Raw genomic sequence first — 70,254 nt, forward strand, 5'->3', positions numbered from 1 at the left:
GGAGCAGAGAGAACACGGAGGCTGATGTTAAGATTCCTCTCTGCACATTTACCGGTTGTTATGAATATTCTTAAGGGATGGATGTATACAGGGAATTGTATGTTGAGGTGGACAATTATATCTTATCAATTTGTTGTAAGTTAATTGTGTGGATGTATTGTACATTGAGCATTTAACACATGAATCTGGTTATTGGGTTCCAGTTTGTTGAGTAATGATTTCACTGGGTGTTGGGAGTGTGAACAAAGTTTGTGACAGGAAGCCCTGCTGGGCTATAGAATGCTTGGGGCTAGCATGGTATGGGGCCACATGGCCTGCAGAATGCTATGTGAGTCTCGGGTGTGGTAGCAACCGCCCAGGGGACAGTGTGTGAAAGAGGAAACAGAAACAGCTAGAGCACGAGGACCCTCAGGAGTGGGAACTTGCAGGAACCAGGACAAGTGTCATTTTTAATAATTTTACAGCAATACCTGCACATTTATGGTCACTTGATCTTTGACAAAGGAACTAAAACTATACAATGGAAAAATGAAAGCATTTTCAACATATTGTGCTGGTTCAACTGGAGGTCAACATGTAGAAGAATGCAAATTGACCCATTCTTATCTGCTTGTACAAAGCTTAAGTCCAAGTGGATCAAAGACCTTCACATAAAACCAGATACACTGAAACTAATAGAAGAGAAAGTGGGGAAGAGTCTCAAACACATAGACACAGGGGAAATTTTCCTGAAAGAGCACCAATGGCTTATGCTCTAAGATCAAGAATTGATAAATGGGATCTCATAAAATTGCAAAGTTTATGTAAGGTAAAGGATACTGTTATTAGGACAAAATGACAGCCAACAGATTGGGAAAAGATCTTTACCAATCCTACAACAGATAGAGTGCTGATATCCAATATGTACAAAGAACTCAAGAAGTTAGACTCACAGAATCAAATAACCCTATTAAAAATGGGGTATGGAGCTAAACAAAGACTTCTGAACTGAGGAATACTGAATGGCTGAGAAGCACCTAAAGAAATGTCCAACATCCTTAGTCATCAGGGAAATGCAAATCAAAACAACCCTGAGATTCCACCTCCCACCTCTCAGAAAGTCTAAGTTAAAACTCAGGTGACAGCAGATGCTGGCGAGAATGTGGAGAAAGACGCACACTCCTCCACTGTTGGTGGGATTGTAAGCTGGTACAACCACTCTGGAAATCAGTCTGGCAGTTTTTCAGAAAATTGGACATAGTCCTACCTGAGGACCCATCTATACCACTCCTGGGCATTTACCCAAAAGGTGCTCCAAAATACAAAAAAGATCCTTGCTTTACTATATTCATGGCAGCCTTATTTATAATAGCCAGAAGCTGGAAAGAAACCAGATGTCCTTCAACATATGAATGGATACAGAAAATGTGGTACATCTACACAATGGAATATTACTCAGCTATCAAAAACAATGACTTCATGAAATTCATAGGCAAATGGAATGAACTAGAAAATATCATCTTGAGTGAGGTAACCCAATCACAGAAAAACACACATGGTATGTACTCACTAATAAGTAGATATTAGCTGAAAAGCTTGAATTACCTAAGGAAAAATTCACAGATCATATGAAGCTCAAGAAGAAGGAAGAGCAAAATGTGGATTCTTCAGACATTCTTAGAAGGGAGAACAAAATACTCACATGAGGAAATACAGGGACAAAGAGTGGAGTGGGAACTGAAGAAAAGGTCATCCAAAGACTGCCCTACCTGGGGATCCATCCCATATGCAGCAACCAAACCCAGTCACTATTGCTGGGTGTGCCAACAAGTGTTTGCTGACAGGAGCTCAATATGGATGTGTCTTGAGGGGCTCAGTCACAGCCCTACTGAAACAGATGAGGATGACTGCAGGTAACCATTGGACTGAACAAGGGAACCCAAATTGAGGAGTTAGAGAAAAGATTGAAGGAGCTGAAGGGGTTTGCAACCTCATAGGTAGAACAACAATATCAATCAACCAGACCCTACCAGCGTTCCTAGGGACTAAACCACCAACCAATGAGTTTACATGGAGGGACCTATGACTCCAGCCACATATGTAGCAGAGGATGTTATTGTCCAGCATCAATAGGTGCAAAAGCCCTTGGTCTTGTGAAAGCTCGCTTCCCCAGTGTAGGGGAGTGCCAGTGTTGAGATGGGAGTGCGTGTGTGGGAGTGGAAGCATCCTCATAGAAGCAGTGGGAGGGAGAAGGGGGTATGAGAGAGAATGGAAATGTAAATACATAAAATATCCAAGAAAAAAGTTTAATTTCAGAATCCAAATTCATCATTTATAAATACACTAAAGCGTAGTCCAGGCAAATTGAGACTGAGCCTACATACAGTATTTCAACAAAACATATTTTCCTAAAAGGTCAAGGCAAATGAGTGATTTATTTCACCCATAATATTTAACTGATTTGAAATGAAAAAATGAAAAAAAAACTTTTTTAAAGGCATTATAAGCAAAACCTTTTGAGTCTGGTAAACAATCTGATAGCTGATACTTCATTTTGATATCCTTGGGATTCTATAATGTCTCAGTGATTGTTGAGTCTTCCCTATCATAAAAATAAAATCCAAATACCTAAGGCTTTTGTCATGACTGCAATAAACAAGTGGTTTCCCTGTTAACAAGCTACCTCCTCAATATAGTCTGGTCAAACTGGGAGGGGGTCAGTGCATACTTCTTATGGGATAGCTTTATTGTATAGAGATGCAAACATAAATCAGAGGCCTGGAGATTTGATCGGCTATCTGTCGTAAACGTGTCATATCATGCACTGGTGAAGTCTGAAGCATGACTTTAAAACTTGGATCCAATTTCAAGGAGCTCATGAGAAGTGGAATATCTGAGTTAACTGACCATGTAAAACCTGAATGGAAACGCCTGACATGGGAACGTTCTCATGACCATCTAGCCATGTGACTGACACTCCATGATATGCCCAAGTTCAGTTTTGTTTTCAAATGCCTGGTTCTGTCACAGTAAACAGTTTCCAGAATATTTTACATACTCTTGGAGCCTGTGGTTAATAATTGCTCAGTCACGATGGCTTACCGTCCACCTCTTACTTACAGGTCATTTGACAGCCACAGAAGATGTTTTGTTGCAATTAAAATAATATTTAATTAAAATACAGCATGTGATTTATGGTTTTTACTGAATAAAAACCTTACACAATAAAATCGTTTACATCTTCCTTCAACTCTAGTAAAACGGATTACTAGCACCTTAAAAAAACCTTTATAGTTTTAAACCTGATCATCCTATTTCATAATTGCCAAGACTTTGTTTCTGGTGGGCTTCTGAAAACGCACCTTGACACCTGGCCTGACGGAGGAGTAAGGCACCTGTGGATACTATGGTGAGAACTGGCAGGTAGCCCCAGATGCCTGGTCTGGTGTCCTACATGGCCCTGCCAGGTGAGTCAGCCCTGGTACAACAGCTAGCGCTCTGAAGCACCTCTCCTTCCAGTCTGGTGCCTCCATCTCTTGAGTTCAATACTGAAAGCACATTAAGGGGAGATTCACTTTTAAAAAGATGAGCTTTTCAAAATGCTCCATCATGAGCCTGGGCTGGCCAAAGCTGCCAGCCTCCATGGCTGTGCTGAACAGCTTTTCTGAGGGGACTGTACTTGGCAGACAGCCCAGAAATCGCACTGCCAAGGTGGGTAGCCCAGGTTCCAGTAGGTGAGTGGGTCACAGCTGTGCTCCAGCACCTCTTCCTCCAAATATGCAAACACCATGTCTCCAGGTAGCTTCTCTCTCTGATCTCTCTCTATTGGTGCGAGTGACCACAGGCTTTCCTCTGGGCCAGTGTCTTTAAGTGGGGACCCTGAGTAACAGCCATTGGAGGTGGCTGTGTTCTCTGAGGTAGAATTCAGTATTTCTAGCTCCCTGATTAAGTCTTGCCTGTACTGATCTGCCTCCACCTCGAACAGGGAGACTCATAGTTAGGGTTCAGCAGTGTGACAAAGATGTACCTGAGGTCATTGAGGGTGGCAGACAGGCGGCTTGCCCTGGCTTCCTTCAGGGACTTAAGCATTGTGTCAATACCCATTGTCTCCCCAAATAGCAGTTCAGCTTTTCTGCTGAGGTTTTGGATCATGGGGATGACCTGGCTCAGGGTAGACATGTGGGCACTCATCTCTCGGCTTGCAGCATCGGATGGTCTCAGCACATGGCATACAGACTGCATGACCTCCCCCTGGTCACAGCTGATCAGTTCTCTGAAGTTACGCTCAATGGATACCTCATTGACTGCCCTTTTCTGCTAAATTCAAGCATGTGGAATGATGTGCTCCACTTGGACGGTACATCCTGGATCAGCTGGTTCTGGGGCAGCTCGTGCTCTCTCTGCAGTTCTGCTAACTTCTCTCTTGCTCTGGGTGACCGATGGACCCGCTCACATAGCTTCCGGGCAATACTCAGTAAGTTCTGCACCATCCTCTGGCTCTTGATGGCCTCGCTCACAATCAGATTCACTGAAGCACTGCACACTTGAGTGTTCACCCTCACTCAGCACCTTCCCTATGCTTGGATTGTCAATGACAATGATGCCAATCTGAAGACCAATGGAAGTCACCCAGGCTTCCCACCAACACCAGCTGCTTCTGAATGCTGTTTCCACTGTAGTCACAGTCGATCTGTGACACATCTAAAAGTGCTGAGCAATGGTGGTCCTCACAATGTGGTCGGACAGTGGATGTGAAGGTGACCCAGTGAGCTATAAGGGTCAGGTGTTCACGAGTCTGGCTACTCATTAGTATTACGGAGGTGAAATGGACCACGCCGCTCTCAGCTTCCTTCAGATGTGACATAATTATCTGTTTCACATTGTCATACATACCTGGGATGGCTGTTCTAGAGAAGTAGGGAGGGGAGGGTAAAGAGTTCTGAGGTTTCAAGTATTCAAGCAGCCTGTTAAAGCCAAGGTTGTCTACAAGGGAGTATGACTGAAGGTCAAGTGTAATCATTTCAGCTATGAGACATGATTTTTTTTTTTTTGGCAACTGAATGAGTCATAGAACTTCTCTGTGAAGTCACACAAAGAGGACACCCTTGATGCCCAGAGGCCTCCGGATGCCTGGAGAATGGGGCAGAGTGGCCTCTGAGACATCATTCTTGAGTACATGGCCATGGAACCACTGCAGGTGTCTCAAGAGACAGCTGGTGCCCAGGTTGGTGGGCCTCTCGCCCCTGCTGACGGTCCAGCCACAGTGCAGGCACACCACCTTTGTTGAGTCTGCTGAACAGATAGAGAAGTGACTCCACAGCTTTGAGGTCTTCTTGCTATTAGTAGGAAACATACCTTGATGGTTTTTTTCTGATCGCTGCTGGCAAGTCAGTTAACTTGGAGGAGCTTTCTGCAGAAGCTAAGGTGGCGTATGGAGAGTTTGCCAAACTTGTACCCAGAAAGTCCTTCTGGTTCCCAACAACCTCAGGGTGGCGTCTGTACAGGTGTCGCATCAAACAACTGGTGCCAACATCCCCCTTCTTCCCCCGACTAATGACGCAGCTGCAGTACCGGCACACTGCTTTGAGACTGTCCATGGGGGCCAGGGAAAAGTGATGCCAGACTTCTGACTTCAGTCTTCTCATCACCTTCTTGTTTTGCTGGAAGACCGTGCCTGATTCAAACCTTGGATTTACTGTGTCTGATGGCTGCTTTCCTGGAGAGGACACTACCTCCCCAAAGTCATCAGAGGATGACAACATGGACACATCTTCCCGGGACACATCCCCAGGATTAGTGTGTGATGACAGGGTCTCAGGAAGCCTGTGTGGGGATGAGGAGGCAGAAGGGGACTCTTTGACTTGTTTGCCTGAAGACAATAATGCAGAGTTGAGATCCCCTTCTGGGGGCAGCAGGGCAGGCAGCAGGGTTGGAGACATGGGGTACAGTGGAAGGATGCCTGTGCTGGCCCTGTTCTCCTGCAGTACAATGGACCGATGTGCTCTCCACATGTGCCTGATGAGGCAGCTGGTGCCCAGGTCCTTCCTGTTTTTCACTCTCCTGAACTCATTCATACAGTAGACACAGACAGCCTTAGAGCTATCAAGGGGTGACAAGTAGAAGTGCTTCCAGATGGCCGACCTCCTCCTGGACCCAGATGTGCTCTTGGGAAGGGAAAGGTTTCTGTCTGCTATGGTTTCTGAAGTGTCATCATAATGGAGCAGGGAGAGGTTGGGGGAAGAGCCTGCCAAAGACTCCTCTCGGTTATACTTTTCAGTGATAGGTACATCAGAGGACACCTCTTCAGAAGAGACTACAGTCACAGACTCTTCCACTATTTGGTCAGGGGATGGGATCTTGGCAGCCATTTTCTGGACAAGTCTGACAGGTGAGAAAGAGCACAGTGCTGAGGTCTCCCACATCTGCAGGCTGTGGTGGAAGCAGAGGAGAGGGAGAGGAAAAGGAGGACCCTGATGATAGATTTCTATTTAATAAATCCTTTAGTCATTTTTACCTTTATCACTGTTCCCTGCTGTTGGAGCAGAGGTACTATCTGATCTGTTAGCTGTAGTGTGGAACTCGAGGTTCCCATGGCACGACCCCTTTACTTACTGTGAACTAAACTTACCTTCGGTTTATTGCTGTGCCACTCACCCAATAAGTTCCTTTCACTTCGCAGGCTGGCTTCCTGAAACAATCCTGTCAGCGCTTCCTCACTTTCCCCATCTTGATGGGACCTTGACAGCACTCACGCTGCCACAGTATCAAGAACTGGGCATAGGCCTGGGGGATTTAACAGAAGACAGAGACTCTGATCAGTCATGCTACAATGTCAAAGCTTTACTGAGGTTCACAGTATATATACACCAAGTCCACGGTGGAAAAACCCCTGGAAGCACAATGGAAAAACAAGTTTTTGTTCTCAGGATAAAAACAGGAACTGACCTAAGGGTGTTAACAGCTCATCGGCCAAACAGAAAAGGCCAAGATGTTCTTTTTTTTTTTTTTTTTTTTTTTTTTTTTTTTTTTTTTTCCGGAGCTGGGGACCAACTGGGCCTTGCGCTTTGCTAGGCAAGCGCTCTACCATTGAGCTAAATCCCCAAACCCCAGATGTTCTGTTTTTAAAAACAAAAGTTTCCACATGCATCAGCAAGGCTCAGCAGGGGGCAGACACTGAGGGAGCCCAGGAGGGTCCCACAGTGTATAAGTGAGTGCTCCAGGATCTCCATGACACAGAACAACAACTGAATACTGAGAGGAGTCCCAGTGAGGATCCAGTATTGATAGTGTAGATGAAGTCACAGAGCTCAAACCAGACCAATAACTCATTGCAGTCAACATTTGCAAGCAAATTGTGTAGACTAATGGTAGGTATATTGTGTGACAAACTCTGACATGCTACAGCTTCTACAAAAGACAGTTCCTCTTCTTTTTTAGGAAAAGTTTTAAGAACAGAGAAAAGAAATGAAAAGATGGGCAGATGAGTGGGACTGCGGTGCATGATGTGAAGTTCATATAGTAAGAGGGGGCGCTGGGATATTTTCTTAGTCATTGATTGATGGGGGAGTGTCTATCCCAATGTGGGTTATAAGAAAGCAGACTGAGCCAATCCAGTAAGAAACACACCTCCATGGTCCCTGACCAGCTTCTTCTCCCTCTATGTTTCTGCTCTCCCTGTTTTTGATGATGAACTGTTGTAGAAAACTGTGAATGAAACAAAATCTTTTCTACTCACTTTGCTAAATATGCAATGTCGGTTTAAATGTTTACTCATAGTTCAAAGAGTATAGGATCCACAGTACAGAAAACATCTAAAATAGTTGAGAAGGAAGCAATGTCAGAATGCTCTTTTTCCATAGCTTGTATATGTCAAAACAACTCAAACATGAAAATAAAAGTGCAGGCTCTTAGGTATGGTTGGGCAGACACAAGAATGGACATCACAGGTGGAACAGAGCAATCACAACAGTCTTAGGGAAAAACAGGCGGGGAGGCTTCCAGTTGGGGTACAGGCATGGTATGAGGCAGTAACACCCAGCTTCACTTGTATCTGCAGCCTCCTGCTGTCATAGCTGGTCAGTAACAGCAGATTGCTTAGTCCCCAGAAATCTGTGCTTTGTTGATCTGTTTGAGTGTCTCTCTGTATTGTCTGTTAGTACTCATTTCTCTGGCAATGCCATATGGAATTCAGTGGGCCCAGAAATGAGAGATGTGATCCTCCTTTTCTGTTTCCTTCTAAAATGATTTTTGAAATTCTGTGATATGGAGAAAGTGTATGAAGCAATCAGCATTCTGGAAATACGTTCTCAATGTAATGTACATTTACAATACTGTCAGTCTCAGCGTTTTTATTATGTACATGAATGGGATATTTTAGGCTGCAGTGACCTATGAGGATGTGCATGTGAACTTCATCAGTGTAAGGCTTTTGCAAGCCGCAGTTGTCTTCAAATACACAAAAGAGTTCATACTAGAGTGAAACCGTAAGAATGTACTCAGTGTGGTAAAGCCTTTGTACGTCACAGTAGTCTTCCAATGCATGAGAGAATTCATATTGGAGAGAAACCCTATGGATGTAATCATTGTGGTAAAGCCTTTGCGTATCACACTAGTCTTTGTAATCACAAAAAATCTCACACTGGACAGAATCCTATAGATGCAATTGATGCAGTAAAAGTTTGGCTCCTCAGTATAATCTTGAAACACATTGCAGACTGAATATTTGAGAAAAGCCCAATATATAATCAGTGTCATAATACCCCTACGTGTCATAGTCTTCTTCAAGCGTTCCTACTGGAAATAACCAGTCCAATAAGTGCACTAAAGCCTTGCACACCAAGCACATTTTCCCACTGAGCCATCTTCTGGTGTTTATAGAAGATTAGCAGAACTATTTCACCCTTAAAAAATTGTCTTGTTTTCTTATTATAAATAAATTGTCACCCAAGAATAGAACAGCACAGTAATTTGAATAATAAAACCTATTTGCAAATGACAGTTATCATCTGCCATCCATTGTTATGGGTTATGTTAATTTATTCCCAGGAATAAATACTCATTCTTAACACTTTCTAAGAAACCTGAATGAATGGAAGAGAATTGCACTTAAGAAAATATTAAGGAAGATAAAAAGGATATTAGTCATGAGGAAAGGGTAACACATCCTTGAATGAATCAAAACTCAACAATTAAACATTGAAATTTGTTAAAAATGCAAAAAAATTTCTGTGTTAAAGCAGATCAAAAGTAAAAAAGTGCCACCAGCTAATGTGTAGGTGACCCCCTCGGCTTCCTTACTGTAATTTATTTATTTATTTTTACACTCCAGATTTTATTCCTTTCCCAGTTCACCCTCCAACTGTTCCCCATCCCAAACCTCCTCCTTGCTGTCCCCCACTCAGCCTCCACAAGGATGTCCCTACCCCACCACGACCACCCCCCCCAGACCTCTAAATTCAATGGGGTCTCAAGTCTCCTGAGGGTTAGGTGTATCTTTTTTGACTGAACCCAGACTCTGGAGTCCTCTGCTGTTTATGTGTTGGGGACCTCACATCAGCTGGTGGATGCTGCCTGGTTGGTGATCCAGTGTCTGAGACATCTCAGCGGTCCAGGTTAATTGAGACCGCTGGTCCTCCTATAGAGTTGCCCTCCTTTTTAGCTTCCTCCAGCTTTTCCCTAATTCAACCAGAGGGGTCAGCAGCTTCTGTCCATTGGTTGGGTGCACATATCTGCATCTGACTCTTTCGGCTGTTTGTTGGGTCTTTCAGAGGGCAGCCATTATAGTTCCCTTTTTGTGAGTGCTCCACAGTCTCAGTAATGGTGTCAGGTGTTGGGGCCTCCTCTTGAGCTGGAACCCACTTTGAGCTTGTTGCTGGACCTTCTTTTCCTCAGGCTCTTCTCCATGTCCATCCCTGAAGTTCTTTCATACAGGAAGACTTATGGGTCAGAGTTTTGACTGTGGGATAGCAACCCCATCCCTCACTTGATGCCCTGTCTTTCTGCTGGAGGTGGGCTCTACAAGTTCCCTCTCCACTGTAGGGCATTTCACCTAGGTCCCCCACTTTCAGTCTTGAGAGTCTTTCACCTCCCAGGTCACTGTTATATTCTGGTTCTTTTAGATACAGATCCTCCAATACCTAAAATCTCCCAGCAGCATGGGTTATGGAGTTTTGTCATGAATTTAAGTTTAAATCCCAGCTGTTTCCTGATGAAGACTTAGGAGGGCCTATGAAAAAGCTCTATTTATAACCTATGCAAGCTAGGGGACACATGGAAGATTAATTTTTTTATGATTCCCTTCCCTGTCTCATGAGCTGCACTTTGCATTTCAAGTAAATTTCAATAAACTAAAATATTCAACACTTACGTGGGCATTTAGCAATCTATTTAAAACTCTAGAAGGGCAGTTGGCATTGAGCAGTCCCCAATTCATCTAAAATGCAAGGAAAGAGCTACTGAGTTCAGACTAAAAGGCAGTGCTGTATCGTGTGGATCCTAACCTGCCTTTAAACTTACATAATTTACCCTCTAAACTGTCTTCTACAGGTCTTACAACACAAGACAATAAAACTCTTGAGTGAACTTATTTCCAAGGTTCAGAATACAGGGCTGCTCTCCTCAGTCTCCTTGCTGAGTTAGTAAATCATGGGACGATCTGATGCCGGCAATTAGATGCATGTCATACTTGCTGCAGTCCGTTACCCCTAATTAACAATGTGTTTTAAAGAGCATTAAAAAGTGTATAGATTTTCAGATTTTGTTTGTACATTATCATAGAAGATTAGGGAACCATTTCCAGGTAGCAAGTTGTGGGATTCCCTTGTATGCACTGAATTTTTTAAATATATATATATATATTTATTTATTATTAACTTGAGTATTTCTTATTTACATTTCGAGTGTTATTCCTTTCCGGCCGGGCCAACATCCCCTAACCCCTCCCCTTCTATATGGGTGTTCCCCTCCCCATCCTCCCCCCCATTACTGCCCTCCCCTCAACAATCACATTCACTGGGGGTTCAGTCTTAGCAGGACCAAGGGCTTCCCCTTCCACTGGTGCTCTTACTAGGATATTCATTGCTACCTATGAGGTCAGAGTCTAGGGTCAGTCCATGTATAGTCTTTAGGTAGTGGCTTAGTCCCTGGAAGCTTTGGTTGCTTGGCATTGTTGTTCATAAGGGGTCTTGAGCCCTTCAAGCTCTTCCAGTTCTTTCTCTGATTCCTTCAACGGGGTCCTGTTCTCAGTTCAGTGGTTTGCTGCTGGCATTCGCCTGTATTTGCTGTATTCTGCTGTGTTCCTCAGAGAGATCTACATCCGCCCTGTCGCCCTGCACTTTTTGCTTCATCCATCTTGTCTAATTGGGTGGCTGTATATGTATGGGCCACATGTGGGGCAGGCTCTGAATGGGTGTCTTTCTGTCTCTGTTTTAATCTTTGCCTCTCTATTCCCTGCCAAGGGTATTCTTGTTCCCCCTTTTAAATAAGGAGTGAAGCATTCACATTTTGAACATCCGTCTTGAGTTTCATGTGTTCTATGCATCTAGGGTAATTCAAGCATTTGGGCTAATGTTGTTCCGCATTCTCCCATTCCACAGGCAGAAGTTGTAGCTCAGTCTCTAATCTAATGGACTGCTTCTAGATGTTCTAAATGATGGATTTCCATAATCGACCTCAGAGTATCATTGACAAAATTAGTTATGATCCTCCTCTTAGCCTAGTGTGGTATAATAACATTGTGTGAGTAACACAGGGGCTGTGCAGAGAGAGGCGTCAAGTCTAAGGCAGTACTTCCTCAGCCAGGGGTAAGATCAGTTTGTAGGCTATTTGCCTAGGAAGCCAAGAACCCTGGCAAAAACAAAACAAAACAAAACAAAACAAAACAAAACAAAACAAAACAGCATCAGGAGAAAGGAAGTCAACCCTGTGATCTCATTAAGACTATGTAGCTTTCTGCATGTGAGGGTGTGGGGTTTTCAGGCTTCCTGAGAAGACCAGAGGAGAAGCCTTGTTGGTAAATGGAGTTCTACATTTTGTGCTTATGTCAAGAGCTGTCCAGACAACAGTAGATTCCAACTTTAGTGAGTAAGGTTTCCCCACAGTCAGCTTCTGACACTGAGATATGGTAGCGTGAGAATTTGATAAGCAGCATAGGCTGCGCTTACTTACACTCTTGCTTTTCCTCAAAACTCGAGGGTTTATTAAAATTCCTTTAGATGTACATGAGCAGCAGCTTGCATGTAAAGTTACCTTCCATGTCTTCTGGACCTGGGTCCTTCAATATCATGGGCTTCCCCTTTGGAGCCTCAACTGTAGTGCCAGAAAGTGTACATTATTGAAAAGTATGCAGATTTTCTCATCCATGTGCCTCTAACAAATATCCAGTTACCAAAACTTCCAGCCCACCACGCTGGTTAGATTTGCGGACTCAGGTGAATTTGCATCAGCCTAGAGAGCCAACCCTGGGAAAGCACATCCAGGAGAACCAAAAGGATGGATTGCTGGTGCTAACAGGCTGCTGCCAGTGAGCAGCCATGAGAGCGTGAGGCCCCAGATATGGGTGAGGCTGGGTCTGAAATGCCTCACCTCAGGCCTCCGCCCCACCCCCGGTGATCTCCATGCCTGTTTTCCCCTAAGATGAAAGACGAACAGTTAAAAGTGGGAAAAGGTGGTGGCCAAAAGATTTCTGGGACGTTCGCCTTACACAGTTGCAGGCTATTCTAATGTTGCCAGAGGGAGTAAGAGGAAGAATATTTTTCTTTCCGCCCTCTCAGGTCAGTGAGATCCCAGCAGTCTGTGGGCCATTGACCAACATTCTGTAAATGTGGAAAGCTGCTTGTTTTCTTGTTCATGGAGCCATCGTGACACTATCCAGCTAATGAGAAACATTGTTAATGTATGGTGATGCTCAATGCAGGCTTCAGAGGAAGCCATACTCCGTCAAGTAAGGCCTTTAATTTACCCTCACACTGACGGACAGGTGGTAGAAAAAGGCTAGAGGCGCCTATCAAGCTCTTGTCACTTCTGAGCACCAGTTGCACAAGTGGCCCAAAAATTACTTTTGGGCACCTGCTTGAACTTCAGCACTAAGCAGGAACGATGAACCAGAGACTGAGAGAATTCCTAACAGCCAAGGATCCTGTTCCACAGACACTACAAGTCTTCGAGAGATGTTGCCTAGACAAATGCATCTCACTAATATTTTTGTCTTGATAAAAAGATGTTGCCCAGATGAAAGATGTCAGAATTTGGCCCACTCTAGAACCTGCCTACAGCCAAGGAAGGCCAATCAGTATTGTTTTGAAGTACACATGAAATTGTGGCTAAATCTCTTCTCTCCCTGTTGGAGGTCACTTTGGAGACCGTACTTATTGGTAGTATAGACCTCATTCATTTAACCTTTTGATGTCCAGCTCCTGATTGGAGGCATGGTAGGCCAGTGCCACCACGTAAGTCTGGGAAAGTGTTATTGCTTGGCTAAGAATGTGCATCTGAAAGGTGCGAGGAAACCTTATTGAAATTGCTGATGCTATCACCAATCTGTTGGCTTAATTTCCACCTGAATGTGTGAGATACTGTTTCAGCTGTGAGGCAGGGGGATCACTTCAGTACACACTGAGCAACCAGCTGTGTGTGCTAGAGCCCCTATGAATTAAAAAAAAAACTAAGAAATCAGAAAAAGAAGGACTTGACTGGTTCTCGGTTTTGGCCCCAGATGAATGAATAAAAGAACAAAGGAAAGAACGTTGACTGTTCCTAAGTATGGTGGAAGAGAAAGCTTTTGTTAATAAACGGGAGAACAGAGCCAGAGCCAGGTAGGAGAATCCAGGGTGGAAATGATGCTGAGGCATGTGACAAGAGGAGGGAGGGGACAGAGAGGTAGAGGAAGAGGTCAGGGATATAAAGGGTAGATGAAAAAAGCTCTCCACTTCCCCCAAGGTAACCTAAATGTTTGTATTCTATAGGAGCAGGCGTCTGGGGGAAGGGTAGCTAAGCTCCTAGTCTGGAGAAGTTCAGGATAGGGGCCAGGTATGCAGGCCAACACTGTAACAGGTAGGGACTGAGATGCAGAGAGAAACTGGCAGACAGCAGTTTTAATAGATAGGGACCGCATTTATTTGTCCCTGGGTTTGAGACCTAACACTATCTGCCCAGAAGGAAGAAGGGGAAATTCCTATTGAGTACAGGAAAAGTGCAGGGGCGACTTTGCTGTTCAGGAGCAAGTTCTACTGCAAATCCAGTCTTAAGATCTATGCCAGCTCTGGTCCTGCACAGTGGACGCCAACATGTGCAACAGTGTCTCTCTGGGACGCTGCTCCTGTCACTCAGGCCTCAGTAGCCAATCAGGACTTCGAGACAGGCCCTCTAGTCATAATGGGGCGAGCACTTCCTGTCCGTCATATTACCTGCTTCACTGTGAATCTGAGGAAAGCAGTTTTGACCATCAACTGGGAGCTGTGAGGAGAGCGGGGCAAACTAGGAATCCGCGCCATGGTGAGCGGGGCTACGGTCCCCATGCGGGGTGGAGCCGCGGGGTTCCGCGTAGGGTTGTCCCGGGTTGCGGGAACCGGTGGCGACACTCAGTGACCATTGTGATTTCATTTGTTCACCTGAGGTTCCTCAGTTCCCTTAACCTCCCAGGCAGAAGCGGGACCTCTCAATGAGACAGTTTCCTTGGCTGCGCCTGCGCATAGTATGGGAAGCAAGAAGTGTTGGTCGGTTATGGTCATCCTTCATCCTGCGCGCATGCGCGACTTTTGTTGTTGGTGAAGAGGGATTTGCTTACTAGCACAGCAAATTCTTTAGTGTCTTCTAGAAGTTCTTCCCCTGGCCCTTGACATTGAGGTGTAGGATCCGTCTGCAGTTAACTCTGCGCAGGTGTAAAGTCTGCCTTATTAACACAGTCGCTGTAGATGCCGCGGGGGTCCAGTCACGTGTGTCAGGAAGGCCAGCCTCACTGTGGTCCCCTGTCAAGGTTGACCCAATATTAGTTATGATTTTGTCCTGAGTGCTCTCTCATGTTCTGCTGATCTCTTTATTCTTTCTCAGTAGCACAGTCTTTATTGCAGGTGTAGGGGAGTTTTGAAGTCAGATGGTGTCACTGTGCTGTCTGTTCAGTCTTGTGTTGCTCATGTTTTCGTTCATGATGACCTTTTGTCATCGGTTTTCTGTTCTTTGCAGAAATCGTTAGACTCTTTATTGGATGTTTGTGGAATCTATAGCTGAGATTGTGTACTGAAATAATACTGAGACTTGTCTAGAGTCATAGGATTTCTCTCCTTTAATCAAGTTCTTTGAGTCTTTTAATTACGAAATTATAGTTTTGGCTACAGATATTTGTAATATTGTCACTCATATGTCTTACGACTCTTTTATCCATGGTAACATATAAGAGATATGGATCTTTATTTTTAATTTACTAAATTAATTTCATGTGCATGAGTGTTTTGCTTTCCTGTATAGCTGTTCATCACTTGGGTATTTGGTGCCCGGAGAAGACCAAAGAGGCCATTAGATGCCCTCCACCAGGATCTGGTGATAGTTTTATGTCATCACATTGGTGCTGGGAGCCAAACCCCAGTCTTCTAGAGCAGAAGCCTTAACTGCTGAGCCATCTCTCCTGTCTTAAACTTGACAGGCTTTCACAATTTTACATGTGAGTGTGCCCATTCACAGGCTGAAAACTGAGTGTTAAGGTGATTGAGTTTCGGTTAAAAGTCTTGTTCTGGGGAGTCGGGAGATGTCTCAGAGGTACTGGTGAGATTGGGTCAGCCTGACACAAGCTAGAGTCAGACCGGCCTGTGGGCAAATGTGTAGAGTATTCTGGGGATTAATGATTGATACAGAGTGCCCATCCCCCTCTGTTTTGTGCTGCCCAGGGCAGGGACTTTGGAGTTGTATAAGAGGGCAGCCTCAGCCAGCCATGAGAACAGGGCAGTTTCTTAGTCAGAGTTCCTATTGCTGTGAAGAGATACGGTGACCAACAGCATCACTAATAAAATTATTTGGATAGGGCTCACTTCCAGTTTCAGAGGTTTAATCCATTATTGCCACAGCATGGAGTATACACAGCAGACATGGTGCTGGAGAGGTAAGCGGCGACTTCTAAGTCCAGATCAGCAGGCAGTAGTTATACAGACACTGGGTCTGGTTTGAGCATTTGAAACTCCAAAGCCTTTTCAGACTTTCTCCAGCAAGGCCTACTCCACTAAGGGTAAAGGTCCTAGTACTTGTCAAGTAGCACCACTTCCTAATGGCCAAGCCCTGAACTCTGTGAGCCTTTGGGTACCATTCTTACTCAAACCACCATAAGCAGTAAGCAGCACTTATCAAGTTTACAGCATATGTGGGATGCAGAAGTCTATCATTTCTGGTTATACAATTTAGCAAAGTCTTGTAGTTGCCTCATGCTGCAGACTTCTTATCATGTAGAAATTTTTCTTTACTAATCTCTGTGTGGTGTGGTTTCACATTGGGAAGGCACATTAATTCCAGAACAGCTTCACCTCCAGGCTTTCAGGAAAAGATGTTTACAACGAGGTCTCTTATGTTGACTCTGGTTGCCTTCCTCCGACTGTGTAGCCATACAGGTCTTCTGAGCCAACCTCCTCAATTCTTGGGTTAAAGGTTTGTGGCACCACACAGTTCTAAAAATAATCCATTTGATTTACATAGTGGTCTGTTCATGTCAATAGCAGGACTAGGACTTGCGTGTGGAGCATGGATTCTTTATTGACACCAGAAAAAAAGGAAGGAAAAGCTTACTGTGTATGCTGCAGGTCAAAACAGGCTAGGCAAGAGCTGGACTACAGACTTTTAACAGTAGGGGTCTCCATTATCCTGATGTGGTAGGAGAGTGTCTTTCTGTGTACTTTCCCAGCATGCATTAGTTTATAGCTTTTGAATTAAGACAGCCAAATTGGTAGATGTAGAATTTGGGGAAGTTATCTTGGGCCAATGAAATTTTCAATTGGCCAGCTCTCCCGTGGGTAAGTGCAAATCTGGTTGGCTCGCTTCAGTTTGGTAATGGAGGACAGACATGGGGCATTCGTCTTTGACTTGTGTATCAGTATACAACCCTCAGCAGTTCACATTTTACATAGGGCAGTTTATACACTGTCTTCCTAATGTCATTTTCTCTACCAGGAAAGAACTTACATTGTTTTAAAGTCAATATACCTAAATAGTTTTTAAAAGTTATTTATATCTCCTTTAAAAGACTGTTTTTTTTTTTTTTTTTTTTTTTTTTTTTTTGCTTGGGACATAGTGTGGTGGTTTAGACCCCAAAGACTCTTGTGTTTGAATGCTTGCCTCATAGGGAGTGGGTGCTGTTAGGAGGTGTGGCCTTGTTGGAGGAAGTGCATCACTGTGGAGGTGGGCTTCGAGGTCTCCTATGTGCTCAACTCCAGCCAGTGTGACACAGTCCCTTTCTTCTCCTGCCTGTGGATCAAGTTGTAGAACTCACAGCTCTCTCTCCACTGCCATGTCTACTTGGACACTGTTCTACTGCCGTGCCTCCTGTCTTGGAGAAAAAATGAACTTCCACTCTTCCCTTTAAACATTTCCTTCTGCTGCAAATTTATACTCCTTTGATCTTTGTTACATTCTACAGTTTAAATACGTTTTGAGCTTAAAAGAACTCAGGCTAAATTTCCCATTAGCGATGGCTTCGTATAAATTGAATTACAGTTTTTCTCTGCTGTGCCTAACTTTAGAGAGAGATTTCTTTCCTTTGGAATCTTTGGGTTGAACATCTGCAGATAGTGGTATTTTGACTTCTTCCTTTCCAATCTGTATTCCTTTGACCTCTTTTTGTTGTCTAATTGCTAGGACTTCTTGAATAGGTAGGGAAAGAGTGGGCAGCCTTGTCTAGTCCCTGATTTTAGTGGGATTGCTTCAAGTTTCTCTCCATTGAGTTTGATGTTAGCTACTGGTTTGCTGTATATATGCTTTTTCAGCATCTAATGAAATGATCATGTAGTTTTTATCTTTGAGTTTGTTTATATAGTGGATTACGTTGATGGTTTTCCACACATTAAACCATCCCTGCATCCCTGGGATGAAGCCTACTTGATCATGGTGGATGATTGTTTTAATGTGTTCTTGGATTCAGTTTGCAAGAATTTTATTGAGTATTTTTACATCAATATTCATAAGGAAATTGCTCTGAAGTTCTCTTTCTTTGTTGGGTTTTTGTGTGGTTTAGGTATAAGAGTAATTGTGGCTTCATAGAAGGAATTTGGTAGTGTTCTGTCTGTTTCTATTATGTGGAATAGTATGGACAGATTGGTATGAATTCTTCTATGAAGGCCTGATAGAATTCTGCACTAAACCCATCTGGTCCTGGGCTCTTTTTGGTTGGGAGACTTTTAGTAACTGTTTCTATATCTTTAGGAGTTATGGGGTTGTTTAAATGGTTTATTTGTTCCTGATTTAACTTTGGTAACTGGTATCTGTCTAGAAAATTGTCAATTTCCTCCAGATTTTCAAGTTTTGTTGAATATAGGCTTTTGTAGTATGATCTGATGATTTTTTTAATTTCTTCAGATTCTGTTGTTATGTCTCCCTTTTCATTTCTGATTTTGTTAATTTGGATACACTTTCTGTGACTTCTGGTTAGTCTGGCTAAGGGTTTATCTATCTTGTTGATTTTCTCAAAGAACCAGCTCCTGGTCTTGTTGATTCTTTGTATAGTCCTTTTTATTTCTATTTGGTTGATTTCAGCTCTGAGTTTGATTATTTCCTGCCTTCTACTGCTCTTGAGTTTATTTATTTCTTTTTGTTCTAGATCTTCTAGGTGTGCTGTCAAGCTGTTGACATATGCTCTCTCTTGTTTCTTTTTGTAGGCTATGCAGAGCTATGAGTTTTCCCCTTAGTACCACTTTCATTGTGTCCCATAAGTTTGGGAATGTTGTATCTTCATTTTCATTAAATTCTAAGAAATCTTTAATTTCTTTCTTTATTTCTTCCTTGATCAAGTTGTCGTTGAGTAGAGCATTGTCCAATTTCCATGTATATGTGGGCTTTCTGTCATTATTGTTGTTATTGAAGACCAGTCTTGTGCGTGGTGATCTGATAGGATGCATGGGATTATTTCTGTCTTTCTGTATCTAATGAGGCCTGTTTTTATGACCGATTATATGGTCAATTTTGGAGAAAGTACCATGAGATGGTGAGAAGAAGGTATATCCTTTTGTTTTAGGATAGAATGTTCTATAAATATCTGTTAAGTCCATTTGGTTCATGACTTCTCTTAGTCTGTCTATGTCTCTGTTTAATTTCTATTTCCATGATCTGTCCATTGATAAGAATGGGGTGTTGAAATCTCCAACTATTATTGTGTGAGATCCAATGTGTGTTTTGAGCTTTAGTAAGTTTTCTTTTATGTATGTAGGTGCCCTTGTATTTGGAGCATAGATATTTAGGATTGAGAGTTCATCTTGGTGGATTTTTCCTTTGATGAATATGAAGTGTCCTTCCTTATCTTTTTTAATGACTTTTGGTTGAAAGTCAATTTTATTTGATATTAGAATGGCAACTCCAGCTTGTTTCTTTGGCCATTTGCTTGGAAAGTTGTTTTCCAGCCATTTACTCTGAGGTAGTGTCTGTCTCTGTCTCTGAGGTGTGTTTCCTGTAGGCAGCAAAATGCTGGGTCCTCTTTACTTATCCAGTCTCTTAGTCTATGTCTTTTTATTGGGGAATTGAGTCCGTTGATGTTGAGAGATATTAAGGAATAGTGATTGTTGCTTCCTGTTATTTTCATTGTTAGAGGTGGAATTATGTTTGTCTCTGTTTTGGTTTCATTGCAAGGAAATTATATTCTTGCTTTCTGTATGGTGTTGTTTCTTTCCTTGTGTTGGAGTTTTCCATCTGTTATCCTTTGTAGGGCTGGATTTGTAGAAAGATATTGTGTAAATTTGGTTTTGTCATGGAATATCTTGGTTTCTCCATCTATGTTAATTGAGAGTTTTGCTGGATACAGTAACCTGGGCTGGCATTTTTGTTCTCTTAGGGTCTGTATGACATATGTCCAGGATCTTCTGGCTTTCATAGTCTCTGGTGAGAAGTCTGATGTAATTCTTATAGGTCTGTCTTTATATGTCACTTGACCTTTTCCCCTTACTGCTTTTAATATTCTTTGTTTTGTGCATTTGGTGTTTTAACTATTATGTGACGGAAGGAATTTCTTTTCTGGTCCAATCTATTTGGAATTCTGTAGGCTTCTTGTATGTTTATGGGCATCTTTTTCTTTAGGTTAGGGAAGTTTTCTTCTATAATTGTGTTGAATATATTTACTGGCCCTTTAAGTTGGGAGTCTTCACTCACTTCTATACCTGTTATCCCTAGGTTGATCTTCTCATTGTGTCCTGGATTTCCTGTATGTTTTCGGCTAGAAGCTTTTTTCATTTTACATTATCTTTGACAGTTGTGTTGATGTTTTCTATGGTATCTTCTGACCCTGAGATTCTCTTTTCTATCTCTTGTATTCTGTTGGTGATGCTTGTATCTACGGCTCCTTGTCTCTTCCTTAGGTCTTCTATATCCAAGGTTGTCTCCCTTTGTGCTTTCTTTTTCGTTTCTTTTTCCATTTTCAATTCCTTCACCTGTTTGGTTGTGTTTTCCTGTAATTCTTTCAGGGATTTTTGTGTTTTCTCTCTAAGGGCTTCTACTTGTTTACTTGGTTCCTGCATTTCCTTAAGGGAGTTCTTTATGTCTTTCTTAAAGTCTTCCATCATTATCAAAAAATCTGATTTTAAATCTAAATCTTGCTTTTCTAGTGTGTTTGGATATCCAGTATTTTCTTTGGTGGGAGAACTGGGCTCTGATGATGCCAAGTAGTCTTGATTTCTGTTGCTTAGGTTCCTGTGCTTGCTTCTAGCCATTGGGTTGTCTCTGGTGTTTGCTTGTCTTGCTGTTTCTGAGAGTGACTTGACCCTGCTGTAGGCCTCTGTGTCAGCACTCCTGTAGAACTGTTTTCCTGTTTTCTTTCAGCCTTTCCTGAGAATAGGTGCTCTGATTTTAGGTGTGTCGGCCCTCCTGGAGAATGTTTTTCAGCTTTAGGCAAAGGGTCCTGCCCCTGATTGTTCCTAGGTCCTTGCACCCCGCGGGCACAGTTGGTACTATGTGTTTCTCTCTTGGGTCTGGACTGTGGGCAGAGGGTATTCTCTGACTTCTCAGGAGTATCCACACTTCTGAGGGTCCAGCTCTCTCCCCCATGGGATTTGGGTACAGGGAGCTGTTTGGCCAGTTCAGTTTGGTCCTGGGCGCAGACCAGAACCGTGGGTACCAGCTACTGTCTGTTCCTATATCCTTGTGTCCAGAGGCACTGTGCAGTTTCCCCTTGGACCAGGGATGAGGGCAGAGGTGTGCAGAGGTGGCAGTCTGTCCTGCGGTCTCCGAGTGTCTGTACTGCTGGGTGTTCAGCTCTTTTCCCCATGGGATTTGGGTGCAGCGAACTATGGGATGGTTATCAATTTCTTTATTGGCTTTTTAAGGTGGGAATCTTCATTCTGTTCTATACCTTTTATCCTTAGGTTTAGTCTTCTCATTGTGTTCTAGGTTTCCTCAATGTTTTGGGTTAGGAGCCTTTTGCTTTTTGCATTTTCTGTGACTATCATGTCAATGTTTTCTATGGTATCTTCTGCCCCTGAAGTTCTCTCTTCTATCTCTTGTATTCTGTTGGTGATACTTGTGTCTATGACTCCTGATCTCTTTCCTAGGTTTTCTATCTCCAGGGTTGTCTCCCTTTGTGATTTCTTTATTGTTTCTATTTCCATTTTTATATCCCAGATGGTTTTGTTCAATTCTTTCACCTGTTTGTTTGTGTTTTCCTGTAACTCTGTTAGGGATTTTTGTGTTTCCTCTTTAAGAGCTTCTACCTGTTTACTCGTGTTTTCCTGTATTTCTTTAAGGGAGTTATTTATGTCCTTCTTAAAGTCTTCTATCACCATTATGAGATGTGATTTTAAATTCAAATCTTGCTTTTCTGGCGTGTTGGAATAGCCAGTATTCAGTGGTTGGAGAACTATGTTCTGATGATGTCAAGTAGTCTTGGTTTCTGTTGCTTAGGTTCTTAAGCTTGCCTTTCACCATCTGGTTATCTCTGATGTTAGTTGTTCTTGCTGTCTTTGACTGGAGTTTGTCTGTCCTGTGAGCCTGTGATCTTGCACTCTTGGCACAGATGGAGACTGAAAGGGACCTAGGCAACCTGTGGCCCCCACTCTCCATGCGCTCCCAGTGGGTCTCTCTTTGGATAGTCAGTGGAGAGAAAGTGGGGTCCCACCTGTGGACTTAGGAGTGAGAGCGCTCCCGGCAGACCAGCTCTCTGTGGGCAGTTTTTGGGTCTGAGAGCTGTGGGACAGCCCCAACTCTGTGCAAAGGTTGCATTCTAGTCTTTTTAAAATTGCTGATGCCAGGTGAAAATCAATCAGTGGGTTAAATTTGACTTGAATAGCCTGGGCACCATTTTAGCCGTGTGACAAGTGGATCACAAGTTGCTGTTTTGTGATCTGTATGTGCTGTTCACCTTGTAAATAGATGAAGAAGTGACTACTGAGTTCAGCGATGACTTTGTAATTCAGGTGTTGTTTTAAAACAGTGTGGTGATGGGGAATTCCTTTGGCAGGTGTAGTCAAGGTGTGCCCTGGGAAACTATTCCATACATCTGATGTAAAAGAGGTTTATTGGGGGAGGATGGAAGTTTGAGTTCCTGGCGAAGGGATAGAAGCAGAAAAGTAGACATGTAGACAGGCAGGTAGATGGGAGTAGTGTCATCAGGCCAGAGAGAATGGGGCAGAGAGGGAGACAAAGGGGGCTTGAAGGGTAGAGAGACAGCTGGGTTGGCAGGCAGGTCCTTCTGTCATGCTGAACACACCAGATATACTTGGTGGCAGCTGCAGATGATGGTGGCAGATGATGACATAAGCCGTTGCCAAGTATCTGATAGTACGGTAGTGGAATTGCTTGTAGGCTAACAGGCCACCTTCTACCATAATGCCCATCTCTCCAGTTCTGGGACAGTTCTTTGCCTGGCTAAAGTCCAGAGCTGGGAACCATTGTGCTGTGACACTTCACAACACTCTTTTCCAAATGAAAGGTTTCAATCATTCAGGCCTCTCTAGCCAATCAGGGCCTCTAGACGGACTTGCCAATCAGAGTTGGCAGGGCACTTTAGGGCCTCAATATTATAGGCTTGGCTAAGGTACTTAAATAAGCTGTCTTGCTCAGTATGCTGAGCTGTAACTTGCTGACAGAAGGAGTGAAGAGAGTGGGGCGAGCCCAGAATCCTCATCATGGTTGAGTGGTGCTCCTTCACCACAGGAGTATGAGCTGGAGGAGCCTGTGTGTGGTTCATCCTGTGAGGTAGATACTGGTGGCACCCAGTGAAGTCCTTTGAGTTCTGTGGAGTCCCTACATCTCCCACTCAGAGGAGAGACCTCTGAGTGACTTAGTTTAAAGGTATGTTTTATTTGCCTGTTGCATCTCAGACACTTATTTGCTCTGTCTGTTAACCTGGACCTACTCTTGGAAGCCTCTAGGCTTAGTACAATGTGGTACCATCTAATGTAAGCTTAGAATGCTTTCAGCCTCTGAGACTTATTGTAGAATAAACTCATCCTTTCTTCTTTCTGACTTCTGTCTTATGGCTCAAACTCCTCTCCAAGCTTATTGGTTCCAACAGGCTTCTGTCAGCTTCTCTGTGTTCCTCTGCTTGAGCTCAAACTAACTCTAGCAATATGTTCAGATCGTCTGGCTCCTTCTCATTCTCTGGCTTGTTTTGTCTTTACCTGTGTCTAGGTTGTTCTCTCTTCCACCTGTCTCTGTAAAACTCTCCTGGTAAAACTGCCTTCGGATTCCACACTGTGTTGTCATGAACTCAAATCTACTGCCAGGCCTTTCCACTCACTGATTCAACAAAACTGACTGGAACCCAGAGATCTGCATGCCCCTGTGTCCTGAGTGCTGGGTTCAAAGGTGTGCACCACACTCTGGACCTAAGCTGATCTTTACTTTAGATGTCCTGTAACAGGCTGTCGCTGAACTCAGAGACCTGGTTGCCTCTGTCCCAAGGTATTAAAGGTGTCTGCATTCCAGCTGGGTCACATGGAACTGGAAGGTCTTTGGATGTGACCCCTCACCAAAGCATGTGTTTTCTGAATCTAATTTCCTCTGCACTTAGTTCCCTTGGGCACAGCTGCACAGAAACCTTGTGTGAAAACATCCTTGTTGCTGATGTCACTGTGCAATGAGCCTGCTTCAGTGTCTTTCTCTCTTGCCAGGGAAGGCAGAGGTGGTGACCGCAGAGCTCTGGTTTCTCCAGTGACCTCTAGGAGTTCTTCAGTGGGCACCTAACATTCAGGTGTAGAAAAGTGAAATGGAAACTTACGGTTTCTTTGGAAAGCCAGTCGTGTCAGATGGTGTTGCTAGGTCAGATACATGTAGGAGTGTTTTCCTGATGCAGTCACAGGTGAGAGGGTGTTTCACTAAGGCAGACATGTGTAATAACATTCTGCTGAAGCGCACACAGGCGAAAGTATATTTTGCTAAAGTAAGCATGTAGGACACATAATGAAGGATTCTTGGCTAAACGACATGCATATATTGATTTGCCTGAGATCGCATTGCTGAGCTTTTCTTGTGATGATGCAATAGAGAAAAAACTACTCAAAGTCTAGTGACGTCGATCTGCTTCTCCATGCTTCCTTGGAGTCAGGCCGATTGGCAGAGTGATGTCAGCTGATATAGACTCACATGGAATTTGGCTAAGACAGACTGGTGCTGAGGCAAGACCCATGCAAGGACACATGGAGGGAGTGTTTGGAGGGAGTATAAATAGGACTCAACGCACAGTGACAGGGGTTGGGGTGGGGAGAGGGGGCAGGGCTTGCATAGCTAGGTTTTCAACACTTCTTGGTCACAAGTCTTCATCTTTTCTGATCTTCTCTTCTTTGAGAGAGGCATAGCAGAGAACTTCTCCTGATGTCCCTGCTGGCCTGAGTCACTACTGATGACTTGTACGATTCAGTGGAGGCCTGGCTATTTCTCCTTGGTTGTGCTGCCACTGCTGACTGTGTTTGGATCTAGACACTGTGGTGTATTTGTGAAGTGTTTGCCAGTGGATACAGCTGCGGGTGCTGAGTCCTGCGAACTGAACTGCTGATTTCTTGACAACGCAGAAGAGGTTTGCTCTAAAGAACAATTTCTAAATTGTTTCCTTTTATCCTGATAACCTTTCTTTTCCACTGCCTCTGGTGTATGGTGGGCTAGAAATAGGTTAAAGCATTCAGGAATCCATATCAAAAGTAGGATTTGAAAAAAATTCTAAGCTTACAGAAACTGTCTGCAGTTAATTCTCTGCTGGTCTAAATCTCTGTTATTTACTTATTTGCATGTAGATGCCATGGGCCTGGTCATGTGTGTTAGGAAAGCCAGACTCAATGGGTTTCCTGGTCTCATTTGTTAATATTTACTCTATTTTAATTTTGTGGTCTGTTGGTCTTTTTATTCTATCACAAATAGTATGTTACAGGTAGGTTTTTCCTGTTTTCTGTGGGAATGGGGGGTGGAAGGAAACAAGGGCTAATACCACGCCCTCAGAAAAGATACATACTTTAACCCGAGGAGAGAAGGTTATATATAATAACCTGAGGAGAGAAGGTTATATATAATAACCTGAGGAGAGAAGGTTATATATAATAACCTGAGGAGAGAAGGTTATATATAATAACCCGAGGAGAGAAGGTTATATAAAATAACCCGAGGAGAGAAGGTTATATAAAATAACCCGAGGAGAGAAGGTTATATATAATAACCCGAGGAGAGAAGGTTATATATAATAACCTGAGGAGAGAAGGTTATATATAGTAACCTGAGGAGAGAAGGTTATATATAATGACCCGAGGAGAGAAGGTTATATATAATGACCCGAGGAGAGAAGGTTATATATAATGACCCGAGGAGAGAAGGTTATATATTGAGAGATAGAGTTTTAAATTAGCCCAAAACTCAACAACAGGACCTGTCTCTGGAAGACAGATTGTTAAAAATGCAAGAGAACTACTTTGCTTATCACCCGGTGTGAGTAACTGTTCTTTGCTCTGCCCCTGTGATGTTTATTTAAGCCCCTACTTGTGCTTTCCAGCCATTGCGTCCTGCAGAGAGCATTCCAGGAACCAGGGGGCCATAAAAACTTTTGGTGTCCCCTTATCTTCTGGAGCCATAAAACAATCCTGTAACTTGTGGTGCCTTCCCCTTTGACATCCCCCCATCCCCTGGGCTCACAGCCTCTGCCTTTAAATACTCTTTCTCCCAGCCTCTCGGGTCGACACTTCTGTCTCCTGCGCGGGATACGTGTCGGCTTGGAGATCTCTATAATAGGTCTCCGTAATAAACCTCACCTTTGCTTATTACATCCAAAATGGTCTCTCTGTGTCTGGGGTCTGTGATTTCCCAAGACTTGAGTAAGGGTCTCTCTGCATGTGATCTTTCAATATAATAACCCGAGGAGAGAAGGTTATATATAATAACCTGAGGAGAGAAGGTTATATATAATAAGGAAGCTGTAACCCAGCAGAGGAGTTGTCTCTACCCTATTTGGAGGAAATACTGTCTTTCCTTTCGTACTTTCTCTTTCTGTCTCTCCTTTTCCTCTCTGTCCCTCTCCTCTCTCAGTGCCCATTAGGCTCTTTCAGTCTTTTTCTTTTAGAGCTGTTCTACTTGGGTCACATTCCTGCAATGATGGGTTGTATTAGCTCGACAGCCGCAGGCTCCTGGTTTTGAATGCTAGTGCACAGCTAGAACTAGCTACATCATTAACGGATCTGCCCCTGTGGGAGTAGGTGTGTCACATTTGTTTGGGTTTGTCAGGCTTGGCTCTGTATGACAAAGGCCTCTCTGCGGCTGTCCTGGATGAAGGAAACAAGCTGTTTATCCATGGTGGATGTGAACTTACTCAGGGCGAACCAGAGATTAAATACCTTTTGCAGGAAGGGATGCTTGGGAAGGTAGGCTTCTTGGCTGAACCCTTAGGGGCTATCTAGCTATTTAGTTAGCATGAAGAACTCGATGGCCACTTGACTCACTGTCGAGGCTCTCTTAGTGAGGTGTCCGGTCACATGCTCCAGGACAGGAACCTGTTTGGAGGTAGATTGAAATACCTACCATTTTCAATTAGAATTGCTGGGGATCCTTAATCTTCTCAACCTTACCAGCTTTTCCTCTGGTGGCACAGTCCGCTGTTCCACAATTCCATTTTCTTTTTATAAAGGGGAGGTGTCATTGAAGTAACTGTCTCCTTTGTTATTTGTAGTTAAAATTTTGGGTGGAGTAGTGTGTAAGCACTAAAACGCAGCATAAGCCAGAGGTGTATTGAGGGGTGGGATAGTAAGAGGAGGGATTAGTGAACCAACTTCATTGTTTAGTGGGTTGAAATCAAGATTAAGTTTGCACAGGGCTTTTTGGTTTTGTTTTTCATGGAGTTAACATTGGTCTTAAACATCATTTGATTTATCTACATAGACCTAGCATTTTCCTGACTATCATGCAAGTTTCCACACGTTTTCTAGAATTAGGCTCTGGCAAGAGATTTCATCTGTTGCTGGAATGACCTAAGACTGTCAGCTCTCATTGTCTGCTTGTCTGGAAAGTCTCCAATCAGATGGTGTGTTTGGACAAAGGTTGTAGAGGGAGGAGCTGATAACTAAAATCTAGCTTCCTAGTTGTGTATTTATTTATTTATTAGATATTTTTATATTTACATTTCAGATGTTATCCCTTCTCCTGGTTTCCCATTGGTAAACCCCCACCCCCTCCCCCTTCTATGAGGGTGTTCCCCGACCCATCTACCCACCCCTTCCTGCCTCCCCACTCTGATATTACCCTATGCTGGGGGGTTGAGCCTTGGAAGGACCAAGGGCCTCTCCTCCCATTGGTGCCCAACAAGGCCATCCTTTGCTACATATGTAGCTGGAGCCATGGTTCTGTTCATGTGTAATCTTTGGATGGTGGTTTAGTCCCTGGAAGCTCTGGTTGGTTGATATTGTTGTTCTTATGGGGTTGCAAACCCCTTCAGTTCATTCAATCCTTTCTCTAACTCCTCCAGTGGGTACCCTGTTCTTATATCAATGGTTGGCGTCCACCTCTGTATTTGTCAGGCTGGCAGAGCCCCATGGAGACAGCTATATCAGGCTCCTGTCAGCATGTACTTCTTGGCATCAGCAATATTGTCTGGGTTTGGCAGCTGTATGTATATGGGCTGGATCCCCGGGTGGGGCAGGCCCTGAATGGCCTTTCCTTCAGTCTCTGCTCCAAACCTTGTCTGCATATTTCCTCCTATGAATATTTTTGTTCACCTTCTAAGAAAGACTGAAGCATCTGTACTTTGGTTATCCTCCTTCTTGAGCTTCATTTGGTCTGTGGATTGTATCTTGGGTAATCTGAACTTTTGGGCTAATATCCACTTATTAGTGAGTACATACCATGTATGTTTTTTTGTGATTGGGTTACCTCACTGAGGATATTTTCTAGTTCCATCCATTTGCCTATTGTGTAAATGTACCACATTTTCTGTATCCATTCCTCTGTTGAAGGACATCTGGATTCTTTCCAGATTCTGGCTATTATAAATAAGGTTGCTATGAACATAGTAGAGCATGTGTCTTTGTTGTATGTTGGAGCATCTTTTGGGTATATGCCCAAGAGTAGTATAGCTGGGTCCTCAGGTTCAATGTCCAATTTTCTGAGGAATGTCCAGACTGATTTCCAGAGTAGTTGACCAGCTTGCAATTCCATCAACAATGGAGGAGTGTTCCTTTTTCTCCACATCCTCCCCAGCATCTGTTGTCACCTGAGATTTTTTTTTTTAGCCATTCTGACTGGTGTGAGGTAAAATCAGAGGGTTGTTTTGATTTTCATTTCCCTGATGACTAAGGATGTTGAACATTTCTTTAGGTGTTTCTTAGCCATTCCATATTCCTCAGTTGAGAATTCTTTGTTTCACTCTGTACCCCATCTTTTAAGAGGATCATTTGATTCTCTGGAGACTAACTTCTGGAGTTCATTGTATATATTGGATATTAGCTCTCTATTGGATGTTGTGTTGATAAAGATCTTTTCCCAATCTGTTGGTTGCCGTTTTGTCCTAATGACAGTGTCCTTTGCTTTAGAGAAGCTTTGCAGTTTCATGAGGTCCCATTTGATGATTCTTGATCTTAGAGCATAAGCCATTGGTGTTTTGTTCAGGAAGTTGTCCCCAGTGCCCATGTGTTCAAGGCTCTTCTCCACTTTTTCTTCTGTTAGTTTGAGTTTATCTGGTTTGATGTGGAGATCCTTGATCCACTTGGACTGAAGCTTTGTACAGGGTGGTAAGAATGGATTGATTTGCATTCTTCTACATGCCAACTTCCAGTTGAACCACCACCATTTGTTGAAAATGCTGTCTTTATTCCACTGGATGGTTTTAGCTCCTTTGTCAAAGATCGAGTGAACATAGGTGTGTGGGTTCAGTTCTATTCCATTGATCTACCTGCCTGTCTCTGTTCCAATACCATATAGTTTTTATCACAGTTGTTCTGTAATATATAGCATGAGGTCAGGAATGGTGATTCCCCCAGAAGTTCTTTTATTATTGAGAATAATTTTTGCTATTCTGAGTTTTTGGTTATTGCAAGTGAATTTGCAAATTGCTCTTTCTAACTCTAGGAAGAATTGAGTTGGAATTTTCATAGAGATTACATTCAATCTGTAGATTGCTTTTGGCAAGATGGCCATTTTACAATATTAATCCTGCCAATCCATGAGCACAGGAGATCTTTCTATCTCTGAGATTTTCTTCAATTTCTTTCTTCAGAGACTTGAAGTTCTTGTTATACAGATCTTTCACTTGCTTGGTTAGGGTCACACCAAGTTATTTTTTGTTATTTGTAACTATTGCGAAGGATGTCGTTTCCCTAATTTCTTTCTCAGCCTTTTATCCTTGGAGTAGAGGAAGGCTACTGATTTTTTTTTTAGTTAATTTTATATTCTGCCACTTTGCTGAAGTTGTTTATCAGCTGTAGGAGTTCTCAGGTTGAATTTTTGGGGCCACTTAAGTATACGATCCTATCATCTGCAAATAGTGATATTCTGACTTCTTCCTTTCCAATTTGTATCCCTTTGATCTCGTTTTGTTGTCTAATTGCTCTGGCTAGGACTTCAAATACTATCTTGAATAAGTAGGGGAGAGTGGGCAGCCCTGTTTAGTCCCTGCTTCAAGTTTCTCTCCATTTAGTTTGATGTTGGCTACTGGTTTGCTATATATTGCTTTTACTATGTTTAAGTATGGGCCTTGAATTCCTGATCTTTCTAAGATTTTTATCATGAAGGGGTGTTGAATTTTGTCAAATGTTTTCTCAGTACTTAATGAAATGATCTTTTTTTTTAGTTTGTTTATACAGTGCATTATATTGATGGATTTCTGTATATTGAGCCATCGTGCATCCCTGGGATGAAGCCTACTTGATCATCATGAATGCTCCTTTTGATGTGTTTTTGGATTCGGTTTGTGAGAATATTATTTAGTATTTTTGCATCAATATTCGTAAGGGAAATTGGTTTGAAGTTCTCTTTCTTCGTAGGGTCTTTGTGTGGTTTAGGTATAAATAATTGTGGCTTCACAGAATGAATTGGACAGTGTTCCTTCTGTTTCTATTTTGTGGAATAGTTTGAAGAATATTGGAATTAGGTCTTCTTTGCTGGTCTGATAGAATTCTGCACTAAACCCATCTGGACCTGGGCTCTTTTTGGTTGGGAGACTTTTAATGACTGCTTCTATTTCTTTATGAGTTATGGGGTTGTTTAGATACTTTATCGGATTCTGATTTAACTTTGGTACCTGGTATCTGTCTAGGAAATTGTCCATTTCCTCCACATTCTCCAATTTTGTTGAATTATAGACTTTTCTATTAGGATCTGATGATTTTTTTTTTTAATTTCCTCAATTTCTGTTGTTATGTTTCCCTTTTCATTTCTGATTTTGTTAATTTGGATACTCTCTGTGCCCTCTGGTTAGTCTGGCTAAGGGTTTATCTATCTTTTGATTTTCTCAAAGAACCAGCTCCTGGTTTTGTTGATTCTTTTTATAGTTCTTTTTGTTTAAATTTGGTTGATTTCAGCCCTGAGTTGATTATTTCTTGATTTCTACTCCTCTTGGGTGTATTTGCTTCTTTTTGTTCAACAGCTTTCAGATGTGCTGTCAAGATGCTAGTGTTTGCTTTCTCCTGAGTTTCTTTTTGGAGGCACTCAGAGCTATGAGTTTTCCTCTTAGTACTGCTTTCAGTGTGTCCTATAAGTTTGGGTATGTTGTGCCTTCATTTTCATCAAATCCTAAAACGCCTTTAATTTCTTCCTTTATTTCTCACTTGACCAAGTTATCATTGAGTATATAGTTGTTCAGCTTTCTGTTGTTATTGTTGTTATTGAAGACCAGCCTTAGTCCATGGTGATCTCATAGAATGCATGGGATTATTTCAGTCTCCTTGTATCTATTGCTGCCTGTTTTGTGACTGATTATATGCTCAATTTTGGAGAAGGTACCATGAGGTGCAGAGAAGAAGGTATATCCTTTTGTTTTAGGATGAAGTGTTCTACAGATATTCATTAAATCCATTTGGTTCCTAGCTTCTGTGAGTTTCTCTGTCTCTCTGTGTAGTTTCTGTTTTCATGATCTGTCCATTGATAAGAGTGGTGTGTTCCAGCCAGGGCCACTCTCGTCTGGAGTACTAATCACCAGGACCCCCCTCCAGGGCAGCCAGAAGCCCTTTCTTGCTAGGCTTCCTTAGGAGCAGGGATCAAATTGCACCTGTCCCTGACTCAGAGCCCAGTCATAGAGGCTCTAAGAAGCCAAGCCAACAACTCCTACGACTTTTCAGCTAGCTGGGCCACGCAACCTGAAGAGTCCCACCGCTAATCCCACCCTAACGAGTCACCTCCCTTCCCTAGCCAGTATGTCGCAGAGGTTAGACACTAGAGGGGAAGAGCTGTCGGGGAACGGAACAAAGTGGTTTCCTTTTCCTTTATTTTTTTTTCTTTGAAAAATGTGTAATTTATTAAGGTGATTTTGCTCAATCCAAATAAAACTTAATTTATTGAAGACATCAAAAAAAAAAAAAAAGAGTGGTGTGTTCCAATCTCCCACTATTATTGTGTGAGGCACAATGTGTGCTTTGAGCTTTAGTAAGGTTTCTTTTATGAATGTAGGTGCCCCAGCATTTGGAGCATAGATATTAAAGATTGAGAGTTCATCTTGGTGGATTTTTCCTTGAATATTCCTTCATATTCCATGAATATGAAGTGTCCTTCCTTAATCTTTTTTTGATAACTATTGGTTGAAAGTTGATTCATTCGATATTAGAATGGCTACTCAGCTTGTTTCTTAGGACGATTTGCTTAGAAAATTGTTTTCTAGCCTTTTACTCTGAGGTAGTGTCTGTCTTTGTCACTGAGGTGTGTTTCTTGTATGCAGCAAAATGCTAGGTCCTGTTTTTGTTATTATTCTCTATTATTCTATGTCTTTTTTTGGGAAGTCGAGTTCATTGGTGTTAAGCGATATTAAGGAATAGTGATTGCTGTTTCCTGTTATTTATATTTTTAGAGGTGGAATTGTGTTTGTGTGGTTGTCTTCTTTTGAGTTAGTTGAAACTAGATTATTTTCTTGCTTTTCTAAGATATACTTTTCCTCCTTGTGTTGGAGTTTTCCATTTTTTATTCTTTGTAGGACTCGATTTCCCAGAAAGATATTTTGTAAATTTGGTTTTGTCATGGAATATCTTGGTTTTTCCATCTATGGTAATTGAGAGTTTTGCTGGATACAGTAGCTTGGACTGGCATTTGTGTTCTCTTAGGGTCTGTACGATATCCGCCTAGGATCTTCTGGCCTTTGTAGTCTCTAGTGAGAGTTCTGGTGTAATTCTGATAGGTCTGCCTTTGTATGTTACTTGACCATTTTCCCTTACTGCTTTTAATATTCTTTCTTTCTTTTTTGTGTTTGGTGTTTTGACTATTATGTGTCAGGAGGAATTTCTTTTCTGGTCCTATCTACTTGGAATTCTGTAGACTTCTTGTATATTTATGGGCATCTCTTTCTTTAGGTTAGTGAAGTTTCCTTCTATAATTTTGTTGAAGATATTTACTTGCCCTTTATGTTGGGAGTCTTTGCTCTTTTCTATACCTATTATCCTTAGGTTTGATCTTCTCATTGTGTCCTGGATTTCCTGGATGTTTTGGCTTAGAAGCTTTTTGGTTTTCATATTTTCTTTGACTGTTGTGTCAGTGTTTTCTATGGTATCTTCTACCCCTGAGATTCTCTCTTCTATCTCTTGTATTTTGTTGGTGATGTTTGCTCCATGACTCCTGATCTCTTTCCTAGGTTTTCTATCTCCAGCATTGTCTCCCTTTGTAATTTCTTTATTGTTTCTATTTCCATTTTTAGATCCTGAATGGTTTTATTCAATTCCTTCACCTGTTTGGTTGGGTTTTCCTGTAACCCTGTAAGGTATTTTTGTGTTTCCTCTTTAAGAGTTCCTACCTGTTTACTTGTGTTTCTTTTGTATTTCTTTAAGTGAGCTATATTTATCCTTCTTAAAGTCCTTTAACATCGTGAGTTGTGATATTAAATTGAAATCTTGTTTTTCTGATATGTTGGGGGTATCTCGGGCTTGCTGTAGGGGTAGAACTGGGTTCTGATGATGCCACTTGGCCTTGGTTTTGTTGCTGAGGTTCTTGCTCTATCTTCTCACCATCTGCTTATGTTTGGTGTCAGCTGGTCTTGACGTCTCTGACAGTGGCTTGACCCTCCTGTAAGCCTGTGTGTCAGTACTCCTAGAGACTCACTTTCTCCCGGTGGGATCTGGGTACAGAGAGCTGTGTCACAGAGAAAGCTCTGGTTGCAGGCAGAAACAGGAAGTATCCTGTCCTAGACTGCTCCTCAGTTCTTGTGTCCTGAGGTCTCCAGACAGTTTCCTCTTGGGCCAGGAATGTGAGCAGAAGTGGTGGTCTCACTTGTGCTCTCAGGATTGCCTGCACTTCTGAGAATCCAGCTCTTTCCCCAAGGAATCTGGGTACAGAGAGATGTGGCACTGGGTCAGCTCTGGGTGCAGAAACCAGAAGGGCCCTAATTGGTTCTTGATTTGGTCAATAAAGATGGCAGAAGCTAAATGCTGGGTAAAGGACAAGGTGAGATTTGCTGGCCGGACAGGAGGACAAGGGAATGCGAAGTGTTTTCTTCACTTTGCTGAGATGGACAGCAAAAACCTCCTGACATCCTGGCTATTCCTAGTTGCCCTAGCTGACTCATGTCAGTTCAGTGGAGGCCTGTTGGTTTCTGCTATATCACACCATGGCTGCTGATTTGAGGTACTTGACACTACTGAACTGGACTGCTGGTATCCTGACAATGGAGAGTAAAATTGCCCCAAAGAACTACTTCTGAAGAGGTCCATATGCCTTTGGCTTCTACCTTTGGGCAATGGGCTAAAAGGGAGAGGGGGTGGTTGAAGCATTTGAGAACCCTTCTTAAAAGTAGGTTTTAAGAAAGTCTGAGCCAAAAGCCCCCTGCATGATCTTTAACACTTAGAAGTAAAACTCAAGCAAGGACTACAAGAATTGGTAACACCCAAGGGAGCCCACTCCACATACAGTAAGTGTAAGTCTACAGGAGATGTTTCTTAGACAAATGTATCTTGGTAATATTTGCTCTTGAGAAAAGAACATTGTTCAGATGTAAGCCAGTCTTTGGCTTCCTCTAGCATCTGCCTACAGCCAGGGAAGACCAGCTAGTATTGTTTTAGCATAAACATGAAATGATGGGTAAATATCTCTTCTGTCCCCATTTGGAAGCCACATGGATGGGGCATCATGGTGACTTTTTGCTATTACAAGAGCTTACAAAGTGGCTGGTTTTGGAGTCATTTTTCTAGAGAGTAACCTTAGAGGTACTAGGAAAAACAGAAATCTAATGGAAGGGGCCCTTGTAATCCTAGGAAGAGACCAATGAGTTTGGACATTGTAATCCTTTTAAGACACAAGCCAAGGACACCTGACAGTTGAGATCTTTTAGAGGATCTCTGATGGGTACCCCAATACTGCCACTGAATACAAATACAACTAGAAAAACCAGATGGGCTATTTTCCCAATCCTAGTAAGGTTACCTCTTCAGAGGGGGTGGGATAAGAACCAGAGGTAGTAGTTTTGTAGGCAGGTTAGAATAAAATGGCCTCAAAGAAAAGAAGCCTGTTTCTTTCTTCTTTTTCTTTTTTTTTTTTTAAAGATTTATTCATTTTATTTTTACAAGTACACTGTAGCTGTCTTCATGCACATGAGAAGAGGGCATTGGATCCCATTTACAGATGGTTGTGAGCCACCATGTGGTTGCTCGGAATTGAACTCAGGACCTCTGGAAGAGTAGTTAACGCTCTTAACCAGTGAGCCATCTCTCCAGACCCAAGCCTGTTGCTTCTTGAGTAAAAGGCAGAAGTGTCACTTGAATCATTAGCATTTTCATTCTTACTAAAGTTTAAAGATGCAAAAGTGTTTTCAGAGTTCTGATCTCTGAAATAAGTGGGTTTACTTGCTTTAGGAAGGAGAAACAGTAAAAGTAGTGATGAAATCTTATTAAGAGTGGAAGCCCCAAGAAGAAGAGAACAGCATCTATGACCTATGGGCAGGTTTAACATTCTACTAGAGACAAACCAATACCTAAGCCAAGGAACCATTCAATGATGCAGGATTCACCCTAAGTCATTGGCACAGGAGACAGTTTCATGAACAGAACACCAATGGCTCAGACTCTAAGATCAAGAAGTAAAATATGGGACCTCAGGAAACTGCAAAGCTTCTCTAGCAGAGGACACTGTCAATAGGACAAAATGGTAGCCTACAGTTTGGGAAAGGACCAACCCTACATCAGACAGAGGATTAATACCCTGCAATAGTATCTAGGGATACTTTAGTGCCACCATGGTAGTTCTGGGAACCAAACCCAGGTCTTCTGCAAGAGCAATAACTGTTCTTATCTGCTCAGCCATCACTCTTGTCTTAAGTATGACAGATTTTCAAAATTTTACACACACACACACACACACACACACACACACACACACACACACACACACGCTGAAAACAGGTGTTAAGGAAATTGAAGTTTGCTTTAAAGTCAGTCTTTGGGAGTTGGGAGATGACACTGATGAATGCTAGTTGGATTCGGTCAGCCTGACACAAGCTAGAGTCAAACTGGCCTGTGGGCAAATGTGTAGGGTATTTTCTTGATTAATGATTGATATCATAGTACCCATCAGCTGTGTTTGGTGCCATCCTGGCAAGTAATCCTGACTTGTATAAGAGTGGAATCTTAGCAAGTCATGAGATCAGAGCAGTTCCTTAGTCAAAGTTCTATTGCCGTGAAGAGACACCATGACCACACCATCTCTTATAAGGAAATCATATAATTAGGGCTTGCTACTATTTTCAGAGGTTTGGGCCATTATTGTCATGACGGAGAGTATGGTGGCACACAGGAAACACGGGCTGGATTTGGAGCCATGAACTCCAAATCCAGATCCACAGGCAGCAGGAAGAGAGACACTGGGCCTGACTTTGAAGCTGCAAAGCCCATCTCCAGTGACTTGCTTCCTACAAGGCCTTGTGTACTCCAACATGGCTAAAGGTTTATGATGGTTTATATATGCTCTGCCCAGGGAGTGCACTATTAGAAGTTGTGGCTCTGGGGGCTGGAGAGATGGCTCAGTGGTTAAGAGCACCTGACTACTCTTCCAGAGATCCTGAGTTCAATTCCCAGCAACCACATGGTGGCTCACAACCATCTGTAAAGAGATTCGATGCCTTCTTCTGGTGTATCTGAAGACAGCTACAGTCTACTTATTTATTATAAATGAATAAATCTTTAAAAAAAAGGGTGTGGCTCTATTGGAGTAGGTGTGTCACTGTGGGTGTGGGCTTTAATACACTAGTCCTAGCTTCCTGGAGGTCAGTATTTTGCTAGCAACCTTCAGATGAAGATGTAGAACTCTCAGCTCCTCCTGCCTGGATGCTGCCATGTTCCTGCCTTGATGATAATGGACTGAATCTCTGAACCTGTGAGCAGCCCCAATTAAATGTTGTCCTTATAAGAGTTGCCTTGGTTATGGTGTCTGTTCACAGCAATAAAACCTTAACTAAGACAAGGTCCTAGTCTCTATTTACACAGCACTACTCTCTAATGACTGCACATCCAAACGTATGACCTTGTGAATACCATTCTTATTAAAATTACCACAGTCAGAAAGCAGCATTTACCAAGTTGACAGCATATGTGGAATGAGCAAGCCTATAGTTTATATTTATGTCAGGGGTCTTCATTACAAAGGAGGTTCTTATGTGGCTAGTAAAAGACTTTGTGTACTACATACCCAGGATACATTAGTTCATACCTTGTGAATGAAGGAAAACTAAATTAGTGGGTGCACAATTTAGGGAAATTACCTTGTGCTAACTTGCTCACATGGGTAAGTGCAAATGTAGTTGGTTCACTTCAGTCTGGTGGTATTATTGAGACACAGTCCATTTGGCTTGGTTTCTGTAAATCATAAAACACTGAGCAGGTACTGTTTGAGGAGGGATTATGCCACTGTGGGGGCAGGCTTTATGGTCTCCTATGCCCAGGCTCTGGCCAGTGTGAAATGAATGGACCTCCTCCGAGATTCTTTTGCACAAGAGTCTCTTCCTTGCTCCCTGAAAATCAAGTATAAGATTTCTCAGCTGCGCCTCCAGCCTCAAGTCTGTACACTGCTTTGCTTTCTGTCATGATTCTAATGGACAAAAACCTCTGAAACCATTATCAGCTCCAATAAAATGTTGGCCTTTATAAGATTTGCCTTGGTCATGGTGTCTCTTCACAGCAATAAAACCGTAACTTTAAGACGATAGTTAGTACCAGGGACTGGGGTTTTGCTATGATAGGCCTGACCATCCTTTTGTTTGGAAACATGTAGATTTGGGGATTTTGGATTAAGAAAGTGAAGGAACCAGCCTAGCTGGATCCTTTTTGTGATCAGACTTCATTTTATGTCCAGCATATCCTTAGTTTCAACTTAGTAATTGGATAAATCGCAACTTGTTCCAGGAACCCCCCTTGATAACAAGAAATGGCAAATGCCATGTTCAAGTTCTCTCTCTCTCTCTCTCTCTCTCTCTCTCTCTCTCTCTCTCTCTCTCTCTCTCTGTGTGTGTGTGTATCAAGTTTATGATGCTAGCTAAATTGTTATGCAGACTATGACTTCTGAAATGTTTTTCTTCTGAAATGTCAACCAGTTATGTAATTGCCAAGTTGGAAGTCACCTCACCCTGCTTAGCACCCAGATTAGCACCTTTTATACCTATCCATGGCATTGGACAGGTTGGAGAGATCTGTGCTCGAGCTTGAATAAAGACTCTTGGCTTTTGCATAAGAGCTAGGAGTTGGCCCTCTGGTGGTCTTTGGTGGCCTGCAGAGAGCCCAGAGTCTGGTCATAACCATAACAGTGGAATGGTTTAAGTGGGGCTTAATGGTCCATACAAGTAAAAGCATAGAAGACAGTGGTGCTGAGGGTGATTTAAACTCTGAAGGTCTGGTTCAAGAGATTTCAAAGGAGAAGCATTTTAGTATGTTGCTTGGACATTATTCTTGTGATAAAGATTGTGGCTGGTCTTCACCCTTGTTTGAAGAGTCTTCCTGAGGCCAAGGTGAAGAGATTTAGAGCAGTTGCGTTGACTAAGGAAATCTCACAACAGCCTAGTGTAGACTCTGTCCTGTTGTTCACTCTTATTAAGAAACCATTTTGCAAAGGAGGAAGATGAGGAAGGACAGATACAAAATGTATGGTTCAAGGATTAAAGCGGCACCAGGAAGTGCAATGGAGCTAAATCCTGAGTTCAAGCATGTAGATTGGAGATATTAAATGGAATTAAGAGAATGATGACCTCAGACAAGATCCTTCCCAACAAAGCTTACTTTTTATCAATTGTGGTTTTAGGCCATAGTTATATCAGATCTGGCATTATTATGAACTAGTTATTTTTTCATTTGGACATAATGAGATATGAGTGTGTGTCGATTTGACAAATGATGAATTATGATGTCTTTTCTCTTTTCTCAATTTGACCGTGTCTGGAATGAACTACAAGCCACAAGTGGCGGGCACACAAGTGATCCAGATCTCCAGGCAAGAGGATAACATGTTTTGATCATATCTTGAGTCTGAAAGATATAGACTTTTGTTCTGGATCTTGAGATGTGATGACACATTCTTTTGGTCCAGATCAAAACAAGCCTTTAATACAGATCTTGAAGTATAGTGGTTATGCTTATAATGTAAAAATGGGTCTAGGTCTGCTGGTACAGGGCTTTAATTTCAATACTCAGGAAACAGAGGAAAGGAGATCTCTGAATTCCAGGCCAGTCCAGACTACACAGCAATTCTCAGGTGAAGAAAAGCTTAGGTCCATATATGGAGTCAGTGGTATGCAGATGTCTTGACTTGAAGGCCAGCCTGGTCTACAGAGCATGGTCCAGGTAAAGAAAAGCTCAGGTCTAGGCATCTTGTTAAGTACATTTAAACGAAGCAATCAGGACACAGAGTCATGAGCCTCTTTCAGTTCAAGGACAGCCTGGATTCTAGAGCAGATTCCAAGTCATCCAAACTTGGGCAGTGAAGGCAATCATGGAAAACGGAAAGCTGGTGAAGATGTAATTGAACGAGGGGGCCATGTTCCAGCCTCAGCAAGCAGCAGAAGTTGGCCACTTAGGCCACATGGCTTTGGCTTTGGAGCCTCGAATAGATGTGGTTACAGAATCTTCCCTTCCTGACTAAGGAAAGCCTGGAGGCTAGATATATAGTGTGTGTCTGTCTTAGTTAGGGTTTCTATCGCTGTGAAAAGACACCATAACCAAGGAAACTCTTATAAAGAAGAACATTTAACTGGGCCTGGCTTGTGGGTTCAAGGGTTCAGTTTGAAATCAATCAGGAGAATATTGTCATCCCCAGGCAGCTAGAAGGGAGCTCTCAAATCCCACTCCCACAGTTGCACACTTCCTCCAACAAGGCCACACCTACGACATGAAGTCCACACCTCCAAATAGTGCCACTCTCTGGGCCCAGCATATTCAAACTACCCCATTCCACTGTGTGGCCCCATAGGCTTGTTTAGATGTGAGTTTATAAAGGCCATACCTAAACATAGCATCATGTAAAATACATTTCGTTGAACTTTGAAAGTCCCCATAGCCTATAGCAGTCTCAGCAATGTTAAAAGTCCAAAGTTCAAAGTCTCTTCAGAGACTCATCCAATCACTTAACTGTAATCCCCTATAAAGTCAAAATCAAAAGGCAGATAACATACCTTAAACATCACAGGATATAAATACCATTCCAAAATGTCACAGTGAGGAAATATTAGGAGAAACAAGATAAAAACCACCTTGGCAAGCTCCAAACTGCGTCTCCAAGTCTGTATCAAACTGTTCATCAGATTTCAAACTCCTTTCATCTTGGCTGACTGCAGCACAATTCTCCTTGTCTGATTACCCTCCCTGTTAGCAGCTTTCCTCAGCAGATACCCATGGCTCTGGCATCTTGAACATCTTGGGCTTGCAAAGGCAACTTCAACATTACAGCTTCTTGCTCAAATATTTGGGACTCACACATCTTCTGGGCTCCTCCAAAGGGCTGGCATCACTTCCCCAGCTCTGCTCTCTGTAGCACTCTAGGCTCTGGTTGAGTCTACTCCACTGCTGCTGCTGTTCTTGGTGATCATCCCATGGTACTGGCATTGCCAATACACTGGAGTCTTCTGCTGCAACTAGGCTTTACCAGTAAGCCTCTCACAGGCTCTCTTCATGGTGCCAATCCTCAACTTTTTTCGCCTGACTCCTTCAGTCCTGGACCATCAACTGCAACTAAGGCTGCACTGCACCTTCACCAATGTCCTTCCCTGGCCCATCATACTACCAGGCCTTAGCTGTTCCTCATGACCCCTTCATTCCATCAAAACCAATACCACCTGGGGTTGGGATGCATGGTGTGAAATTCACAAAGAATAAAACGTGTCCCTGTGGTATTTTCTTAGTTATTGATTGATGAGAGGGTGTCCAGCCCAATTTGGGTTGTGGTGGTCCTGGCTTGTATAAGAAAGCAGACTCAGCAAAACACGAGCAACAAGTCAGGAAGAAGCACCTCCATGGTCTCTGCCTCAGCTTCTTCTGCCTCTGTGTTTCTGCTTAAGTTTCTGCTCTCCCTGTTTTTGATAATGAACTGTTGTAGAAAACTGTGAATGAAACAAAATCTTTTCTACTCACTTTGCTAAATATGCAATGTTTGTTTAAATGCTCATTCATATTTCAGAGAGTATAGGATCCATCATACAGAAAACATCTAAAATAGTTGAGAAGGATACAATGTCAGAATATTCCTTTTCCATAGCTTGTATATGTCAGAACAACTCAAACATGAAAATAAAAGTGCAGGCTCTTAGGTATGGTTGGGCAGACATAAGAATGGACATCACAGGTGGAACAGAGCAATCACAACAGTCTTAGGGAAAAACAGGCGGGGAGGCTTCCAGTTGGGCACAGGCATGGTATGAGGCAGTAACACCCAGCTTCACTTGTATCTGCAGCCTCCTGCAGTCATAGCTCATTAGTAAGAGGAGATTGCTTAGTCCCCAGAAATCTATTCTTCATTGATCTGCTTGAGTGTCTCTTGGTATTATGTGTTAGTAGTCATAACTCTTGCAATGCCATATGGAATTCAGTGGGCCCATAAATGAGATGTGTGATCCTCCTTTTCTGTTTCCTTCTTAAAACACTTGAGACTGCATTTGAATGTCTGTGATATGGAATAGATGTGTGGAGCACCCAGAATTATGTAAATATCGCCTCAGTGATATGTGCATTTACAGTGCAGTCAGTCTCACCATTTTCATGATGTATGTATGGACTATTTTAGGATGCAGTGACCTATGAGGATTTGTGTGTGAACTTCTCTCCAGAAGAGTGGGCTTTGCTGGATCCTTCTCAGAAGAGTCTCTACAAAGACGTGATGCTGGAAACGTGCAGGAACCTCACTGCTATAGGTAAGAATGTGAGTTTTCCTTCACTTTCTAAGCAAGGGGTCTAGTCTTTCTTAGTTATTGGTATACTTTTGTAATCTCTATTGTCAAAGAGGAAGAATGTAGTAAATAATCAGACATGCCTCTCAGATTAAGTTAAAATTTGCACAGTATCAAATAATATATTATACATTTTCTGGTACTATATTTTAGGCTACAAGTGGGAAGTCCACAATATTGAAGAACGTTATCAAAGTTCTGGAAGACATAGAAGGTAATTTTCATGTGGAAGCTGATATAAATGCATCACTGAAGAAAATTTAATGTGTCCTGAAGTTTTAAAGAAAAGCAACAGTGGGAATAAGCACAGGTTTAAGTACACTGATGAGCACTCAACTCTCAGAAGACCATGCCCTTTCATTTCAGGGAGTTGAGCTATGTTTGTAAGGGATTCTTCTAAGAAAAAAGACAACCAAACAAAAACTTAGCCCATTACACTCTTTTAGTCATAGCCCCATGACAGCCATGAGGTGGAACTGTCAATCTATTTAGTTTCATCCCATTTAAGTATCCTTAAAAGCATGCACATTGATTCGGGGTCCAGTGAATGTCCAATACCTTTTATAAGCAAACAGTTCATAGTAAAGCTAGTGTCACTCTGTCCTTACCGTGACTTTCCAAAGTTTAGTGAGAGGAACAGTTTATGGGAAACAAGGAGGTTGTTGTCATGGAGAAGCCTTAATCCCTATAGCATATGTCTGTGGGGGAGAAAAATTTCACAGATGTGACTGCAGTATAAAATTCTTTTATTTTTTTTATTTCTCCTTTAATAGGTGTAACATTTGTCACTCTGGACCCCAGCCTTGTGAGTGTAAGAGATATGGAAAGAAGCCATGTACCTTTGCAAGTAACAGTGTTCTTCAAACAGATGAAAGATTCCACACTGAAGGGAAACCCTGTGAGTGTAATCTGTGCAGTAAACCCTTTCCAACTCTTAGTAGTCTTCAACAACATGATAGAAGTCACCCTAGGAAAAAACTCTGTGAATGTAATCACTGTGGTAAAACTTTTCCAAGTCGCAGTTCTCTTCGAGTACATGAAAGAACTCATACAGGAGAGAAACCCTATGACTGTAATGAATGTGGTAAAGCCTTTTCAACTCGCAGTCATCTTCAAATACACCAAAGAACTCATACTGGAGAGAAACCTTATGATTGCGGTGAATGTGGTAAAGCCTTTGCAAGTAAAGGTAATCTTCAAGTACACCAAAGAACTCACACAGGGGAGAAACCGTATTGCTGCAGTGAATGTGGTAAAGCATTTGCTACTCATAATAATCTTCAAATACATGAAATAATTCACACTGGAGAAAAACCCTATGAATGTAGTGAATGTGGTAGAGCCTTTGCATACAGCAGAGCTCTTAAAGCACATGAGAAAACTCACACTGGAGAGAAACCCTATGAGTGTCACCAATGCAGCAAAGCCTTTGCAGGTCGTGCTAGTCTTCGAAATCATCAAAAACATCATACTGGAGAGAAGCTCTTTGTATGTACACAATGTGGTAAAGCCTTCATAAGTCAGAGTGTTCTTCAGAGGCACGAAGGAACTCACACTGGTGAGAAGCCGTATGAATGTAGTCAGTGTGGTAAGGCCTTTGCACTCCTCAGTTATCTTCAAATACACAAAAGAACTCACACTGGTGAGAAACCATATAAATGTAATCAGTGTGGTAAAGCCTTTACAAGTCATGCTAATCTTCAAAATCATGAAAAACATCACACTGGAGAGAAACCCTATGGATGTAATCAATGTGGTAAAGCCTTTGTATGTACTAGCAGTCTTCAAATACATGAAAGAAGTCATACTGGGGAGAAACCCTATGAATGTAATCAGTGTGGTAAAGCCTTTACAAGTCGCAGTTATCTTCAAATACATGAAAGAATTCATACCGGAGAGAAACCCTATGGATGCAAGCGATGTGGTAAAGTCTTTGCGTATAGTAGTAGTCTTCAAATACATGAAAGAAGTCACACTGGAGAGAAACTTTATAAATGTACTCAGTGTGGTAAAGCTTTTGCAAGTCGCAGTTATCTTCAAATACACAAAAGAGTTCACACTGGAGAGAAACCCTATGAATGTAGTCATTGTGGTGAAGCCTTTGCAAGTCGTGCTAGTCTTCAGAATCATGAAAAACATCATACTGGAGAGAAACCCTATGAATGCAAGCAATGCGGTAAGATCTTTGCCCGTCGCAGTAATCTTCAAGTACACGAAAGAATTCATACTGGAGAAAAACCTCATGCATGTCAGCAATGTGGTAAGGCCTTTGTCTTAAAGCGAGATCTTCAAATACATGAAAGAACTCATACTGGAGAGAAACCGTATAGATGTAAGCAATGTGGTAAGGCCTTTGTATGTAGTAGCAGTCTTAAAATACATGAAAGACGTCACACTGGAGAGAAACCTTGTGAATGTAATCACTGTGGTAAAGCCTTTTCAAGTCACAGTTATCTTCAAGTACACAAAAGAGTTCATACTGGAGAGAAACCATATGAATGTAATCTTTGTGGTAAAGCCTTTGTAAGTCACAGTTATCTCCAAGTACACAAAAGGGCTCATACTGGACAGAACCCAAATAAATGTAATCAATGTGGTAAAGCCTTTGTAAGTCACAGTTACCTTCAAATACATAAAAGACTTCATACTGGAGAGAAACCCTATGGATGTAATCAATGTGGTAAAGCCTTTACATATAACCGAGATCTTCATAGGCATGAAATAATTCACACTGGAGAGAAACCTTATGGATGTAATCAGTGTGGTAAAGCCTTTACAAGCCGAAGTTATCTTCAGATACACAGAAGAGTTCATACTGGAGTGAAACCATAAGAATGTACTCAGTGTGGTAAAGCCTTTGCGTATCACACTAGTCTTTGTAATCACAAAAAATCTCACACTGGAGAGAAATCCTATGGATGCAATTGATGCAATGAAAGTTTGACTTCTCAGTATAATCTTGAAACACATCGCAGACTGAATATTTGAGAAAAGCCCAAGATATAATCAGTGACATAATACCCCTACATGTCATAGTCTTCTTCAAAGTCATGAAAGTGGGGTTGGGGATTTATCTCAGTGGTAGAGCGCTTGCCTAGGAAGCGAAGGCCCTGGGTTCGGTCCCCAGCTCCGAAAAAAAGAACCAAAAAAAAAAAAAAAAGTCATGAAAGCGTTCCTACTGGAAATAACCAGTCCAATAAGTGCACTAAAGCCTTGCACACCAAGCACATTTTCCCACTGAGCCATCTTCTGGTGTTTATAGAAGATTAGCAGAACTATTTCACCCTTAAACAATTGTCTTGTTTTCTTATTATAAATAAATTGTCACCCAAGAATAGAACAGCACAGTAATTTGAATAATAAAACCTATTTGCAAATGACAGTTATCATCTGCCATCCATTTTACGGGTTATGTTAGTTTATTCTGAAGATTAAATATTTATTCTTAACACTTTCTAAGAAACACAAATGAATGGCAGATTATTTTCTCTGGTTTAAGGAGGTTGTTGCTAAGCCTGATGATCTGAGTTTATTCTGTGAGAGACAAACATTATGCCAAAAATTATCGAACATGAAATTAAGAAAACAAAATAGCCACAGCATTGAGAACACAAATGATTTACCAGTTGTAATTTATTTATTTATTTATTTATTTATTTATTCCAAGTTGTGTATTTATTCCAGTTGTGTATTTATTCCAAGGGGCGCTTCAGTCATCAGAGAATGAAGGTTTGTGCATAAATCTTACATAATCCTTTCAGTCTGTGATTCACAGATAGGTCATTGTCAAAACGCCTCAGTTGGGTGTAGAGGTACTTGCACTTGGGAGATGGAGGCAGATGGGTTTCCCTGAGTTTGAGCCAGTCTAGACTACACGTGAGTTCCAGGATGGCATGGTTATATATAGAGACTCTCTCTCTCTCTCTCCCCCCCTCTCTCCCCCCCACTCCCGCCCCCCCCCCCTCCCACCCCCCTTTCCTACACACACACACACACACACACACACACACACACACACACACACATATCCCTAAAACCAAACAACCATATCCTTTCATGGATCTTTTCCTAGTTGAACTCATCTCTGCTCAACTAAATCTTTTGTTGTCTTCACTCTCGTTGAAAGAATTGCTAAAAAACGACACTGAAAAGCAATAGCAGAGTCTATTCACAGAAGGATAGGTATCCATTCAGTTCTTCAGTGGTCATTTATCAGGGACCCTGTGATAGAAGACCAAGGGAATGATGGAGTCTCTTCATTTTCTGCATTATAGTTGCATATTTGTGGTCTGGAATGTTGACACAGTAGTACTTCCTAGTAGCCACATCAGATAGGTCAGAACTACCTCTAATTCCTGGTATAGTTCTGATACATTCTTCTGGCTTTCTTGGGCAGAACATTGTAAACACACACACACACACACACACACACACACACACACACACACACACACACACACCGTGTTTTTTAAAACATGTATATATAAATGTAAAAACATGTTATATTTTATATATGTTTTTATATATGTGTTATTTTTATATATGTTATATTTTTAGGAAATTAAGCTAATTTATGTGTGTTATTGAGAAACAGTCCTGGAATGGAGTTACATGAGAATTCTGAGTGCTTGTGAAAACACACTTAGAAAACTAGAGAAGATTCTTAGGACCATAGTTTCTTCAGATCACAGCTTTGTTCTTGGAATGTGTTCATGCTCCACTGAGATGTAGCAGATAGAGTGAGATTACCCCTTACTGCTTGTAGTTATTCATTTACAAGTTTATAGGAGGCTGTATATGCTTCTTTAGGAAAACATGTTTGTCACATGTTTGTTTTCTTCATTGTACACAGCTTTGTTCATGAGAACTTTACTTGGATGACATTTCTTAATCTTCATAGTATAAATTGCCTTTGAGTCTGTATGAAATTGGCTGTTGCATGAGATTTCAGTATAGCTCTCCTATTGGCTCAGTTCTTCCAGGTTACCCCACATCTAGACCACTGAGAAGAGTCGAACTGGGGCCAAATGTTAGCCATGAGGGAGCTGAGTGAGAATGATGGGGAGAAGCCTGGGAAGGCTTTGCCTCTTTTCATGCTTGTGCATTAGTTTTGAAAGAAAGAAGCAGTGTGTACATTAAGATGAGCTCTATTAGAGTTCTTGCAAGTCATTTATGATTTTAATCCCTAGTTTTCATGAGAAGGACTTTAGATGACGAAATATGGGATACAGTCTGAAAGATCATTGATGAGCTAGGGGAGAAGGTTCCTGTTCAGTTTTGGGTCCTGGGCCATTAATTTGGACCGTTTTCAAAATACTTAGAGAAGATAAAATGGATATTAATCATAAGGAAGCAATAACAAATTTTTGAATGAATCAAAACTGGATAATTAAACCTTAAAATTGGTTAAGGATGTGTGGGGAGGGAGAGAAAGAGAGGGGAAGGGAGAGAGGGAGTGAGGGAGTGAGAGAGAGGGGTCGGGAGAGAGGAATACTGTTCAGGTGACAACTTTCTTACTGTAGTTCCTTTTAGATACAGATCCTTCAATGCCTGAAATCTCCCTGAAGCACAGGGTATGGAACTGTGTCATCAACCTAACTTTAAATTCTGACTGGTTCCTGATGAGGACTTAGGAAAGCTTTTGAAAAGGCTAACTTTACAATCTAGGCAAGCTAAGTGCCACATGAAAGAGAAATTTATTAATTCCTTCCCTGCTTCATTTACTACACTTTGTATTTCAAATAAGGGTAGCAAAATCCAAATATGTAACTCCCAATTAGTCATTATCCAATCTATTCCAAACTCTAGAAGTCTAGACAGCACTGAACAATCTTCACAAAGTCTCTCAAGAGGCAACTTGAGCTATTCAGACTAAAAGACTTTTGTAGATTATCATAGAAGACTAGAGAACCATTTCCCAGGTAGCAAGATGTGGAATTGCCTTGTATGAACTAGGCCTTTACACTCCTAACCCTAGATTGTCCCACAACCTGGACAGCAGTGAAACCATCAGCTCGCCCCGGACTTGGGCAACATTCCAGCTTTTTGCCCACACTCCAAAACTATACCCCAATGTCAGCAAGAATTTGTTGTGGGTGATTATGACATCCCTTATTCATTTATAATCAACAAAGGGCTGGGATGTTTGGTTTCAGACCTGGGACATGGGATTGAGGTTAATATTTTACAAACCAAAGCAGATCTGACCTCTAGGTTCTCCCAGCATCCCTCAGTCCCTACCTGGCATACCTTGCCCCCAACCTTGAACTTTCTTAGGGGCCAATGTATCCCTCCCCCAGAGTCTCTTCCCTATGTAATCCAGACATTTTGGCCCCTTCTTTCCTCTCTGTGTGATGCACACCTTTTCTTTCTTTCTCCCCCTCCCCCATGGCAACTCCCCTGATGTCAATCCTTGGGGCCAGTGTACTTGCTGGCCTAGTGCAGCTTTCTGATAAACCTGCCTTTAATCTAATCTGACCCGTCCAGCGGGTTCAGTTATTCAGGGTTCCGAAGAGGCGCTACCTGAGGGTCAAGGGGGGGAGAAAAGAAGGAGACCAAGCAAGGTTCTGTTGTCAAGGTCTCGTTTATTGGGGTGAGCGTTACAGTTTATAAGGCATTCAGATAGGGGGAGTGACCTTTGTGAAACACAAAGGAGGGAGGGGTGAGGGTATTCAGGCAGTGATAGCAGGAAGCAAAAAGGTCAGGCGATAGACGAAGAGGTCAGGCGGTGGAGACATCTAGTGTTTGCTCAGGAGACATCTGGTATTTGCTCAGGCTGAAGCATTCTGTGATTGTTATCTTCCTGTGCCGTAAATTCATGGGAGAGGCTTTTGTCCAACAATCTCAAGACTTGATGGCAGTCATCTTAGGGCTAAGAATCTGTAGCCGTACAGCCCAGAGTCATGTAGCCACTTTGAGCTATACAGTCACAAAGCGGCCAGGCCCAAATCCAATACAGCTCCCTACATCTCTCCCTTCTTTTTTTCTTCTATAAAAGGCCATTAGGTGGAAGTAGAGGTCTGAGAGAGATCCGACATGCCTCACAGAGTGCCCAGCTCAGCCATGGTGAGCCACTCTTGCAGTTAGGACTGCACCCCAATGGCTAGGAATGAACTTATGCTGTATCACACCGTTCTGGGCTATACGTGTGTGTTTTTTTGGGGGGGGGGAGAAACTGGGCAGAGGAGCATTTGACCGGCCCGTACGTTTAAACTCGGTGCAGCCACCTCTGTCTTAGGATCGACCTCTCGAACCCTAGCCTTATTCGTCATAGGATTACCTTGTCGCCCTCAAGGCTCCGTGTCTTAGATTGGTCAAGGGTCAGAGGAAGTTGCCCGTCTCTGAGTATGGCTACTTCGGGTCATCTTCTCATTCCTCTTACTTGAGCCCAGGGGTGAAAGAGTAGGGGCCAGATGGCATTAATTTAGGAGATTGTGGAAGTTGAGCCTCTCCCGATATGTTGTAGGCACCTCATCTTGTTTGTCGCCTCTCTGGTTCTCCTCAGCTGTTCCGGTCTCCAAGTGATGATAATGTACTGAAACAGAATTTCTAGGCAAAGCAGAATCTATTTGTGATTTAATAAAGAGTGTAAGTCGCTGAAAAACCCAAGGACAAAGGAAATCAATAGAAGCAGGCCCACAAGGGGTCCTAAAATCGAAGGCTACAGGGTAGAGAGCCATGGGGATGTAGAAAACCAGTTTTTATACCAGGACTCTTGTTGTTCTCGTTCTCTCTTTCATTTTTCTAGGCTATCTCTCACTTCTTTTAGACTGTCTTCTACAAGTCCAGTCTTATCTACATAAACACAGCATTCCTCTTTTAAGGCTGCACAAAGTCCTCCTTGTTGTAGGAAGAGCAAATCAAGCCCTCTTCTATTTTGCAGTACTACTTCTGAAAGGGAGGCAACAGAATCTTTTAAATTGGCTAAGCCCTCTCTCAGTTCAGCTAGGTCCTAGTCAATTGCAGCGCTGAGTAAATGATAGCGTTGTTGATTTTGTTGGGAGGTCACAAGAGAAGTGATGCCTGTGCCTGTCCCTGTTGTCCCTAACCCCAAGAGGACTGCGAGAGTGATGGCCGATATAGGTTCTCTCTTTTTTCGATGGGGTGCACCAGGGTTTCTATCCCAAAAATCCAAGATATCTTGTGGCTCATGAATGCTGAGTCTGGGGAGTAATTGTACTAATACGCAATAATCGCGCTGCTGCAAGAAATCAGATATTATTACATAGGTAGTCAGCCCTGACGAACATGCCAGATAGGTATGGTTTGGGGCGAGCAGGTACTCATGATGTTTGTTAACAACCAAGGTATAGTTGCATATTTCTAACAGCTGGTGAGGAGAGAGCATATGTTCTCCCAAAATACAACTTCCCACCCTGGATACCTCGGTGAGGGTAAATCCTAAAATGTCTCCATATAGGACATTGGATTCATTGGTATATATAAATTCTCCAAAAAGGGCAATGCCTTCATAAAATGGAGGGGAGGCAGAAAAGCACATCCAACATTCCACATATTTGGAGGAATTATTTATCTGCTCTTGGAGAAGTAAAGCTGAGGCGGATGCATTAAGGATGGAAAGTATGACTCTGGAGGATGGCATGGGGCCTGGAGGAATGGTTGGCTGAAAGACAGTACTCACGAGGGAATCTTGTGGGGCCTGTGTGGCCACCGGGTTTTTGGGCTCTGAGCCCTTTTTAGGCAGAGAGGGGACTGAGTTTTTTGGCCCTGAGCCATTTTTAGGCAGAGAGGGAACAAAATTATGAAGAACAGGGTTTGGTCCAATAGAGGCCTGGTGTCTAAATGGCAGGGTTTTTTGTAACTGTATTTTAAAGAGGAGGCATTTATGTTTGAATGTAGGTGTGTAGGCACATAGGCCCCACTCAGCTCCTCTAGTATTTTCCCAATTAAACTTCCTTCCATGTTCTGTGAAGGTTACCTGTAAGGTATTACACCAAGAGCTACATTGTGGGAAAAGAGTGGCAGATTCTCCTGAATAGGGGTTACCTTGCCATTTGGCATATGTTTTGCCTTGTGGTGGATTAAATCTTTTAAGTAATATAAGATCCCAAGAGGAAGAGGGGTTCCAATAGGTGTCACCCGTGGTTTCACAGCTCCAGGAGGCACAAAAATATTTATCGTGATAACCACATTTCCCTCCTAAGGATCGGTCTCTGTGGCTTCCTGGGCAGGCATAGACAGGTGTAACTGCCAGGAAGGATCGGGCCCTTATTTTGACATCCAGGGTCGATGTTATAGCCTTCTATATTGTTGACTGGTTTTTTGTGTGGCATGTAGTCATGGGGGTACCCCAAGCCTCTCTGGCTCCTAGGGCCAATTGACATAAACCCATGAATAGGGGATTCAACTAGGGGGACCCCCAATCCCCCAGAGTGGAAGAGGTATTGACTATATCACCAGCCTCAGTTTTGATTACCCATGTATAGTTGTAAATCTGGTAGGGTGCTCCGATGATCCTTAGCGGAAGGGAGAGGATGCACACCGTAATCCAGTAGCAGGTCATCATCTGAAAGGAAAAATAGATTGTTCTCAGGTGCCACCCTGGAATTTGTTATAAGGCTTCATCAATCTTGGAATTTGTTTGGAATTTATTGTAAAGCTTTATTAATCTTTCAGGGAGGCATCTGACTCCCCCTTCTTTAGAATTATAAACACAGGTGGACCCTTTTCCCCAAACTATCACGGGGTCAGGACCTTGCCATTGTCCAGTTAGCGGGTCCTTCCAAAGAACATGAGCGTGATCCATCTTGGTTGAGGGGTGTCATAAACACTCAGAGTGTTCCTTGGTGTCCAAATTTTAAAATTGAAATAAAAAGAGCATTATTTAGCATACAGGGATAACTCTCCTTTTTATTTATTAAGATATTGTTAAAATATATAATTTGATTTTTATACCAAATTATTGTCTCCAGCATTATTGTTTTGGTGATATAAAGAATGAGATTTTTTGACTAATTTTTCCTATGTAAGGCCTATAATCTGTCTGGTATCATTGTCCTCCCTTGCTAAGGGGTCCAAGCAATCCAGTTTGAGTTCTTAAATGGCCTATAAAGGAACAGTACTTAGTGCTCTTAACCACTAAGCCATCTCTCCAGCCCCTCACCAGCTTTATTTACCTAAACATAAGCATTAATTAGAAATGCCAAATCCTGTAAACATGGTCCAGATTTAGCCTTACTTAGAAATCCCTGAGTTGGCAGGGTGAGGCTGGGAGTTGAGAGTAAGCAAATGGAGTCTTCCTCTTTCTGTGAGGGTGTGCTATCAACTCCATTACCATTTCAAAGAGCTGGGTGTGAGTCTATGGTTTTGTTTAGTTGTCTGAGGCAGAGCACTGAAAGGACAGTGAGTTGTCAGACATTCACACTGAAATCATCACTCACTGATTTCATGTAGAAAACTTGCCTCCAATAAAGCACTAAGTAATTGTAAAATTTGAGGGTTAGTAGTATCTAAAAAAAAGGAAAACTTTTTAATCAATTGTAAACCATAAGCCACACATTGGCTATCAGTATATGAATTGAAAGCTTGATTTTTTTCTTTTTAACATTTTAAAAACAGTGGTTACAGCACATAATTTAATAATCTGTGCTGAAGCAGGGGAAACAAGAGAATAAACAAGTGGTCCAATCATATATGTAGCATTTTTATTAGATGAACCACCTATAAATACAGTAAGCGCATTTTCTATGGGTTGTATGTACAAATTTACAGTAAATACAAAAGCATGCAAAGAGTAAAAGTATCAATTTTGCCTGAAAGATTTGTATATGTAATAGGCCAAATATCAGTATTTGTAATAACTAATTTAATTGCTGTTTGGAATAAGATATGTTTTACCAGGTTTCTTTTTAAAATACTTTCAAGACTCTAGCCTACAATTCTGTATTAACACAACTGAAGCTTTATCTCCAATGAGGATAACAAACAAAGGCCTAAGTCCTCTGGTAAGGTGAGGTACTTAGCCAATTAACATATCCTTAGAAGCTTAAAATTAGTTTCAAATATTCTTTTCTGGAGTAGTGCAACAGCTACTCCCCAAATATTAAAGCTCATTTTGAGAGCAAAGGTTTGTAGTAAAAATTTCCATATACACTGAAAGACTTAAAGTTTTAACTTCTTACATTGAAGAAGTGACAAAATTACATAATATAAGGCTATTAGCCATTTTTTTGTAAAATTTTTAATGATATCACTTCATGGGCTCTGTAAAATTATAAGCAAGCTCACGAAATGAAAACTCCTCACAATCGCCAGGACGTAAACAAACTGCATAAAAACAATCCTCTAAATCTATCTTGAAATGGCAGTTGGAGTAAACAAACAGGCTGTAATGCTCTCATAAGTTCTAAAACCTCATCAATCCTTTTTTTTTTTTTCTCATAAGTCTACCACTGAGATAAATTCCCAACCCCTCATCAATCCTTTGTAAATCCTGTAACAATCTCTACCTGTTTGATTTTTTCTTAATTACAAATAAGTTTGAGTTAGTCAATGTAACACTGGCAATCCTTAATCACAATCCTTAAGTTCTTGTAACACCACAGCACAACCACAGCTTTGGAAAGCAAAACTCAACTTCCAACAAACAATCTAGTCTCCAAAATCTAGTCTCCAAGACACCAAGTCTATCCTTCATGCTACAAAGTTTGACTGCCAATTCCTACATTTGAATGCATGATGGTGTGGTTTCCAATACCTCAACAAAGAGACATTGCCCTAAATTCTTTTAGAAGCCTGGTTTCTAGGATAAGAGTTCCATAAAAATATTATCTCAATTTAGACCTGTTTCCCTAGGTTGGCTCATGCCACCTGCTGTCTAGAATGACTCCATCCAAATTACCAGTTTTATGTCAACTTTCTGTTACTGACGTTATAATTTTTTTTAACCATATCCAATAACTTAAAAGCCAATAATCCATGACCAAAGCATGTAGAGCATATTTATACATTTAAAACCAGTCAGAAACAAAATTTAAGTGGTTACACATGTCTTTAATATTTAGACCAAGCACCATTTTTACTTTTCTAGCTGTGATTTTAAGAGAAGCACCTCGTAACCTGTTAAGTCAAATTATAAGTCAGGGATTTTTCTAAGAGAAACAGCCATCAGCTCCCGTACCATAGAAGCTGAGGAGCTGTTAGCGCCTTTAAGATCAGCTCCTGCAGACGCTCAGCCCCCGGGCAGCTTCTCCAGCTGACCTAGGCTCCTAGCTACAGGTACAGGGCTCCAAAGGCTGATTGAAACTGTTTTTTATTCATTTGTTCCTTTTTTTGAAACGAATTAAAAACCAAATCAAGGTGTGAACAACCGGCAGATAAAGTTTTTACCATTTTTTTCTTTTGAACATGAAATAAAACATTTAAACAACGAGAAACAAAAACCACAGACATAAACTGAGAGACATGGACAGCTTGGTGTACCAAGGACAGACAATAGACATAGAGGGGAAAAACTAGATGGTGTCCCACTGAAGGGACCCAGATATCCTACCTATGGAACCCAGAACCAGAAATAAGCATTTCTCCAATAGGAGCCAGCATAGAGGCAGGATGTCTCCTGCCTTTCTTCTGTTCCTAGGAGAGCTCTGAAAGTTTTTTTCTTTCTCCAAAGCATCAGCAGAGAGTCTGGGAGGACTGTTTTTCCCAAACCCATTCTCTCTCATGTCTAGGGTGTAAACTATCTCTAATCAGGGTCCAGAGACTAAAACATAACTCTAAAAGAACCCATACACAAAACACTTTACCATTACCTTATCCCTTTTTTATTACAAGTTTTACTCACGTTAACCCAAATCATCGAGTCCTTTTCTAGCCCATCTTGCCCCAATACGTCCCTGCTTCCACGCCAGGTTGAAACTCCTCTTATGCTGACTTGGCCTGAGCTGCGCTGTTGCCCACGCACAGCCTGCAGCTTGCTTGCTAGCAGGCCTGCACGCTTGTCACCCTCAGCCCCATACTCTAAGGAAGGTTGTCCCTTCCTTAGAGGCTGGGAGAAAGAGTATTTAAAGGAAGAGGCTGTGAGCCCCAGGGGATGAGGGGATGTCAAAGGGGAATGCACCACAAGTTACAGGATTGTTTTATGGCTCCAGGAGATATCGGAACGCCAAAAGGTTTTATGGCCCCCTGTTTCCTGGAACAGAGCTACTAAATCAGGAGAAGGGTCGGGTCCACAGGTCCTCATTATTTTTATCTCTTGTCCTGTTAGGGTAAAAGTTTGTCAGAGTTGATGAAGCATCTGCATTTGAAACACATCTGGTTTGACTTGGGTCAATTGGTTTCCTGGAATGCTCTCTGCAGGATGCAATGGCTGAAAGGCACAGTGGGGGCTTAAACATCACAGGGGCAGAGCAGTTACTCTTGCATTTTTAACAATCTGTCTTCCTGAGTCAGGTCCTGTTGCTGAGTTTTGGGCTAATTTAAAATTCTATTTCTCATTCCCTTCTTTTTCTACTAAGTAATTCTAATCTTAGAATTTTGATATCAAGTCTCGTATTTGGTTTTACCAGGGGGTAAATAAGGTGGGGGGTGGACAGGCCCGGACCTCCGAGTGAAGAAGATCCAAGTCTCCTGTGGCTTGGGACCATATCTCTCTTCCTCATATCTGGCAGCTTCCTCTTCTTACTCGGCCTCAGAGGTGGGATCCAGACCTGACTCAGAGGGGCAGCAATAACAGTGGCTTTTGTTTTTGCCACTTTCATTTTCCCCAAAAAATTCTTTGAGAGAAGGATAAATGGTTTTTGAATTTTTGGACATCTTGGGGTCTTCTAGAGACTGTAAGGCTTCGGATGAGGAATTTCCCCCATTCCCAGGCATATCAATGACAATGGAAGGGCAAGGAGAGTGCAGCTCTCTGTTTTTACTTTCACCGCGGGGCTTCCCCTGGAGCAGTCAAGGGCCTCTGACTCTTAGCTGTTGCAGAGTACTCTCAGCCGGCCCTCTTTGGTGACCGTGGTCGTGAGGCTTGTAAGAAGTCCTCAGCGACGGCCAAAAGGTGGGCACTTTCGCCCCCTTTTCCAGCGTCCTTTATTATATCTCTAATGATACCCCAATAACTGAAAAATGCCGTGGACACTGGGTCACCGGCTTTCAAGAGTTTATTAATATCTTGACCCACCTTATTCCAAGTAAGGGGGTGTATATCGGGGCCGCTTAAAACTAACCAAGGACACTTTTCATCAACAAAACAAAAAAAATTTGATTAAATCCTTTTTCTTAACTCTTATTCCTCTCTCCCTGAGTGAACGCTTGATCTCTCCTATGAAACAAGCTTCTTTAGACAATACCTTCCCCATGACAATGGGATGACAATTATTTGGGGCCCTGTCTTACCTCCTTCTCCAGCGATGCACGAGCTATCTTTGCCTGAAGAGTCCTCAGTCTCTCCCGGATCTCCTGTCTCTGTCGTCCGGTGTTGGCCATGCTTGGGTCCCTGGTTTGGGCCCTACTTGACCCGTCCAGTGGGTTCAGTTATTCAGGGTTCTGAAGAGGCGCTACCTGAGGGTCAAGGGGGGGGGGAGAGAGAAAAAAAGGAGACCAAGCAAGGTTCTGTTGTCAAGGTCTCGTTTATTGGGGTGAGCGTTACAGTTTATAAGGCATTCAGATAGGGGGAGTGACCTTTGTGAAACACAAAGGAGGGAGGGGCGAGGGTATTCAGGCAGTGATAGCAGGAAGCAAAGAGGTCAGGCGATAGACGAAGAGGTCAGGTGATGGAGACATCTAGTGTTTGCTCAGGAGACATCTGGTATTTGCTCAGGCTGAAGCATTCTGTGATTGTTATCTTCCTGTGCCGTAAATTCATGGGAGAGGCTTTTGTCCAACAATCTCAAGACTTGATGGCAGTCATCTTAGGGCTGAGTATCTGTAGCCATACAGCCCAGAGTCACGTAGCCACTTTGAGCTATACAGTCACAAAGCGGCCAGGCCCAAATCCAATACGGCTCCCTACACTAATCTAATTTGGTTCAAATTGGCTCCTTTCACTGTCATTGGAGAAATAACCTATAATATAGTACTGAAAATTATGCAAATTTTCTTATCCACGAGCCTCCAACAAATATCCAGGTATCAAACAAATTTCCCAAACAACTACAATGGTTAGATTTGAGGACTCATGTGACTTTGTATCAGCCTACAGAGTTGGGAAAGCACACACCCCAAAGGAACCAAAAGAATGGATTGCTGGGTGCTGGACAGGCTATTGCCACTGCGCACCTATGACAACTGCAGGCTCTAGATACAGGTGAAGCTGGGTCTTAGTTTCTCACCTTGGGCCTCTGCCTTACCACTGGTGATCTCCATGCCTGTTTTTTCTTAAAATACTCATGGCTCCTCTCTTCAAACTTTTAGTGTCCATTTTTTTTTTCTTTTTTTCGGAGCTGGGAACCGAACCCAGGGCCTTGCGCTCGCTAGGCAAGCGCTCTACCACTGAGCTAAATCCCCAACCCCTTTAGTGTCCATTTTTATTTCTGCCCATTCCCCATCATTCTCCATGCATTTATGTCCATTTTCTATTTGCTTTGACATAAACAAGCTGTGGAGAAAGACCATTCTAATGTAGCATTCTCAGTTAAATTAAACATTTTTTGCTTTCTGTGGCCTATGGTCTTTTAACTATCAGTGAATACTTAATTCCAGATTTCATATGGTAAACTATATAATGTATCTGTTCTAACCCAGGGAGCCTGATTTATAGATAGCCATCTCTAACTGGGAGATTCTCATCTAAATTCGTTCTGATCTACTTGTAATAAGATTGAAGTCAGTCATTTAACATGAACATAAAGGATGAGACTTTAACATGATGCATAGTGTATTAAAGTTGGTAAGGACAGAGACCAACAATCTCAAGGATTGCCTAAAATGTATGTTAAATCCAAGTTTATTTATAAATGTCTTGCTATTGAAACACAGTTAACAGTTAAAAGTGATAGACTGGAGGGAAACTGACATTTTGGATGCTCAGTAATGATACTTGGAGACTAAGCTAATGTGGTTTGAAGGACAACAGGAAGAATATTTTCCCCTTTGCCGTCTCAGGTCAATAATGTCCCAGTGGGCTATGGACCATTGATCAATGTTCTGAACATGTGGAAAGTCCCCTGCTGTCTTTTGCATGGAGCCATGGTCAACCTACTCAATCAATTCAAAACATTGTGAATGTACAGTGTATGTGTGTGGGCAATGCAAACTTTAGAGAAAGCTGCAATTTGTTGAGCAAGGTCTTTAATTATCCTCACATTGTTGGACAACTGGTGTAAAGAGTCTGTAGGAGCTTGGGGGACTTCTCGAGGCCATGTGACACCTGAGGATCAGTTGCACAATTGTCCTTGAGAGTTCAGAAGAGAAATTACTCTAGGCACCTGCATGGTCTTCAGAACTCAGCAGGAATGTTTAGCCAAAGACTAAATGAATTGAAATGAATTGGTAACAACCCAAGGGATCCCACTCACAGCCAGTGAGTGTAAGTCTATGAGAGATGTTACCCAGACAAATGTACCTCACTAATAATTTTCTCTTCATAAAAAGATGTTGCCAGATATAAGATGTCAGCGTTTGGCTCACTCTAGTACCTGCCTATAGCCGAGGGAGACCATCCATTATTGTTTTAACATAAGCATGACATAGTGGCTAAATTGCTCTTCTCATCTGGAAGCCACATGAAGAGGGAATCATGCTCACTCTCATCTGATACAAGAGCTTCCAAAGTGTGTGGAAGTTGATTGTTGATTCACCACTCTCTCTGTGGAGTAACCTTAGAAATCAAATGAAAACCAGGCGTCTAATGGAAAGGGCACTTGTGAGCCTATGGCGAGAGACTTTAGACATTTTAACCCTGTCAAGACACCAGTCAAGGACTGTCTTTCCTCTCCACATGACAATTGGAATCTTTTAGAAAGACCCTCTATGGGGTTCCCAATCCTGCCACCTGCCACCCCAAATACACCTGGAAAAGCCAGATGGGTTGATGCCCAATTCCTGGTAGGGGTAGGATAAGAACAGGAGGGATAAAGAGGCTAGGCAGGTTAGGATAAAAAGTCCTCCAAGAAAAGGAACATTTTCTTTCTTGACTAAAGGCCAAAAGTATCACTGGAACCATTAGCAGTTTCATCCACAGCAGAGTTCAAAGAAGCCAAAAGTGTTGCTAAGTGATTCTAGGAGCTTTAGGAAGGAGGACAGTTAACAATCATGAAAGTTTAGGAGAAAAAGCTCCAAGAACAAAAGAACAGAAGTTTTGGTCTGCAGTTCTAAGATTTCAATGTTGACAGGTCAGTGTTTGGGCCAAGTAACCACCTTTATGAATCAGGGGACTCACCCTAAGCCACACTATTGAAGTAGGTGTGATAATCATTTCTTTTGTATTTGATGCCTGTCTCAGGATTATTGGATCAACTCACACTAAACTAGTGCTCCCTCCTCACTGCAGTTTCTTATTCAAAGTAGAACACAGTGATGACATCTTAATGAGTTTGAAGAAAACTTTTTAAAAATACAGAAGAATTTTTTTTTTCTGTTTCAAAAAGCTTTATTTTTACTTGGTCCAAGAGGAAAGGCTCCAGGGTGGTTACAAAGCTGCCTAGTGGCTTTAGAAGTTCATTCAGGTGGAGGTCCTGAGGTGGCTGGTGCAGAGCAGAGGAGGGAGCCCTTGAAAGGCACAGAGGCCTCCTAGTGGTGCTTGAGAGTAAGGCATTTAAAGAGATCCTTGCCCAGAGATGCCTGGGCCACACCTGTCTGCACTGGTTGTGGCCCTGCACCCTATAGAGGTTGGTCAGGTGGTTGCCCAACTTCTTGATGAGCTTCACCTCCTTATCCAGGAAGGGACTTTCCAAGAAATCAGAGTTGAGGGTCTGTGCTGGCAGAACCCAGGGCATGCAAATCCAAGAGGGCCTGTTCGGATTCTTCTCCAGGGCTAAGGCAGCTTCCATGGCCTTCTGGGTTTTACCCCATTCATCTTGAGATAGCTTCTGCACATCCTGGAAGAGTGCACAGCCCCCATGATCGTTCTGCAACTTGAGGAGATGCTCGGCGCCCTCGGCCAAGCTTCTCCTCGGCCAATTCGAGGAAGAAGTGGCCTATGCCATCCAAATCCAAGTCACCCCAATCAGAAAAGAAGCCCAGAGAGCGGTAGGTGTAGGACGCCCACAGGTGCAAGTTGGCCAGACGGTTCACGGCAGCTTCCACTTACGGTGGAATAATTCTGACGAATCTGAGAGTCATGGCTGATCTGGAGTGTGGGGCTAAGTGCGAAGATGGTGCTGACTGATCCTAGGAGCCGAAGGCAGCAAGGAGATGTCCCGGAGGCTGAGACGGGAGAGACTTGTAAGGCGGGTGGAAGCTAATAAAGTGGGAGTCCCCAGGTCTGTTCTGTCCAAACACTGTTGAAGCAAGACACAGATTCACAGGGTCTCCAAGGTGCTACTAAGAAATTGTTTTTTAAAGAAATTAAACAACACTTTTCATCAAATACTGTTACGCTTGTTTTGGATCAATGAATTCAAATTTTTTAAAAGAATTATATATATTATATATATAATTATATATAATATATATAATATATATATGCATATACACATTGTAGCTGTCTTCAGACACACCAGAAGAGGGCATCGGATCCCATTACAGATGGTTGTGAGCCACCATGTGGTTGCTGGGAATTAAACTCAGAACCTCTGGAAGAACAGTCAGTGCTCTCAATCACTGAGACATCTCTCCAGCCCCAAAGTGTTTTTAATCCCTGTACCTAGTAAAACCTTTGTCTCTTCCAAGATCTACTTTGGGAGGAATTTAATGACCTAAAGCATAGAGTTTTTTTTTTTCTTTAGAACAGTGCCCTTTCTCCTTTCTCCTTCATTTTCTATGCAGATTATTTCAGAATACCCAAATAAATAAGATTGAAGTCAGACCTCAGAGAAAGCATAAAAGATACAGCCACCATCTTCCTTAGAATAAAATACAAATGCAGACTGTCTAGGTCAGGAGCACAGGCTCTAGATAAGGAGTAAAATTTGCTTTCTTCAGACATTAAAGTAGCAGTGCTAATCTCTTTCTTGGCCACCCCAAACTTGAGTCTAAGATGACCACAAACAGAACATTAAGAATAATTAAATACCTGTCTCCTGCCACATAGGCTACTGCACACGAGGTATAATCTGCCTAATCCATCTGCTCTCCACCGTGTATTCCTAGGAAAGAGGTGTTCTCAGATGCTCTGGTACAGAGCAGCACAATAGACATGGGAGACTCACATGTTGGCACTGGAGAATCCTGGAAAGAACCTCCATGCTGCTGCTCACAGGTTTTCACATTGCAAGGCCAGCCCAGAGATTCTCTTTGGGAAGGACCACCTAGCAACATAGAGGTCACTAGAATAGGAATCTCCTACATTATGCTCAGAGATCAAACGACTTACACATCACAGGCCTTCTCAGCCTTACACCTGGTGAGCACACAGAGCCACTCTACTGGAAATTTTCATTTAAGCAGAAATTCTTCCAATCTTCCAGAGCACATTATGTTTCTTCTCCTAGGTGCAGGATCTCTAGTGTACACAGTTGTTACACACCCAATGGACAATACAGCTCTCCCTTTACTTCGAACCTGGGATATCTTACAGCCAATCTTTTTTTTTTTTTTTAAATTAACTTGAGTATTTCTTATATACATTTCGAGTGTTATTCCCTTTTCCGGTTTCTGGGCAAACATCCCCCTAATCCCTCCCCTCCCTTTCTTTATGGGTGTTCCCCACCCATCCTCCCCCCATTGCTGCCCTCCCCACAACCATCACATTCACTGGGGGTTCAGTCTTAGCAGGACCAAGGGTTTCCCCTTCCACTGGTGATCTTACAAGGATATTCATTGCTACCTATGAAGTCAGAGTCCAGGGTCAGTCCATGTATAGTCTTTAGTTAGTGGCTTAGTCCCTGGAAGCTCTGGTTGCTTGGCATTGTTGTACATATGGGGTCTCGAGCCCCTTCAAGCTCTTCCAGTTCTTTCTCTGATTCCTTCAACGGGGGTCCCATTCTCAGTTCAGTGGTTTGCTGCTGGCATTCGCCTCTGTATTTGCTGTATTCTGGCTGTGTCTCTCAGGAGCGATCTACATCTGGCTCCTGTCGGCCTGCACTTCTTTGCTTCATCCATCTTGTCTAATTGGATGGCTGTATATGTATGGGCCACATGTGGGGCAGGCTCTGAATGGGTGTTCCTTCTGTGTCTGTTTTAATCTTTGCCAAGGCTTACAGCCAATCTTATGTCAAATCCAAGGAGGGACGACAATAAAAGCAAATTCTGACCATTAGTTTGAAAGCAAGGACTGGTTTATTGAGGGTCAGGAGAGAAAAGGAAAGGCCAAATGAAGCAATTGTGGTCTCAAAAATTATTTTAAAGAATTAAACATGCTTTATGGCCACATGTGCACAAGGGACTAACAATTCGTAATGGAGCATGCCAAGGCTGTGCATGTTCAGCCAGAAAAATAACAGGCCAGTTAGGCAGGGCCACACCAATTTGTCCAGCCCTTCTGTACTGGTTGACCTAGTGTAACTATATAATTTATTTCTAAAAAGACATTCACTTTTTATCCAAATTCTTGATTGCTTTGGTCTGTGGACTCCAAATAAACAATTATCAGTATATTTATTGATCATTTGAAATTGAAAACCTATTTAAAGTGCAGAGAAAATTGTAAACCTTTTAACTTCATTCCAGCCACCTCTCTTTCTCTACTGTGACTACACCAGCTAGCAAGTGGACAAAGGTCTCTGACTCCAACCCACTCTTCCCTCTACTCACAGGTTGCCTCCCTTTGACAGGAAAGACCTCCCCCCCCATCTATATCCAACATGTCAGATCTCATAGTCCCCTGGCAGATCCTATATCTGAGGGAAATACACTCACTGACCAGAAAGCCTCAAGAGGGATATTCATGGCCGTCACTGAGCAAGCAGACCAATTTCACTAACGCCCACACACAAATATACTTCATGCCCACTTCCCCCACATCCCACTTGCTCAACTTCAAAGGATAATAAAAACACGATCTTCTCGTGCATCCCTCATTACCACCCCAGCTTTATAAACAATGAGTGCCAATCCCTGAGGCCTCAAATCCAATGCCTTATGGTAAATTGATGTCACCCATATTTCCCAACTTGGTAGACAGAAATATGTTTTTGTTACTATAGATACATATTTGCGTTTTATATGGGCCACAGCCCAAACAGGTGAAAACTCAGAAAGGTTCACCATGTGCTCTCTACCACTGCCATCGTGGACATTCCTCAAAAGATAAAAACTGATGATGGCCCTGGCTTCACTAGCTCTCAATTCAAAACCTTCCGCACACATTGAGAAATTGCCCACCATACAGGGGTTCCCCACAACCATCAGGGCCAAGGAATGATAGAACAGATCAAATCCTAAAAGCCAAACTTCTAAAACAAGACAACCACCTACCCCCTTAATGTACAATTGTTGATGGCTCTGTCTATACTAAACTTATTTAACATCTACAAGAACTCCAAACACCCTCCTATCTTCCTCAATTGGCACATATGAAAGTTAACCATCACACACCCAATCCTAGTACAATGGCTTGGTCCTTTGGATGGAATTTGGAAGTGACCAGACCCCCTCCTTACAAGCAGGAGGAGGTTTTGCTTGTGTTTTTCCACAGACAAGACTAAGGCTCTCTGGGTTCCTGCCAGAAATGTCTGACACTACCCACCAACCCTGAAGATGACCCTCCTTTTGCTGGGAGATCAAGGACAGAAGAAGAGGAGGAGGCAGAGGCAAAACCACATCCAGAGGGACAGCAAGATCTCCTGGAGGAACATCCATGACCTGGTGACTGCTGCCCTGGCCTTGTGCCCTCCACAAGTCCCCCTCTCCTCTGTTCTTATGGCTGTTTTCATTATTCTTCATGTTAACTCTGCCACTGCCCAGCCTCTCCCTAGCATTTCCAACACATACCACTGGAGATTCTATGCTAGGGAAACCTACAGGGACAAAACAAAGTTATAGGAACCCAGGACTGCACACTTGAAGGATGTCAGACCAGGGTTGAGCTCCCTCTACACCCAGATTCCATCTCCACTATCCCCAGCTCTTTCCTCTGCTTTCCTTGCCAAAACACAGGTGAATGTCTCCAGGAGGTCTCCATATATGGAGGTTGCAGATATTGAAGCTGTAGAATGGAATCTACCAGCCAAGGTGGCACTATGCTGGCCAACCTTAAAACTCATCTTCAGCTTTCCATCAGTGGTCCATGGGATGAACATTGGCAAACTGGAGTCATGGGTAAAGTTTACCCCAATGGCTATGCCAAATACCCCATAGCTGACCTGCATGTCTCCAGTCAGCTTGTTCCAGCCCCCAAATCAGTCTTACTCATGCTAACATTTTCCAACAGGAAAATCAGTTTCAGAAGGAACTCCATGCTCCCCTCTCCTGGCTATAGTATGTCCAATATGCATCTGACCTCCTTCTCTTAACCACCCACTCCAACTCCTCCCAATGTGTTTCATGTGCTTCTCTCCTGGCCATAATTTAGTAGCCATTCCTACTAACATTTCCCTTCACGACCTCCATGGACCCCTACCCATGAGGAAAGCACAGGACCTTTCCCCTTAGCCTTGTAGGCCCTCTTCGAAACCCCGTGTTACATGTGCCTGTGAGTTCACCATCACCAAATGTGTTAACCCTCCTGACCTCCTCTGGTGCAAAGGCACTATAGGTGCCTGTATTAACTCCCTTTCCAAGTTTCCTGCATCCCCATGATAATTGTCCCCCAGGTTTATCAATATGAACCTGAAGAACTCGCCTTGCAGATAGGAGTAAGCTGAAAGGAGAGAGAGAGAGAGAGAGAGAGAGAGAGAGAGAGAGAGAGAGAGATCTTCATCCTTCTGCTCACTGGACCTTATAGAACACAATGAAAGCAGTGCTAAGAGGAAAACTCATCACTCTGAGTGACAGCAAAAAGACAGGAGAGAGCATACCTCAGTAGCTTGACCGCACACCTTAAAGCTCTAGAACAAAATGAAGCAAATACACCCAGGAGGAGTAGAAGGCAGGAAATAATCAAACCCAGGGCTGAAATCAACCAAGTAGAAACAAAAAGGACTATACAAACAATCAACAAAACCAGGAGATGGTCCTTTGAGAAAATCAACAAGATAGATAAACCCTAAAGCAGACTAATGAGAGGTCACAGAGACAGTATCCAAATTAACAAAATCAGAAATGAAAAGGGAGACATAACTGCAGAATCTGAGGAAAGTAAAAAAATCATCAGATCCTACTACAAAATCCCATATTCAACAAAACTGGAAATCTGGAGGAAATGAACAATTTTCTAGACAAATACAGGTACCAAAGTTAACACAGGAACAGATAAGCCATCTAAACAACCCCATAACTCCTAAAGAAATAGAAACAGGCATTAAAAGTCTCCCAACCAAAAAGAGCCCAGGACCAGATGGGTTTAGCGTAGAATTCTATCAGATCTTCATAGAAGACCTCATACCAATACTGTACAAAGTATTCCACAAAATAGAATTGGAAGGATTATTACTCAATTCTTTCTATGAAGCCATAATTATGCTTATACCTAGACCACACAAAGACCCAACAAAAAAGTGAAATTTGGACCAATTTTCCTTATGAATATTGATGCAGAAATACTCAATAAAATTCTCGCAAACCAAATCCAAGTACACATCAAAGCGATCATCCATCATGATCAAGTAGGCTTCATCCCAGGGATGCAGGGATGGTTCAATATACAGAATCCATCAATGTAATCCACTATATAAACAAACTCAAAGGAAAAAAAACCCACATGATCATTTCATTAGCTACTGAGAAAGCATGTGACAAAATTTAACACCCCTTCACGATAAAACTCCTGGAAAGATCAGGAATTCAAGGCCCATACCTAAACATATACAGCAAACCAGTAGCTAACATTATATTAAATGGAGAGAAATTTGAAGCAATCCCACTAAAATCAGGGACTAGACAAGGCTGCCCACTCTCTTCCTACTTATTCAACATAGTACTCAAAATCCTAGCCAGAACAATCAGACAACAAAAGGAGGTGAAAGGGATACAAATTGGAAAGGAAGAAGTTGAAATCTCACTATTTGCAGATGATATAATAGTATACTTAAGTGACCCCAAAAGTTCCATCAGAGAACTACTAAGCCCGATAAACAACTTTAGCAAAGTGTCAGGGTATAAAATTAACTCAAACAAATCAGTAGCCTTTCTCTACTCAAAGGGTAAACAGGCTAAGAGAGAAACTAGAGAAATGACACCCTTCACAATAGTCCCAAATAATATAAAACACCTTGGTGTGACTCTAACCAAGCAAGTGAAAGATCTGTATGACAAGAACTTCAAGTCTCTGAAGAAAGGAATTGAAGATCTCAGAAGATGGAAAGACCTCCCATGCTCATGGATTGACAGGATTGATATAGTAAAAAAATGGCCATTTTGCCAAAAGCATTCTACAGATTCAATGCAATCCCCATCAAAATTCCAATTCAGTTCTTCATAAAGTTAGAAAGAGAAATTTGCCAATTCATTTGGAATAACAAAAACCCAGGATAGTGAAAACTGTACTCAAGAATAAAAGAACTTCTGGGGAAATCACCATCCCTGTCCTCAAGCAGGATTACAGAGGAATAGTGATAAAAAACTGTATGGTATTGGTATAGAGATAGGCAGGTAGATCAGTGGAATAGAATTGAAGATCCAGAAATGAACTCCAGAATTGAAGATCCAGATCAAGAGCCTATGGTCACTTGATCTTTGACAAAGGAGCTAAAACCATCCAGTGGAAAAATATAGCATTTTAAACAAATGGTGCTGGTTCAACTGGACGTCAAGTCCAAGTGGATCAAGGATCTCCACATCAAATCAAATACACTCAATCTAATAGAAGAAATAGTGAGGAAGAGCCTCAAACACATGGGCACTTGGGAAAATTTCCTGAAGAGAACACCAATGGCTTATGCTCTAAGATCATGAATCGACAAATTGGACCTCATAAAACTGCAAAGCTCCTGTAAGGCAAAGGACACTGTCATTAGGCTAAAACTGCAACCAACAGATTGGGAAAAGATCTTTACCAATCCTACATCTGATAGAGGGCTAATATCCAAAATATACAAAGAACTCAAGAAGTTAGATTCCAGAGAACCATGTAAACCTTCTAAAAAATGGGGTACAGAGCTAAAAAAATAATTCTCATCTGAGGAATGCTGAATGACTGAGAAACATCTAAAGAAATGTCAACATCTTTCGTCATAAGGGAAATGCAAATCAAAACAACCCTGAGATTCCACCTGATACCAGTCAGAATGGCTAAGATCAAAAACTCAGGTGACAGCAGATGCTGGCGAGGATGTGGAGAAAGAGGAACACTCCTACATTGTTGGTGGGATTGCAGACTTGTACAACCACTCTGGAAATCAGTCTGGAGTTTCCTCAGAAAATTGGACACTTCACTACCTGCATACCCAGGTATACCTCTCCTGGGCATATACCCAAAAGATGTTCCAACATATAATAACAAGGGCACATACTCCACTATATTCATAGCAACCTTATTTATAATAGCCAGAAGCTGGAAAGAACCCAGATCCCCTTCAACAGAGGAATGGATACAAAAAAATCTGGTACATCTACACAATAGAGTACCACTCAGCTGTCAAAAACATTGACTTCATGAAATTCATAGGCAAATTGATTGAACAAGAGAATATCCTGAGTGATGTAACCTGATCACAGAAAAACACACATGGTAAGCCCTCACTGATAAGTAGATATTAGCCCAAAAGCATGAATTACCCAAGATACAATCCACAGACCACATGAAGCTCAAGAAGAAGGATGATCAAAGTGTGGATGCTTCACTCCTTCTTAAAAGGGGGAACCTTGCCCCGGGGGTGATGGAACGCTATAATTATGCATCATAATCAGTGTTGTAATGTTCAAATCAGCAGAACTATTGACTGATGTGTTTCCGCTGGGTGAAGAGACGCCCTTGGTAATTTGACTCAAAGCAGCCAGGATGATCCCGGTGCCCATTGCACTGCCACTCATAGGATCCAACCAATTAGCTAATGTGGCCCTACACAACCAAACACAGGGCAGGGAAGAGTTCTTAACAGTAAAACATAAGGTATGCGACAGAGAAAAGTTAGTGGCAGCATACCATTGGGGCATTTCTCCATTTGGCACTATACAGGGAACATCATGCAAACAGGAGGTGGAGAAAAAAGGTTGGCAAAACAGTAGAATTGCTGTGAACTGGCATGGGTACTGGCCAGGATCTGGCAATAGCCCACAAGATGAGTGAATCAACCTGGATTACCATTCCCAGTAATAGTAGGGTTCGTAGTCTCGTCTTCAGGAAGAGCAGAAGGCAATCTTCGAGTCAAGCGCTCTGGTACCCAGATTGGATTTTCTTGATTCTGCAGAAAAACACAAACAGCTCCCCTATATCTCGAAATCATGGGATCTGGGCCATGCCATTCACCAGTTAATACATCCTTCTACTTTACTTCTGCATTAATCATAGGTGTAGTAGCAGCATGGCGATCCGTGGCAGAGCGGCCATGTGCATCCAAAATTAAGAAATTTAGAGTATAAAGAGCTAAAGAAAGTTGTTCTTTTGGTGTTTGGCCGCTGGCAATTCCCTCTTTTTGTTTTTGTATAAGCTCTTTTAAGGTACGATGCGCTCTTTCCACAATTCCTTGACCCTGGGGATTGTATGGTAATCCTGTAGTATGACCGACCTGCATTGTCTGGCAAAATGCCTGAAAGGACTTTGCTGTGTAGTCAGGCCCGTTGTTTGTCTTGAGACTATCAGGCTTTCCCCAGGCTGCCCATGCCTCTAAGCAATGACTAATGGCATTACGAGCCTTTTCACCAGTCATCAGAGTAGCATGTATAATACCGGAACAGGTATCAACAGAAACATGAGCATATTTTAAATTTCCAAATTGAGATATGTGTGTGACATCCATCTGCCAAAGTTTTAGCAGGATCACACCACGAGGCTTAATCCCCATATGAGGAGGGTGATGAAATTGAACACAATTCTGGCAACGTAACACCACATCATGAGCTGTAGCCCTAGAGATGTTAAATTTTTGTTGAAGAGTAAAGGCAGGAACATGAAACTTTTGATGAAATTCTCTAGCGAGATCAACCAGAGCAGCATGAAAAATAAACTCTCTACTGTAGAGGGCCGCAATAACATTCGCCACCACTAGATGGCGCTGGCTTCCACTGCGCCCCACGTGGAAGGCCAGGTCAGTCAAGATGGCGCTAGCCTTTACCGCGCAAGCCGGCTCCCTATGGGGAGGTTAACTGTGTGCGCATGTGCAAGAGTGCCTTCTTGCCAGGTCTTTGCCCATTTCCGGGGCGTACCTGATGAGGTCATGAGTAAGCAACCAATCAGGTGTGGGTGCGTACACGGGGGATAAATAGGGTGCGCCTGGCGGCGCAAGCGGGGCTTCCACCATGAGAGAGGAATAGACAGGAATAAAAGTCACTCATAGTAAGAATTTCTATGTCTCGCGTGCTCCTTGCCGGCGGGAAGTCGTGCGTGGGACATCTGGTGCCAAGAAACCCTGGATAAAAACATCGCCGGTGCCACGGGAAGCCTCCATTTCGTGGGAGAAATTCAGAAGCTATGAGTGGGGTAAGACCCTGAGAGACCATGGCTAGCCTTGATCTGCTCCAACTCTTACCACTGCCGGACGCGGCAGGTGCCGCTGGGGTTGCTCTGGCAACCCTCGGGCTTTTTCTATTGACCTTTGAGTTTCTAGCTACCACCAAACGGCTTCAGAGGTCGCGTGGGAACTGCTCAGTTAAAACAACAAAGCGGAGAGTGTTGGGGCGAGGGCGGAAAAGATGGTCAGAAACAGGGGGTAGTGAAAAGTTGCAACGAGAAAAGGAAGCTGATCGATCTCAAGTAGCAGTCCCCTCCAATTCGGAGGTGAAATATTGGGGAAAGAATGCCCCGGTAGAGAAGGGAGGAGGTAAAAGGAACACAGTATGTTGGCAGAAAAACTTTGTCT

The 70,254-nt window shown here is 42.4% G+C and overlaps 1 protein-coding gene and 1 pseudogene across 1 annotated transcript; one reads left to right on the forward strand and one right to left on the reverse strand.

The window, feature by feature from the left end:
• Nucleotides 1–3,378: 3,378 nt before the first annotated feature.
• Nucleotides 3,379–14,468, reverse strand: LOC116886146 (annotated as a pseudogene).
• Nucleotides 14,396–45,085, forward strand: LOC116886225 (zinc finger protein 431-like). The gene is made up of 4 exons (XM_032887659.1): nt 14,396–14,469; nt 41,986–42,112; nt 42,302–42,362; nt 42,922–45,085. Exons 1-4 carry the CDS (start codon nt 14,467–14,469, stop codon nt 44,978–44,980), a joined length of 2,250 nt encoding a protein of 749 aa, XP_032743550.1. The 5' UTR covers nt 14,396–14,466; the 3' UTR covers nt 44,981–45,085.
• The last annotated feature ends 25,169 nt before the right edge of the window (nt 45,086–70,254 follow it).

Source organism: Rattus rattus, chromosome 1 (assembly GCF_011064425.1).
Source record: "Rattus rattus isolate New Zealand chromosome 1, Rrattus_CSIRO_v1, whole genome shotgun sequence".
Lineage (NCBI taxonomy): Eukaryota > Metazoa > Chordata > Mammalia > Rodentia > Muridae > Rattus > Rattus rattus.

What these genes read in the sequence shown, in the direction of transcription:
- LOC116886225 (XM_032887659.1), top strand. An exon ending in CAGGAACCTCACTGCTATAG is followed by an intron (nt 42,113 to 42,301) that starts GTAAGAATGTGA and finishes ACTATATTTTAG; the next exon opens with GCTACAAGTGGGAAGTCCAC. An exon ending in AGTTCTGGAAGACATAGAAG is followed by an intron (nt 42,363 to 42,921) that starts GTAATTTTCATG and finishes CTCCTTTAATAG; the next exon opens with GTGTAACATTTGTCACTCTG.